The 72,089-nt window shown below is 45.5% G+C and overlaps 1 protein-coding gene across 2 annotated transcripts; it reads left to right on the forward strand.

Moving 5' to 3' along the window:
- Window positions 1-30,904: 30,904 nt before the first annotated feature.
- LOC309839506 (small integral membrane protein 10-like protein 2A) lies at window positions 30,905-50,593 on the forward strand. 2 transcript variants are annotated; one of them, XM_082681269.1, is made up of 2 exons: window positions 30,905-31,503; window positions 50,389-50,593. In XM_082681269.1, exon 1 carries the CDS (start codon window positions 30,923-30,925, stop codon window positions 31,157-31,159), a length of 237 nt encoding a protein of 78 aa, XP_082537395.1. In that variant the 5' UTR covers window positions 30,905-30,922; the 3' UTR covers window positions 31,160-31,503; window positions 50,389-50,593. The 2 variants fall into 2 exon arrangements, with proteins under 2 accessions (XP_082537395.1, XP_082537396.1); XM_082681270.1 differs by lacking the exon at window positions 50,389-50,593 and adding an exon at window positions 33,109-33,290.
- Window positions 50,594-72,089: the final 21,496 nt, after the last annotated feature.

A 72,089-nucleotide genomic window follows, 5' to 3' on the forward strand; every position in this document is an offset into this window, starting at 1 on the left:
TAAATAGCTAGTGGGAAGCAGCCGCATAGCACAGGGAGATCAGCTCAGTGCTTTGTGACCACCTAGAGGGGTGGGATAGGGAGGGTGGGAGGGAGAGGCAAGAGGGAGGAGGTATGGGGATATATGTATATGTATAGCTGATTCACTTTGTTATAAAGCAGAAACTAACACACCATTGTAAAGCAATTATACTCCAATAAAGATGTTAAAAATAAATAAATAAATAAATAAATCTAAGTGGTTTGAGTGAAGGATTTTTAATTTCTCATGATCATTAGTTCTAAACTTCTAGGGTCATTCTGTTTAAGTTAAATGGCCTTATTCCATCCTTCTGTTCTTTTTTTGTTATGACATGGTTCAAGGTTACCACTGCCATAAGCATTCATTCATGCCATGCTTCCCTTTAACTTGGCTCTGTTAATTCTGTATCACTCTAATTAGCTGAGGCCCATCTTTACTACAGTATTCAATTGGTAAAATAATCTATTATATTCATGTTGTTGTTTCTTATGTAAAGATGTGTTTTCTTTAGTCTCTGTGATAGAAATAAAACAATCATTTTCCCATTAAAAACAACCAATAATTTTGTTCTCTAACCCTTCCCAATGCCTCAGCCAACTCCATTCTACTGGGTTCTTCCTTCTCTGGTTCCCCTCATCAATCCCAGCGTCAGCCTCATGACTTTTTTGATCACTACCAGGTCTTTGGTGACCTTAGTATTCCACATGATCAGTGTTCAATAGTTTGTATGTCCTGTTCAAGGTAATAATCACAACTCTAACCTTCTTTCAGTGTCAAAGCCTCTCCCTTCCCCCAGTTCAGGCCTGGCCCAGGCTGAAGCCTGCAGTAGGAAAGGGGAGCAAGGTGCGGTATGATGCTTCCACTGGGAATCAGCCAGCATTTGCTTCCCTCCCCTTTTGCAACCACTTGTCCCCCAGGGTCTGTTGAGCACAGGGAGGAACCAGAGGCCAGGGTCACAACCAGTCTCCCTATCTGGATGTAGTTTAGCAGCTGTTTAAATCTGACTGTTTAAATTTTGTCCCTTGCTGAGGTGTTTCATGGCTCCTTTGGAGACCACATCTCTGGGCCTTGAGCCCCTGTAGTTCCCCAACACATAGCCTCCACACAGGGGAGAACTCCCCCTACCTTCCCAGTCACTCCCATTTTAAATTTATTTGTGATTCTGACTTCTTCCCACTGTCTCTCTCAAACCTCAAGGGAGACAAATCAAGACCCCCCAAGTGGCCTTCTTGAAGCCCTAATTACCCTAGTAAATCAGGGCACTTTCCACTTGTAAACGCAGCAGCTTTTCCAGCTTCTCTCAAGAGGGCCCCTCTTGACGCCAAATCCCCCAGCCTCTATGTGAGTAAACATTCTCCAAAGGTGAGTAGCCAAAGTTCACATGTTTGTGGCCTTCGGGTAGCATGGAGAAGGGTCAGAAGTACAAATGGCACATGAACAAATAACACATCAAACCAAAAAACGTGGAAACAGCTTCAATTTTAAGGTTACATCAGGGAAAGACTTATTGATCCACACCATTTTCTTGGATTTTTCATAATCCTCGAGGATTATAAGGTGGGTAAGTCACATGACTTTTAGGTAAAGGCCAACTCCACCCTGGTGTTTTTTTTGTTCTTTTTTTTTTTTGCGGTACGCGGGCCTCCCACCGCTGTGGCCTCTCCCGTTGCGGAGCACAGGCTCCGGACGCGCAGGCTCAGCGGCCACGGCTCACGGGCCCAGTTGCTCCGTGGTATGTGGGATCCTCCCAGACCAGGGCTCGAACCCGTGTCCCTTGCATTGGCAGGCAGATTCCCAACCACTGCGCCAGCAGGGAAGCTCGCACCCTGGTGTTTTTTGTGTCAGCGTCCACAGCCACTTTGTCAGCTCCTCATCATTTCTGTGCCTCCCCAGTTGCCTACCAAGTAAAAAGATCAGCATGTTTTTGGAGGCCAGGGCGGGTTTTAGGTATTCATCTGCCATCCTTCTCATGATGGGTGTGGGCATCCTGGGACTGATTTCAGAGGCTTCTTTATCCATGACTGGTTGATGCCACAAATGGCTTCAGGGAGACAGCACGACTGAGAAAACCTGTGAAAGATGATGGAATCCAGAATTACCTGTAGGAAAAATACCAAGTGGCCCCAGAAGCCCCTCTGCATTTCCATCTCCCTAACACACACGTGTCCATGTGTAGACACACACACACACACACACACACACACACACACACACACACACACACACACATATTTGATCACAAGATACTGCCTTGAGGCAACATCTGATTTGAAATGCCAGCTTTATCATTTCTTTGATTCCCACATATATATGAAATTATTTTTAGAATCTCTATTTTGTTCCATTGACATACTTAATCAATTCCTGTTTCAATTACTAATTCTATAAATTTTAATATATAGTATGACACCTCCCCCCCGCCCCCGGACTAATCCCTTACATTTTCTCTTCAAGGTAATTTTATAATCTAGTCCTCCAGTTCCACATACACAATCAAAATCCTGTTGTAATTTATGACTTGGATTGCACTGAATTCATAGATTAATTTAGAGAATAATTGACACCATTCCAAAAATTAGTCTTCCTTTCCAAAAGAAAGTTATTTTAAAATATTATTTTAGTGTCCAAACAGGAAGGTCATAAAAAGTTTCATGTATATTTTCCCTATGTTTTTTTAAAAGTTAATTATATCTATAGGTGTTTTACAATGCTTGGGATATTTTGGACATGACATTTTATTTCTATTATATTTCCTAATTATTAGAAGAGTATGCAAATTTTATTTATTTTTTATGTGTTTAACTTATGTCAACCAAGCTTTCCTGATCTACTTGCCTTGCTTTTTCCAGGAAGGCAAACCCTTAAGAAAAAGATAGGGCTTCCCTGGTGGCGCAGTGGTTGAGAGTCCGCCTGCCGATGAAGGGGACATGGGTTCGAGCCCTGGTCCGGGAAGATCCCACATGCCGCGGAGCGGCTGGGCCCGTGAGGCATGGCCGCTGAGCCTGCACGTCCGGAGCCTGTGCTCCACAACGGGAGAGGCCACAACAGTGAGAGGCCTGCGTACCGCAAAAAAAAAAAAAAGAAAAAGTCGGTTTTGCCACTTCCTTTTGTTAATAAAATACTGTACACTAATAACAGTTCTCATGCCTCTCTAATTTCTTTTAGACACTGAACACAGTATCTTAGTGATTTTTCCATGGTTCTATATGGAATGGGAGGAAATCTGGATGCCTGAGCCTTCTCTGCCACTCAAGGAAGGGAGTGTTTGACCTGGGTCCATCTCATAGACCTCCATGCCTCAACTTTCTTCAGTTGTCATATAAGATTGACCACAGTAGGGTCACCAGTGTAGGAATATGTTAAATTTCATCATAATAGTCATGTCAGACTCTTAGGACAGCACTAATAATAAAAAAAAAACCCACCACTAACAACAAAGCCCTGTCCTCACCATTACCCCTCTTATAGCCTGTGAGAATCCATGTCCTACTGATAGACAATAGCCACTAGGATCACTCATTAATGTTAACTATATTGCTCTATATCAGAGACTTGCAAGGTAGTATGGCTTGAGAAGTATGGTTACTCACAGCCAAAATTTCTACAAGTAAACACCCCACTTCTGAATTGTGTGTTATTAAAGTAATTTCAGAGTTGTGGACAAGGCTGTATCCAGAGATTGAGAAGGAAGCAGAAAATTCTACCTGGGGCTAAGTTCCTGTTTGGAACTTGAGGCCAAAATTGCTGAATGTTGCCCAGTGGACCTATTGATATGCAATGGGTGTTGCTAACTCCTCACACAGGAGACTTTTTTTAAACATCTTTATTGGAGTATAATTGTTTTACAATGGTGTGTTAGTTTCTGATGTATAACAAAGTGAATCAGCTATACATATACGTATATCCCCATATCTCCTCCCTCTTACGTCTACAAGAGATGTTTTAATAGAGAGATTTTGACTGAGCCATGGAAGATCTCTGAGGCCAAGAGAAATGAGTATCCCCTACAGGGAACAGATATGAAGATGGTACCCAAATATGGGTAGCATTTGCCCCTTTTCCAGCACCTCTCAGTCACTCACTGTTTAGCCTTGAGACAATCTAGGTGGTGGTATCCATGGTATGTGGTCAAAAAGTGCTGAGAGTCATTGTGAGTCATCATGACTCCTCTTGGGTCTGACCAATCAGGCCCTGGCACTCAGAATAAGACAGGGAGTGAGAGAATTCTCCCTCTCACTTCTTGCCATCTCTTCAGGGTGCTCCTTCCAGAGAAACCTGAGTGGTCTGAGAGGCAACGTATCCAGATATACCAAGGTAATGTCATATTGTTTTGTACCATCACCATACTACTCTACCTCATGAACCCCAACCCTACTAGAGAAAAGGGGGGAGGGTATGGGACTGTCGTTTGCTTATAGAGCAGTGATGTGTGAGTGTGGCAGGGAGATTGTGAGGGCAAGAGGCCCCAGGGTCCACTGGGTTAAGTGGGTTTCATCGTCTTTTTCAGGCTGTCTCGGTTGTGCTCTTCCTGAAGCCATTTGTGGCATCAACCAGTCATGGATAAAGGAACCTCTGAAGTCAGTCCCAACATGCCTACACTGACCATCAAGAAGAAAGAAAAATCCAAGAAGGTCACCAACAGTGTGGTGATCTTTTTACTTGCTAGGCAACTGGGCAAGCACAGAAGTGATGTGGATTTGTCCAGGTGGGTGTGGATGCTGAATTAAGTCACACCCAGGGCCAAGAAGTCATAAAATTTTAGAAAAAAAATTTTTTTTTCTAAAATTTAATCTTAGAAAACAAAAAAAGACAACAAAATGTAGAACAACAAACTCCTCGTTTCAGCTGTTAAAATAAAAGCGGCATCTTCACTCCTTTTGGCTTGATTTTTTTTATACCGATAGTTTTCCTGACTTACACTGGAGAGGGGATTCTAGTCATCCTAACAGTCTATGCAGGGGCTCTCAGACACAGCAGAGATGGTGAGATCACACTGCATGTCAGATTTCTTCCATCTTTAATCCAAAAAAAAAGCAAGGGAATAGTTATGTAGTTCTAGGTCACTCAAGGACCCAAGTCTCCTGTCCCCTAGGTGTTTTGGAAAGACATCCACTGTGTTCCCCTCTAAAACCTGGTTGCTTATCCTGGTGAGAAGACATTAAGAACAGGTCATGAGTCAGGGCGGGGGTGCATCTAGGATACTCTTTTTTAAATGTTGATGCTCATGAGAATATCATTTAGATATTCTACGCATCCAAGAGTCTTTGTTGGTTCTATTTAATATGAAAACATCAGAACACAAGGCATTTAGAAATGGGAGCATCGTGCCTTCAAGGCCTTCTAAAGGTATTTGTTCTTGTTATTCTCCCCAAATAAGTGGAATCCCAGTTCCCTTTATCTGTGCCATGTGAAGCACACCTGTTCAGGCCACAGCTGGGTGGAGAAAATCCACTGGACTGAAGTGAGGCCAGCTCCTAGGTCAACTGCGACGGCACCCACAAAGAGAGCTTCCCAAAGGAATGTGCTGGGAGAGCCAGATGCTCACTGGGAGACATTGGAAACATAAGTGCGTGGGAAATTGGGCACCCAGAGCGGGAGCTAAGCTGGAGGGGGGACAGGGAGAGCTGGGCGGCAGGAGCAGTGTGGGTGTGGGGAAGCCTGCTCACCAGTGAGATGCTTGGCTGATCCTGCCTGCCTCAGACTTGGCTGACTCCCCAGAGTGATTGGTACCCATACTCCACATCTCCCAGGGGTGGCCTGGCCATCTGCGGAGGACTGACTGCTGCGGGAGGCATCACGTGCACTCGTGTGACCTCTGACCCCTCACCCGCAGAGTGGGGAGGCGTGGACTCACGTGAGGTTCTGGGTGGGTTCAGGCCCAGGGAGGGCCTCCTCACAGAGGTTCGGTGATGTGCTGAACTTACAGGAGGAAAATATCCCTCACGTACTGGGAGCATGAGGTCTCAAGCATCACAAATGCGAAATTCAAAAGGGGACTGGCTGGCAAAAAGAGAGAGACAGACAGACGGAAACAGACAGAGACAGAGGCAGAAAGAGAGATTTGGTTGGGATCCTCCTAAATGAATTTTTCTCAGGAGATGTTTGTGGAGGCCATAACAGAGAATCTGGATGCAGGTGAGGCTCAGGGACTAGAGGTTGATTGGAGAGCGCCTCACGCTGTGTCACGGAATTATATACTGTCTCCTTCCGCTCTTTAATTTCTGTCTGCTGTCTCTCATTGGCCAAAGCTATCTGCCAGCCAGAGGACAAGAAAACCACAGTAACGCAGTCTATGGGTTTCAGCTTCCTGGGGCATAGAGCAGTGGGAAGAAGGGAGTAGGAGTTACCTTTCGGACAAACAGAATAAGTAGAACAATCCGCTGCTTTTTCCACAGCTAGCACCCACTGTTGATTTGCTCAGATGAAGAAATGCTTTGCCCAGCACAGGGTAACATAGTGCTGTCAGCCACCTTATCACTGAAAAGTGAGATCAATTTGGCCATAGTCCTGTCTGGAACCTAAACTATAACCTTAGTGGTCAGCTATCAGTTTTGTTGCCCAAAGACCTAAAAATGGGCAGGAGATAATGATCAATGTCAGTTTCCAATTTAACAGAAGTATGGCAATGTTCCATGGGAGAGGCGTTCTTGCCTTGAGTACTTTAACCTTCAGACCCTCCAAGCCCAGCTTTGAGGGGAAAGACAGGGAAATAAACATCTGTAATTGTCTTCTTAAGTATAAGAATGGGAGGAGTCACCGTCTACCCATCCTGGCCTGGGGGAATGGCACCATAGGTCGCTTGTGAGTCCAGAGCTTGATCTGCCGTCTCTCGGACAGCCCTCCAGCCTTGCAGGCTTCTGTCTCCTACATAGAAGTCTCAGCACACTATTCCAGCACCATATGAGGCCAGATGCTTCTGTGGGATGGCAAGACCAGTGGATTACAAGGGCCTGGGCTCATATACAGATTCAGCTGCTATTGAAAGTGTTACTGGACAAAAGTAATGTCAGAAAATTTGTTCATGAGTCCAAGAATTATGGCTCTCCTAGAATGACTAAGAATGAGGAAGGCAAATCTAAATCCTGAATACATGTGCACCCTTTTTTGGAAAATTTAAGCAGCTCTCCCTGGTGAATTAATACTAGGCACATATTGGGTGTTCGCTAAGAACTTAAGGAGGTACTAAATAGTGCCTCTCATTTTCAGAGAACTTTGGAAATGTTCTTCTCTAGGGAAACGAGTGGAAGTGAGCCAATGCCCTCCCTTTGTGGTTTTCTGAACCAGAACTGACTTCTCCTAACCTCTCCTGAAGCCAGTGGCTCTCCTGACATTTGAATAATACATTGATCTCAGCACCCTTGCACAAGGGACGAAGGAGGGATTCCCTGGCCTAAATAGTATGAGATACCTGAACACACAATACCCAATTCTGGACAGATGGGATTGGCAGCAGTTATTAGTCACATATACTCACAGCTCAGGAAAGGAGGACGTGGCACATCATGCAGGACCACACAGGGGTTGCACTCAGGAGCTGAGGGAACCAGGAGGAACTGGGGGAGGTAGGTTTTGTAGTGACAAGAATGCGGATTAGCCCTTCATTCATATGGGAGGATGTAATTGGTTTGTTTGAATAATTCTGGTTAAGGACCAGGTGCACTGCAGCCAGTCGAGCCAATATGGGAACTACCTGGGTGTGGAGCTTTGCCCACTGGGTCGGGAGCGTATCTTGCAAAAGCAGGGGGAATCATGGCTAGGCCTTTGGGACCCTGTGAGGCTCAGAGATGTCAAGGCAGCACACGGAATTTCAGGCCTTGCGACACACAGCCGTGGATGAAATCACTGAGGAGGGAATGAACTGAGGAGAGGAGTGAGTCCACAAAGAACTTTGAAGAAGGCTGAGACATTAAGGGTGCATTCAGCAATTGATAGACAGCAACTAGGCAGTCAGGAAGAACGAGCGATGGGTGTAGAAGCTACGATACAGTGGGACATGGCTTGATGTTTTGGTGTACCTACAATGCAAGGAATTTTAGAGCATCCTGGTATTAGTTCTATCATCTCTCTAGCTCTCACAACTTCTCCTCCAAAATCTGTAGGCCATTTGCCTTTTTGCTCTCAGGTGGATGCCATGTCATATGGGTTGGAGATGATGCCTCTGGGATCCCACAAGGTGTAGGTATTTCAGAACAGATTCTTCAGAACTTTCCTGGGCACACAAAATGCACCACTAACCATATTCACCAACTTCCCTCTTCCAGCTCCAGATATGTCTTCCTATGCCTTTACGAAACTGGCTTAAGGAGTGTTTCTACATAATGTCTAAAAATATTTATTCTGAGAAACAGTAGGACAACTTGTAGTAAAAATAGAGGAATTCTAAAACTGTAGATTTCAGTACTGAGCTTGCAAAATTAGTTGATGGAGATCCATGAAAAAATTTTAAAACCATTTGCAACTTTGTATCCATTTATTAATTGATGTGATAAAGCTAAGAGTTGTTACGATCTACAGACCAGGGAGTACTTAGGGCCAGTTCACCCCGCTACCCTGACTCCCCCAGGGAACCTTTAAATGACAATTAGAAGCTCTCAGCCTGGATGGAGAGGGGCAGGACCTGGAGAAAGAGACAGCACAGAGGGACAAGTGGTGTTAAACTCCCTCAATATCATATATTCCCTGTATACATATATTTCCAGATATATTTAAGTTGGCACTTTAATTATTGAAATAATTACTGATAATAACAACACTCATCAATTCATTCAAAAAATATTTATTGACATTTCTGTGTGCTAGCCATACAACAGTGATCAAAAGATATAAATATTCCTGCCCTCGTTGAGCTTACATTAGAATTAAGATTTGTTGATTTCTCAGGGCCTGTGCCAAACATTTCATGGGCATAGTGTACTCCTTTCAATAATACTATGGAGTAGGTACTTTTAGCCTTGTCTTTCAGATAAGGAAGCTATGATTCAAATAACTTCAATAACTTGCCTAAGATAAAGCATGGTACCTTGTAAAAATGGGTTTCAAATCCAAGTGGAGCTTCATCTAAAATCTGTGCTCTTAAATACTATGCTACTATGTTACCATTTATTTTTATTTTTTTTAATTTTTTTAAAGGTGTAATACTCTTTTTAAATATTTATTTATTTATTTTTGGCTGTGTTGGGTCTTCGTTTCTGTGTGAGGGCTTTCTCTAGTTGTGGCAAGCGGGGGCCACTGTTCATCGCGGTGCGCAGGCCTCTCACTGTCGCGGCCTCTCCCGCTGTGGAGTACAGGCTCCAGACGCGCAGAGCTCAGTAGTTGTGGCTCACGGGCTTAGTTGCTCCGTGGCATGTGGGATCCTCCCAGACCAGGGCTCGAACCCGTGTCCCTTGCATTGGCAGGCAGATTCCCAACCACTGCGCCAGCAGGGAAGCCCAGTTGCCATTTATTTTTAAACTACCTAAAACTGTAGCTGAATATATGGTCATAGAATATCCACATGACTACTAAGTATTTAAGTTTTATTTAATAAATGCCAACAAATTATACTAAGTTTTATTTAATGAATGAATAAAAGTATTTAATTATTTATTTAATAAGTGGCAATTCCTCAGTCAATCATGACATGAATATTAAATTGTAGAACTCATTTTCTATTAACTTTGGTAGATTCTTTCTGTACTTTGTGAATTTACACGTGGCAATGTATGACAATGTAGGACAACATAGACAATTTTTCAATTAAACTTGGAAGAGGAACGGAGATATTTACTAAAGTTTTGGAAAGATAAGAAGAGATTATATCACATGTCACACAGTTAAACTTTCTAAAAAAATTCTCTCTAGTTTCCCAAGTTTCACCTAACTACTGTTAGGTTTATCTCCTCAGCCTCAGTGTCTTCTCTCTCACAGATTCCCTCAACCCTCTCCCAAGCTGCTCTAGGTCCTCATGATTTTCCCCAGTCCTTTACAGCCTCTCGCCAAAATTTGGTTTGCCAGCCTACCTAATAGGACTAATGCTAGCAATGAGATTTCAGCAAAGCAGATACGCTCCACAGCCACTCTCTTTGTGCCTCTGGCTAGTTTCATTTTAACACATTACATTTTACAAATATTTTTACAGTTTGAATTTTATATTTTGTAGTTTTGTAATAGCTTAAAAACCATACCTCATATTTTAAAAATCATTTATTTTAGTGGAAATTTTAGAACAGTGAAAATGTAAAAGAAAAAAATAGGAAACTTCTATAATTACATGCTCAAGAATTAACCAGAATTAAAATTCAGAAATATATTGCAGCTATGTTTCCATATGATTAAATACTTGTCAGATGACATAGTCTTTTACTGACTACATCATCATGCATTCATTCATTCATTAAAACATATTTTTGAACCTCTACTTATGTGCTCTAACATGTATGGTGTTTTTGACATATTATATAGAGTAAATAATAATTTTTAAACAAATTTCAGCCATATACCTTTATAGTTTGTGATTTAATTTAGTACATAAGCTTTAGAATTTATAGAACTAATCAAATGAAAATGTTAACATAGAGTATGGAAAAAGCATTGAACACATTTTTTAAAAACATGGTTACATAATTGGGAACCAAGATATTTATTTTTTATTATATATTTAAATTTTCATTAAAAATAATAAAATTAGTCCCTGAAATATGTACCTTTGAAATGAAAGTCATCTTTGAAAAACATTGACATTTTAGTTGAGTACATGTATGCTTGGGGAAAACGTAATTGCTTGTTTGGTTTCCAGGCAGCAAATTATGCTCAGAGACTGAGATTGTCTTTGACAATAATTTATTTAACACAGGTTCACTGCGGGAGTTAGAGTAATTTCACAACCCAGTGGCATACAGGATAATGTCTCTTAATAAGCCAATGAAGAAATGACATACTCCAAACCAATACTAGATTAATCATGGTTCCTGGCAAGGGGGAAATGAAAGGAATAAAGTCCAAATTTAGTTAAGTCCAAGTTTCTACAGTGGGTTCTCGAAAGAGTGCGCTTAGCTAACCACGAGCTGACGTTCAGCTGCCAGGACAAAACGTTGCTAGGGCACGTTGCTAGGGCAAGAAGACGCCATGTTGGCGGGCGGGGCACGTTGCTAGGGCAAGAGACGCCATGCTGGCGGGCGGGGCACGTTGCTAGGGAAGGAAGACGTCATGGTGGCGGCCAAAGCATCTCCTTAGGCCGCTGCAGGGTTTTCACCACTGCAGGCAGAGTTGCTTTGTCCAGGCAGTAGCTAGTCCCCACCCCCACCCACTCTCAACCCAAAGTCTTCAGAGAACTATTTAGATCAGCAAAGAGTCGTCTTGCCCAGACCGAACACTCTGGAGATGCTGTTCACACCTCTTGGTATTTAAAGCTTAAATGTTCCCCAGCCACAGTCGCTCCTCCTCGCGTTCTTATAGATAAGCCCCCAGCAGTGCCTGTCAATAGTTGAGCTAATGTGTGCTTATCGACAACCACAGATGTCAGTGATGACATCCTGACACAGCTTCCTCAGTGTGAACAACTTCACTCTTAGAGCAAAACAGCTTCATTCTTAGATCAGAACAAGTGGGTTTGAAATATCAAACGAACACACAATAATAATTCTCAAAACTCACAAAAAATACCACATCTTATGATAAATTAGCGAAACACAATTTCTTTCAAGATATTTGCTTTATTCACTTTCCTCTGCTTTCGTCTAATGGAGATTCACTGCCTGATGGATAGTAACAATAAAACAATGCAGCTGAGGGCTTCCCTGGTGGCGCAGTGGTTGAGAGTCCCCTGCCGATGCAGGGGACACGGGTTCGTGCCCCAGTCCAGGAAGATCCCACATGCCGCGGAGCGGCTGGGCCCGTGAGCCATGGCCACTGAGCCTGCCTGTCTGGAGCCTGTGCTCCGCAATGGGAGAGGCCACAACAGTGAGAGGCCCGCGTACAGCAAAAAAGAAAAAAAAAAAAGGACAGTGGGACAGGGGTTGGAAGTGCGTGGAATAAGAGCTACCCTTTACTTTATAAAAGTATATACTATTCAAGTATTTTTATACTAAGCTTGTTTTATAATCAAAACCTAATTTTTAAGTCACTTTGTTTAGCTCTTATTTGAGCTAATAATACTAAATACAAGTCTTCATAAATGAGCACTATTACTGTTTCCTTTGAACAACATCAAATTTCACCCTAACAATGTATATTTGTATATTTCTATAGAATTAAAAAATAATTGTACAGCACCACCCTATTAATTCTCACAGCAACCTAATTATATTGGAGCATGTATGTTATCTCTGTTTAAAATATCTTGCCTCCAATTACCTAGCTATAAAATATGAACCTGGAATCCATTTAGTACATAATTCATTAAAACATGTTTAAAATATTTTGCTGAATTTATGATTGTGAAAGTCTTGGCTAAAATAGAAAGTTTTGGCTAAAAAGAATACTCAGGGCTTCCCTGGTAGTGCAGTGGTTAAGAATCCGCCTGCCAATGCAGGGGACACGGGTTCAAGCCCTGGTCCGGGAAGATCCCACATGCCGTGGAGCAACAAAGCCCATGTACCACAACTACTGAGCCTGCACTCTAGAGCCCGCAAGCCGCAACGACTGAGCCCATATGCCACAACTACTGAAGCCCGTGCACCTAGGGCCCGTGCTCCGCAGCGAGAAGCCACTGCAATGAGAAGCCCACGCACCACAATGAAGAGTAGCCCCCGCTTGCCGCAACTAGAGAAAGCCAGTGCGCAGCAACAAAGACCCAACACAGCCAAAAATAAATAAATAAAATAAATAAATTTATTTAAAAAAAATGATTACTCAGAGGAGTAGCTTGAGGGAATTCCCTGGCTGTCCAGTGGTTAGGACTCAGTGCTTTCACTGCCCAGGGCCCGGGTTCGATCCCTGGTGGGGGAACTAAGATCCCACAAGCCGCACGGTGCGGCCAAAAAAAAAAGTTAAAAAAAAAAAGAGTACCTCGAGGTGCTAGATGTGGGTGTGGGTGGATATCAGTATATAAAAGTTAGCTTTAAATCAGCATCCAAACATTCTCTTTTCTATGAGCCTTTTCTTGGTTCGATTTCACCACATTTTTTTTACTTCTGTTGAATTGCACTCTCATTTCAAAAAATGAAACAATTTGAATAAACTCATGTTTGTTAAACAACTGTCCATCTTTGAAATAAAATTAAGCTGGCCTTAAATACGAACTCTACACAACCTTGAATCTCTCTCCCCTGTGAATATCAAGGAAACAGAGCCCTAAATTCAGTTTTTAAATTATTTTGCAATTTTCCAGGATGTTTAAATAATAAGGTACAGATAGCTGAGGATTAAGATACAAATTCAGGGCAAAGAAATGAAGATTAGAAAAGTAAGATTTGCTAGACAGGCTAGTGGGATGGATCTTTTGTGTTGCACAAATGATGCTTATGGGGATCTAAACTCACCGTTTTCATGGAGACCTTTGTGCCTGGCTGAAATCTATTATTTTTTTTATTAAGATGGCAACCACTTAGTTTGTGGGATCTCTGATGCATCTTGCTTTGCTTTCTCTTAAACTGTTTGTGAATGAAACCAGACATTAAACTATGTTAATGCAGTGTCCTGACTTTGGGAGCTGTTCCTCCACTACATTTGTGATTTTTTAAAGCTCATCTATGGTTCATTTAGCCATGGTGCTGGGAGGAAGAAGCAGATGAGTAGGATGCCTGGAACTGCCTGCACGGTTGCCTGGGAAGGAGGGGAAAGTGACCTTTCATCTTTGTTTGCCAGACTGTAGTTTTCAAGTATTTAAAGACCATTTCTTTGCAGACGATATAGAAAGGGCAAAAATAAAAGTGAAAACTAAATGCATCTGTTTTTTAAATGCTTTCATTATTAATGTTGTTGTTATGATGATTTTAGCTTTATTTAATAATTCAGGCTGAGAGCTATGTGTAGAAAACAGTAATAATTTATTTCTGGCCCCATAGTTGTCAGTTCACTTTAGTCAGTAACTCAAATATTGATAAAGTAAAAGGCAAATAACCAAATTAAACAAAAAGCAGTTTTAAGGATGGATGTGCCACTTCCCATGTGCCAGTTTTATAGAAGAACCATTGTAAACATTTAATAAGTGTTTTTAATAAAAAGTGGTGTTATAAATATATACTTTAGATTTTATGAAAGTTATGAATATCCATGGTTAAATAGCAATTTATAACTCAGTAAGAAGTCAACTAACTCGTGTCAGTATTTAATTTGATAATGCTTTGTTGTATGGTGTTTGCGGCTACTTTAAAGAAAACCAATTTTCTCTTCTACATTATCATGTCAGAAGCAGAAAAAGCACCTTTCCGCTCTAGTTCTCCATCTGTTGTTTCAGTCTTGTGGACATGGTATGCAATTGTTTGCCTAGCAGACCATCAACATAAATGCAAGAAAGTCAGGTCCCACAGCAGCCTAACCACTTGTACTCAAATAGAGCTGTGAAAAAGAGAACCTTTAACACACCAAAGCAGATTCTTTATTTTTTTAAATCTATTTATTTATTTATTATTTATTTTGGCTGTGTTGGGTCTTCGTTGCTGCGCGTGGGCTTTCTCTAGTTGCTGTGAGCAGTGGCTACTCTTCGTTGTGGTGTGTGGGCTTCTCATTGTGGTGGCTTCTCTTGTTGCGGAGCACAGGCTCTAGGCGCGCGGGCTTCAGTAGTTGTGGCTCGCAGGCTCTAGAGTGCAGGCTCAGTAGTTGTGGCGCATGGGCCTAGTTGCTCCACGGCACGTGGGATCTTCCCGGCCCAGGGCTTGAACCCGTGTCCCCTGCACTGGCAGGCGGATTCTTAACCACTGTGTCACCAGGGAAGCCCCAAAGCAGATTCTTGCTTTTGTCCATAAAAATGGAAATGTTTATAAGCAAATTTCTGTTGGTCAGAGCACAAAGCCAGATTTTTTGGTAGCTGATTTATTCCCTGACAATAACTCCCTATAGAAAATAGTATTTTATATACTCAAAGTAATTCTAGATCCCAATAGCCATAGGATAAAATTGGGGACCTTAAGACAAAGTTATATAGTCAATAATATAACTGTGTCACCTTCCTCAATAGCCAATGCCTACAAAATAAAGTTACTCTTCTTTGCATGCCCAAATCATCACAGCATAATTACCTATCCCCCCTCATTTGCTGGAGTTCAGCCCACTCCAAGAGTTATCACTAAGTATTCCTGAGCATTGAACGTGGGACCTGCTCACCTGTGCTCTGGAACATTCTGCTCCATGGCTTGCCCTTGACTTCTATTGCTCCCAGGCCTCTGGCGCTGCTGATAACGCAGAGAGGTGCTTGATCTTCTGGGAACAGCTGTTGTTCCTCTGCCGTGGATGGTAACTCATCCTGCAACTCCAGGCTGTGGGACGGGACCCTGCTCCATCCAGTTTCTCACAGCACAGATCACATGGAGCTGAGCGCTGTAAAGACCTCGTTGGAGGTGTAGGGAAGACCCCATGTAGAAAGCGGCTTATACCCACTCCCAGACATGGCTGTTCACTGATCAGCAGCCCGTTCCAAGCATCTCAGCAGCCTCGAGGTGGGGAGCCATGGCATGCTTCATTACCCCACCCCAGAACCCAGAACCTTTAGCCACAGAAAAAGGAGGAAATTCTTTCCCCAAGCATACAACTCCTTTTCTGCCTCTGAATGGAGCCGGGACATTCGTTTTTCTCAGAGGGAATCGCACACCCATCTCTACAGAAAGGACTCTGGACCCTATGGCCTGAAGAAGACCATCACAGTACAAAGCATTTAGCCAACGTTTGGCCTATTCCCGACTTAAATTACCCCACAGAGGGCTCCTATGGTCCAATGCAGGGCACGCGGGATCAAACTCAGTCTAATTTCTAGCCAAAGGTTTTCCTTTAGTGACAAGTCAAGGGAAGATCAGGCCACTTATGCCCGCTGATTTGCTGAGAACTGTTCACAATATTTATAGACATCTTTCAAACCCAACAATGATCTCAGGCATAGGGCACTTTTTGTCTATATATGCCTCTGTGTAGGCATAATCTGTTTTAAAATGCACCCAATTTATATTACTAAACAGTTCAAATCCTGTCTGTAGTACCTTCTGTATTCATACCTGCCTACTATCTGAATGACTGACCAGGCTCACCAAAGCGATCCCACCCTAAAAAAGGAAGCCTTCTGTAAAACCAAATTCCATTTGGCAGTGTAAAATGCAGGAACTGCAATTTTTATAAATGCAGCATTCCAGCTTAAAAAATTCCAAGATCGCGTCCCCAACAGGCCCTGCATTCATGACAGAACCATTAAGTTATAATTATCTCAGAATATAAGTCAGTCATACCAGAAGAATGACTGCATGCTCCAAAGGTATCTAACTTGTTCCCCCAAAATGAATGAGCCATTTGGGAGTTCTGGGGGAAAAAAATATAGGGATAAAGAAGAAACAGTTATTTCTCAATTTGAAGTAGTCATTCCACAAACATTTAACTGACAGTCACTTTGTACTGGGGATTTTAATAGAATTAGGAGATACACATATTACAAATAAAATTTCTTTCTCTCCTCTAAGGACTCAAAATCTAGTGAAGGAGAAAGTCAGGTGAATAGTGCACAATTGGGTGATAAATATTAAAATGAAGTTATGAAGTAAAGCACCGTTACAGGGTGGGTCAGACATCGTCCTCTGAAGAATGCTGTCTGGGGACTTCCCTGGCGGTCCAGTGGTTAAGACTCTGTGCTTCCACTGCAGGGGACACGGGTTCCATCCCTGGTCAGGGAACTAAGATTCTGCAAGCCACACAGCACGGCCAGAAGAAAAAAAGAGTGCTGTCTGAAGTGAGTGCTAAAAGGTAAACGTTCTCCAGTTAGCACCATACTAACTTCATGGTACATTTGGTGTAGCCTAAAGAGAATGGATGGATATGGATAAGTTATAACTAAATATATACATATATCCATTGAATGCTTACTGAACTAAGGGCACAAATCACAATTTGTGCAAAGATCTTTTCAATGAGGAATTTTTACAGCTCTTTTGTACATGGCTTTGATTAAGCAAATAATCTGAATAGTGCTTTTATTCTCACAGAAAGTGGCTTTTAATCAGATTGTCCTTTGTTGTACGTGAAAGGGAGATCTCTCTCAAACACCAGGTTGTTGAGTCTCCTGCCAGAGATTTGTATCAGGTTAACAGAATTCAGGCATCTGTTAGGGAAAGGGTTGATGTAAAGTATGATTGCTACTGCAAACATTGCCTCAATAGCCTCTCCTTTAATGGTACGTGGAGTACTAGAGCTTGAATATTTGTTTTTAAGTAGAAAAATTATCAAAAATATAACTTCTAGCGTAAAATAATACAACTTGGCAAACTTAAGAAGATAAATTTGGAGACTTCCCTGGCGGCGCAGTGGTTAAGAATCCGCCTGCCAATGCAGGGGACGCGGGTTCGAGCCCTGTTCTAGGAAGATACCATATGCCACGGAACAACTAAGCCCGTGCGCCACAACTACTGAGCTTGTGCTCTAGAGCCTGTGAGCCACAGCTACTGAGCCCACGTGCCACAACTACTGAAGCCCGCGCACCTAGAGCCCGTGCGTGCTCTGGAACAAAGAGAAGCCACCGCAGTGAGAAGCCCACGCACCGCAAAGAAGAGTAGCCCCCCCTCGCCGCAACTAGAGAAAGCCCCAATGCAGCCAAAAGATAAATACATTAATTAATTTTAAAAAAAGAAGATAAATTTGTCTATAAACTTACTTTTATTGCAGAAAATGTAATTTTGTTGGGCAATAGTTAATTTTTGGATGTCTAAGTCAATTTGTATAGGTATACGTTTATACTGTCAGATCAAATATTTGATCAAGTTTTATGAAAAAAATGGCCTCTTAAAAATTTCGTGATATATTTCTAAAGAGCTTTAAATTAAATTAAATATTTTCTATTTTATTTGTTTTAAAAAAGCAAACAAATTGAAACTTCTATTTATAATAAGGAAGTTAGTTCACCCTCTTCCAGGCCATTTGTTTCACTTCATTCAATTTTAATCAAGGTTCTTTTTCTACTCACATCTATTTTACATAAGGCTCTTTTAAAAATCTTTTTACTATGCTTTTTATTAATCTCCGAGACAGTGAACTGAAAGTTCCTTAGTACCCACTCAGTAGTATGCTGGTTAATAGTTGCCAACTGGCTCTCAAAAAATATATATAAATAAATAAAAGTCCTGATTTGTAATGTTTGCCAATTTCCATCGTGTAAATACTATCATTATGGTCAATTTCAACCCACCAACATCATGTCACTAACATACAATCAGCTTTTGGCAGTTGTGAGGCAATGTACTCTCAGGAACTAGTGTCAACCACCTCCAGCACACTGCAAGACCCACTCTCTCACTTCCCAGAGTAATATTGATGACACTCACAAATATACTGATTTTGCAAGACAATCCGGGTACAGGGTAATCATCATCTATCTATAGGTGTGTATATTATTATTGGTAAGAGATAATCTGGCTTTATGATAGCAATTCTGACCTATTGCTGATTTATGGGACAAGAAACAGAAAGTTTTCTTCATTTGTTCACTTAAGGATTGTTCAGCCTGCACAGAAGGACGCCTGCAGATGAAAAGGGAAAAAACATTTTTTCAAAAGGCTAGTTATTTTTAAGTACACTCTGCTCTTTAAATTAAGACTAATTTCTTCTTGTAACAATTGATTGAAAAAGCAAACCTAAATGGTTATAAAGTTATTGAAAAGCACCATCTTTCTTTTTAAAAACGTAAGTGATTGAATCTTCGAAAAATTAAAATTAGAACTACCAAATGATCCAGGAATTCCACTTCTGGGTATATATCCAAAGAACTGAAAGCAGGGTCTCAACAAGATATTTGCATACCCATGTTCACAGCAGCATTATTCACAATAGCCAAGAAGAGGAAGCAACCCAAATGTCCATCAATGGATGAATGGATAAAACAAAATGTGATATATCCACACAATGGAATATTATTCAGCCTTTAAAAAGGAAGGAAATCCTGTCACATGCTGCAACATGGATGAAACTTGAGGACATTATGCTAAGTGAAATAAGCCAGTCACAAAAAGACAAATAGTGTATGATTCCACTTATATGGAGTATTTAAAGTAGCCAAATTCATAGGAACAGAAAGTAGAATGGTGGTTACCATGGGCTGGGGGGAGGGACAAATGGAGAATTGTTGAATGGGTACAGAGTTTCAGTTTTGCAAGGTAAAAATTCTGCAGATATAGGGCATAACAATGTGAATATACTTAATACTAGTAAATTGTACACTTAAAAATAGTTAAGAGGGCAAAACAAGTTTTTTTTTTACCACAATTAAAACAAAAACTTAAGTGATTGAAATGTTATGATTTGCAGTGTTCTATCTCTTTTTCTAATCCACCTGTCTTCAGGAAGACAAGGTACCAAGTTCATGGAGAGAATGTGGTCTCTGGAAATTTGGGTTGGACACAATGTGGTTGTCCTATGCCTGAGTTGTGTGGAGCTGTGGACCTGTAGGGCTTATACAGAGAGGAAGAAATTGCCAGAAATGGGATAGGACTGAAATAGGAGGGGTCAGAAGACAGTGAATGGTCAAAGTGAAAAGATGGCAGAACTTGAAATAATTCTCCTGTAGGCACTAGGACATTTCACATGATTTATACCACTGTACCAGGAATATGTGAATTATCCCACACAAAATGAGTGTAACTCAAACTCATTCGAACTCTGGTCTTGATTTTTTTGACCAGTAAATTTATTTCGATTATAAATAGGTCAGTGTTAACTAACAACTTTTGGGTTTCATTTTACATGATTTTGAAAAATGTATTTCCTGCCACATATTTTACAGTACATTTCAAAATACCATTATTCATAATTTAATTTATACACTGGAATACATTCATATACCTCTGTGTTAAGCCCTATGATTAATAACAAGGTAAGTAAAGTCTTCATTATTAAACATAGACAAATAAGTGTTTTAAGAAAGTTTTAGGGAATATTATGGAAAACTGAATGTTTTTTTGGGGGGGCAAATTATACTCAGAGACTGAGATTGTCTTCGCCAATAATTTATTTAACACAGGTTCACTGCGGGAATTATAATAATTTCACAAGCCAATAGCATAAAGGATAATATCTCTTAATAAGCCAATGAAGAAATAACATACTCCACACCAATACTAGGTTAAGCACACTATGGTTCCAGGCAAGGGGGAGATGAAAGGAATAAAGTCCAAATTTAGTTGAGCTGCAACTTTCTACAAGTTGGTTTTCTACAAGTGGGCTTAGGCAACAAGGGCTGACATTCAGCTGCCCCAGCAAAGCAAAAGTCCCCCGTTGCTAGGGCACGTTGCTAGGGAGGGAAGTAGCCATGTTGACGGGCAAGATGGTCTCCTTCAAGGGGCCGCTGCTCGGTTTTCACCACAGCAGGTAAAGAGTCCCTCCCTTCCCCGCTCCCCGCAAGGTCTTCAGAGAGCTATTTAGATCAGCAAAGAGTCGCCTCGCCCAGACCAAACACTCTGGAGATGCTGTTCACACCTCTTGGTATTTAAAGCTTAAATGTCCGCCAGTCATAGTCGCTCCTTCACATGCTCTTATCGATAAGCCCCCAGCAGTGCTAAAGCTGAACTACTGAATGCTTATGGTCAACCACAGATATCAATAATGACACACTTCCTCAATGTAAACAGCTTCATTCTTAGATCAAAACAAGTGGGTTTGAAATCATATTACTCAATACACAACACTGGAGAAGGAAGCTCTTAATTCCAAAAAAGTTTATTAAGGAAACCAGGAAAGTGAAGGGGGTTGAAGTATAGGTATAAAATTCAGAAATCGAAACAAAGTGTATTCTACACTAAGGGAATACGGTGACTAGAGTACTGGAACTGTGAGAAAGTGTGCCATGTACAGGAAATCAGTTGTCTGCCTGCACCTGAGAAGCCTGCCCAGTGATAGAAACACTGAGTTTAAGGTAATGGATTAAGTTTTGGACAGATTTAAGGTGTTTGGGAGACATCAGTGAGACAATATCTACCAAACAGTTAAACAAAGGTATTGTTTATAGAGGGCTTATTATGTGTTGGGTTGGACACTCTGCTAAGTCCGTGACATGCATTACATTGCTTAATACTTACGATAGCTTTATAAGGCTTGTTTTGTTATCATCCCTCTATTATAGATCAAGAAAAAAAGCCTTAGAAAATTTAAGTAACTTCCTCTGAGCCACACAACTTGCTAGTAACTGAGCCAAGGTTTATACCTAAACACTCTTATCTTATAGCCCACCCTATTAGCCACTGCCCTATATTAGTTCCCTAACGTGTAGATTTGGAGTTTGGGAGAGAATCGAGGCTAACAAAGTAGATTTGTAAGTTTATTCCACAAGTCTGTATTAAACTCTTGCCAATGTCCAAGCACAGTGCTCTGAGTTGCAAGCATGCGAACCATTAGTATGACCCTAGAAGTGGGAATTAAAATAATGGACTGAATCAATGAGTGTGAGCAATAGGAAGAGAAGAGGATAAAGGTTGGGCAGCACTCAAGAAGAGGGAAAATAGACAATCGTCCCTCCGTAACCGCAGCTTCCGAATTTGCAGTTACAGAGCGCCGACTGCACTAGACCATTTTATATAAGGGACTTGAGTTTCGGTGGATTTTGTTCTCCGCAGGGCTCCTGGAACCAATCTCCCTCGGATACTGAGGGTTGACTGTATAGTTATCGAAGTAAATAAGCTGAAAAACTTTTGATAATTACATGGAGTATTCATTTTTCCTACAACTATTACATGTGAACTAAGAATTGACTTCACCCTTGTAAGTTGTGTGCTGGGCCTTCAGCCTTTTGACTAGCTTTATTATTTATTAAAAATAATTTTGGTTTTTTAGGATCAATTTTGGGGTACCAGACAATCACAAAATTTTTAATTTGTCTTTCTGTCTGCTGTTCTGATTGGGTGATTTTGATTATTCTGTCTTCGAGATCACTTATTTGTTCTTCTGTGTCATTTAGTTGGCTGTTTATTGCTTCTAGATTGCTTTTTATCTCAGAAATTGAATTATCTATTTTTGATTTGGGCATCTTCATAGTTTCTAGCTCCTTGTTAGAATGATCTGCATTTGTATCGATAATCTTCTTAATTCAGTTAGCATTTTTATTGCCTCTTTTTTTTAACTCAATGTCTGGTAGACTGGTGATCTCTGTTTCATTATTTAGTTTTTCAGGGGTTTTCTCTTGCTCTTTAATTGGGAGTAGTTCCTCTGCCTTTTTATTTTACTTAACTTTCTCCGTGTCTATGAATTTAGGAGAAACATTTATGTATTGTGGTTGCGAAAGGGTGTTTTTATGTGGGAGCATCCTTGTGTAGGCTGCATGTGTCCAGTGTATTTAGTGCAAGGGCTGTTTTTGATGTGGATGCCAACCTTTCCTCAGTGTGTGCTGGCTGCTACCACCTTGATAGGGGATGTGGTTAGTGTTGGGGGATCTAAAGCCTGTGCAGGGTATGAGGTGGCACTTCCTCTCTGCTCCATGGCTGTTGTCACCCAGTTAGGGGCCAGGTCTGCTCCCCAGTTGCTGGAGCAGAAGACCTGAGGGTTGGGCTCTAGCAGGCTCTGTTTCCTTTGAGTGCATGTTTTGCCCCAAAGGAGGGGAGTGTTGAAGTAAGTGAGGCTCATGTGCTCACAGAGGGCGGTGTGTTGCCTGTGTAGGCATCTGCAGCTCTGCCCAGATGCAGCCCAAGGTTGCATCCTTTCTCCTGTTGCGGTTGTCTCAGATCTAGTGCAAGGCTGTGATGTGGAGTGGGTGGGGCTGGACTGTTTGCTAGGCTGGGGCTGGGGGTCGGGGCATTGTGGGTGCAGGATTTGAAGTGGTTGTGCTGCCATCAGAGATCTGAGCTTCTGATTAAGCTAGTGCCAACACTGGCTGACACCACCCCACCTGGACAACACTCTAGGCCTCAGGGCTGTATCTGCATAGCTAGACATAGTCTTTTCCCCGGGGCCCAGCTGGCCCAGAACCTGCACCAAGCTGCGGTGTGCAGTGAGCAGGACTAGGGTGTTTGCCCCCTTGGAATGGGGAAGTGCAGCGTGGTGGCAGCTGACAGTGTATGGCTTTCTCTGTCCTGTTTGTTGGTAAGTCAGTACCCCACACCCTTTGCAAGTGGAATCTTGGCTTCCCCAGCCCTTCTATCTGTCCCAGTGGTTCTCCCAGCAGTGAAGGCAGCTTGTCTGCTCAGCACAGGACCCCAGGCCTGGGATGTCTGGTCTGTGGCTCAACCCACTTGCTCCCCAGGGTGAGGTTCTGGACCTTCTCTTCCTTGCAGATCCCTCCCAGGGGCAGAGATCCTGAGCCTATGCCTTTTTTCCATCCTACCCTGTTACATGGAAATATTTTTTGCAGTTTTTGTTGTATAAGAGTTCTTCTGCCAGTTTCGAGTTAGTTTTCTGTGAGAGGTATTCCACATGTAGATGTATTTTTTATGTGTTTGTGGGGGGAAGTGAGCTCCATGTCCTCCTACTCTGCCATCTTGATCTGACCCTCCTAGATCCTCAATTTTTATCCTTTTTTTCTTTTAGCAATTTTCCATCACTATTAAAGGACTTTTAAATGTCTTTGTAGTAATCCTCCAAGTGGATGCATTGATACTTCTTGAATCAATCTCTTTTATATGGATCTTCAGGTTGTTTTCAATTCATTGCTTGTGTAAATAACCCCAGTCAATCCCATAGTGTATGTTCTCATAGCGCTCTGTACTTTTCCTCCATGGCACTTTCCATAATTTTCTGTTTCATGTGTATCTTTCCACTACACGGTAAGCTCCATGAGGGCAAGGACCATACCTGCCTGATTCCTCATGGTGCCCTCAGCACGTAACATAGTGCCTAGGGTATAGCAGACTCTCAATAAATATTTGTTGAATAAACAGACAAATGAATGAATGAATGAAAGTCATGTTGTCTTAGTCAGCTTGGGCTGCCATAACAAAATATCATAGACCAGGTGGTTTAAACGACAGAAATTAATATCCCTCAGTTCTGGAGGCTAAAAGTTTAAGATCAAGGTGCCAATATGGTTGATTTCTGATGAGAACTGTCTTCCTGGCTTGTTGACAGGTGCATTCTGGCTGTGTCTTTACGTGGTGGGGAAAGAGAAAGAGGACAAGCTGTCTGGTATCTCTTCTTACAAGGGTACTAATCCCATCATGAAGGTCCCACCCTCATGACCTCATATAAGCTTAATAATCTTTCAAATAGTATCACATGAGGGTTAGAAATTCAACATATGAATTTGGAGGAAACACAGTTTTTGGGGAAAATAGTCCATAGCACATATATAGGTTTATGTTTTCCAGTAAACTCCCAGAAAAGGAAATTATGAGTCAAAGATATAAAAATTGTATGGTTCTCTTTATATTACCTAGTTTATTTCCAAAAGGATTATTCAAATTTACATTCCCACCAATAATGTATGAGAATTATGTTATATACCACACCTTGGGTACTAGGTATTCTTTTTTGGTTGGTGATGGTGGTATATATTTTTTAATTGTGTTAATTAGATAGGTAAAAAGAGTATCTCATTACTGTTTGAATTTGAATTTCCTTTGTACCAGAGAGCCTGAACATTTTTCCATGTCTGTAAACTAGTTGTGGTTCCCATGTTGTAAATTGCCTGTTCATGTCCTCTGTTTATCTAATCGATTCATAGGAGTTTCTTACACAGGAAAGATGTCAGCCTTTTGTCTGCTGTATTTGTGAATATTTTCACCAGCTTGATGTATGCCCTGAGATTTTGGATATTTTTTGACAGAATAATATTTCTCATTTTAATGTAATCATGATGGTCAATATATTCCTTTATTCAAAAATCCTTTTCCTTGGCTAGGGGTCCAACATGTGAATTGCAGTTCCCAGTTAAATAATAATAAAGATTGTGAGTTCAGATTAACTGAGTCTACAGACCCCCACCTAACCTGTCCCAGAGCCCCAGTTTCAACTTCCTTTTTAGCCCTCTTCCCTGAAAGTCCATGCAACAGGGACCATTCACAACTCTTAGCCTGCAAGAGGCTAACTACTGGATTTTAGATGACGATTACCCTTCAGTATCGCTGTTGAAAATTGTAAACACACTAAAAGACAAGAATGCAACGTGAATATGATGATCAAATTCTTTAAATGGAAATATTTGATGACTTGGTAGAAATCTGACACCACTACCACTATGCCTCTCTTGTGTGGCGGCCAGCATGGTACCTGAAGAAGAAAAATGAGGCTAATACAAATTCTTCGGGCCCAATTCTGAATTACTCCCACAGACAAGTTGCCCGATAGCGTTGGCCACAAACGGGGAATTGAGTCTGTGACAACCCAGCAGAGTTTGGAGTTTTAACAGCTGGTAGGCAACAATTTTTAAATACATTTACAAAAATGTCTTAAAAACTCAACAAAGAAGAAGGTTCTCCTCTCACCTCAAACAAAATATTAGCAACAGACATATAAAATGACTTATACAATCCCCTCCATGGATTGCAGTGGCCACCTTCCTGGGTTCAAAGTTCTCTTGGGATGGAAAAACAAAAGTCATTAGTTCTGGAAAGGAAATGGATGTTCAACAGATTCTGCGGCTGGACAGAAGAAACTGCACTGGCTGTTGCATTCCAAGAGACATCAACAAAAAGTCCCACGTCTGCGGCACAGAGTACTATATAGGTGGGTGGGAGGGGGATCCTGGTGGGCAGAGCCTGAGTGCTGGGTGCCCTTAAGCACAGTGTCTGGGAATCCAGGCTGATTTGGAAAATGCTGATTTATGAAGAGCCCATATCCAGTAGCTTCTGAAGCAAGGGCATTTTCCTTCCTCCAGCTGCAATGCTCCTTTGCTGGAGGCCATGGAGTGCCGTCAAAGAGGCAAGAGCGGAGCGCTGAGTGTCTCTTTCGGGGGCAGGATCATGTTGGGGTGCAGTTTTTCCAGCAGCTCTCCCATTTCACTAAAGTCTCCCCGAAACAAATCTGGACTGGGACAATATACAGTCGTCCTTCTGTATCTGCGTGGAGTTGGTTCCTGGAGCCTCACACCCTCCCCCATACCAAAATCCATGGATGCTCTAGTGTGCTATGTAAAATGGCTAGTACAATGAATACAGTCAGCCCTCCGTATGTGCAGATGCAGAACCAGCAGGTATGGGGGCCAATGGTAGTGAATTTGAAGGATTACGGGGTTAATCAAGGGGCAAATATGACCACGAGGAAGTAGTACAAGAGTTTCATTTGGGCAATGCTATGACAGATTTGCATGTAAGGGGAAGTCCTTTACGGCATGAGACCTTCCAGAGGCTAAGGGGTGAATGGCGGGAGGGGAGGATGAGGTGCAGCTACTGTGGAAAACAGTTCCCTAGTTCCTCAAAAAGTAAACATAAAATTACCATATGATCCAGCAATTCCTCCCCAAGGCATATACTCGAAAGAATTGAAAACAGATGTCCAAACAAATACGTGTACCCAATGTTCATAGCAGCATTATTCACAATAATCAAAAAGTTGAAACAACACAAATGTCCTTCAATGGATGAACGGGTAAACAAAATGTGATCTATCCATACACTGGAATATTATTCAGCCATAACAGGAAATGAAGTACTGATCTATGCTAGAACAGGGATGATTTTTAAAAACATTATGCTAAATGAAAGAAGCCAGACACAAAGGCCACATACTAGGTGAGTTCATTCACATGAAATTTCCAGAACAGGCAAATCCACAGAGACAGGAAGCAGATTAGTGGTTGCCAGGGGATGACAGGGGGAAGTGGGGATGAGTTGTGACTGCTTAGTGGGTATGGGGTTTCCCATTTAGGGTAAGAAAAAATTCTGGAACTAGATAGTGGTGATGGTTACACAACTTTGTGAATGTACTTGATGCCACTGAACTCTACACTTTACAATGGTAAATTTATGTAAAGGGAAACTTTCTCTGCTCACAGTACTTCTGGCACCAAATGTGTAGGTTTTCTACACCAAGCAGTTCTGCAGTTCTTTGTGGACGCCAACTGGTTGCCCTACAATTTAATTCAATCTTGACACTAACTACCCAGAGTTAGCACAGATCCCACAGATTAAGGGCTCAGTCCCATAAGACTGCCCCCACTTCAGATGCCAATCACAAGTAATGAGTTCCCAGGTTCCCTACACTTCTTTACAGTTTGGCTGTAATCAGGGGTTCCCACGATCTCCTCCTCGGGTTTGACAATTTGCTGTAACAGGTCATAGAATTCAGGGAAACACTACTTACACTTACCAGCTTATTATAAAGGATATTATAAAGGATACAAGGGAACAGCCAGGTGAAGAAGTATTCAGGGAGAGGTCTGCAAGGGTCTCGAGCACAGGAGTTTGTGTCCCTGTGGAGTTTGTGGTGTGCCATCCTTCCAACACATGGACAGGTTCTTCTCCCCTTGGGGCTGAAAGCACTAAGCTTTTAATCATTACTTGGTCCTTCTGGGGACCAGCCCCCATCCTGGAACTACCCAGGAGCCCACCAAGGGTCACCTCATTAGAATGAAAGACACTCCTATTACCCCAGAAAGGGATTTAGGCACTCTGAATAAGATGCTTCTAGCATCCCTATCATCCAGGACATTATAAGAGTTTTGGGAGCTCAGTGTCAGGAACCACGGTCAAAGACCAAGTATATCTTTCTTATTACGTCATATATGATACATCTATTTTACTACAATAAAAAAAATCAGCAAAGGGTCTGAATAGACATTTTTCCAAAGGTGGCCAACAAGCACATGACAACATGTTCAACATCATTAGTCACTAGGGAAATAAAAATCAATACCATAATGAGGTGCCACCTCACATCCACTAGGATGTTTATAATAAAAAACACAGGCAGAACAAGTGCTGGCAGGATATGGGGGAAACTATAACCCTCTTACATTGTTGGTGGGATTGTTAAATGGTGCATCCGCTTTGGCAAACCCTTTCGCTGTTCCTTAGAAAGTTAAACATAGAGTTACCATATGGCCTAACAATTCCACTGCTAGGTATATACCCAAGAGAAATGAAAACGTATGTCCACACAAAACTTTGTACATGAATGTTCCTAACAGTATTATTCATAACAGCCCCAAAGTGGAAACAACCCAAATATCCTTCAACTGATAAATGGATAAACAAAATTTGTCCTAGCTGTACAATGGAATATTATTTAGCCATGAAAAATGAAATACTGATACAGGTTACAACAAGATGAACCTTGAAAACTTTACACTAAGTGAAATAAGCCAGTTATGAACAGCCGCATACTGTATGATTTCATTTATATGAAACGTCCAGCATAAGCAAATCCACAAAAATAGAAAGTACATTAGTGGTTGCCAGGGCCTAGGAGAAGGGGGTGATGGAGTTTGACTGCTAAGGGGTACAGGGTTTCTTTTTGGGGTGAGGGAAATTTTCTAAAATTAGATAGTGGTGCTGGTTGCACAACTTTGTAAATATACTAAAAACTATTGAATTGCACATTTTAAAAGGATGAATTCTATGCTATATGAATTACATCTCAATGAAACTGTTATTTAAAAACAGAAACACTAGCTTGTTTATAAGCATTTCCTAATCTGATTTTTTCTGAAGCCAAATATCTGGATGGGAAAAAAAAGATCAATACCCACCATATGTAATAAATGGCAGCAGATGACATAATTTTTGCTTCAACCATCAAGTCATCCTCCTCACGTATCATTTTCTTTCTGTCTAGGGAACTTTCTTTAGCCATTCTTTAAGGGTAGGTCTGCTGATGAAAAATTCTCTGAGAATGTCCTTATTTCCCTTTCACTTCTGAAGGAGGTTTTCACAAATATAGAATTTGTGTATGTGTGTATGGGTGGTAAACTGAACCAGCAATTAGTTCCGTTCTGTACCACCTCTTTCAGTGTCCTTGACGCTTCAGGTTTGCCTTTTTCTCCTTGATCATGTAGGTAGGACAATTGCCCAATCAGTGTATACGAATCTGTTGGGTTTCTTAAACAGTCACATGGATGCCATAGAGATGTTCAAATGTGATGGTGAACAGGCACTTTGAGAAAGCCTTAATACTCAGGCCAGCCCTCCTTGTGAAACTGGGATGGGGTCGTGGTGACTCTACCTCTTGCAGACAGTTTTTTAAAAGTTACAACTATAAGGAAACATGAGCATTTTTCCACTTCATTAAATAGTCTTGAAAACATGATCAAGTTTGGGTTGGACTTGGCTTACAATAAAGATGAGATGAAACCATGAAAGGGCTTTTAAACACACCAGCAAGAAATGCCATGAACGAGGGCAAATGAAAACCTGAGAGATTCTGTGCAGTATCCAGGACAAACAATGGATTAAGAGAAGTGCTTAGAAATCACTGTAGGGTATGAAGGACTTCAGTACATGCCACCCCAAAATATGCCACTTCGGTTATACTGATTATCTTTAGCGGAAGTCATCTGAAGAAACAGCTTTCTCTGAAATCCCCTTATCTGCTTAAAGACAGAGCTTCTAAAAGGAACTCTGTCATAAATCCCCTCCTTGGAATTTTCATCAACCAGGGAGGATTGACTCTTACCACAGGAGAAGAACTAGATGTCAACACCACACCCAGAAAAACTCTGTCTCAAACTGTGAAATCTCCTATCTATGCTTCTAAGATGTCATCCAACTTTCTACAAATCATTTACTCTTCCCTAGATTGCCTACATCTTACCTCCCCTTCCCCTGTTAAGGTGGCATATAAGATCTCAAATCTCACTGCCTGTCTGGGTATTCTTTATTTTCTTATGATGCCATCGCCCAAATAACATTAAAAATTAATAAATATGTATACCTTTTCTCCTGCTACTCTGCCTGTTGTCGGTTTTTTTCATTGACCTAGGAAGTGTATATATTGACATATTGAATCTAGGAGGGTAGAGGGAAAGTCTTTCCTCCCCTACAGGTAAAAGGGAAGGACAATGGGGCAATTCATGAATAAAGAAATACACAACACCAGCAAATATACCAGAAAGGGGAAAAAATGTGCATGTGGGCTTGGTGAAACTCTATAGTGCAGAGTTACCAGAAAAATGTGAATTAAAGAAAAGTACAGAGTGGGACTTCCCTGGTGGCACAGTGGATAAGACTCCGCACTCCCAATGCAGGGGGTCCAGGTTCCATCCCTGGTCGGGGAACTAGATCCCACATTCATGCCGCAACTAAGAATTTGCATGCCACAACTAAGGAGCCCGCCTGCTGCAACTAAGACCCGGCACAACCAAATAAATAAATACTTTTAAGAAAAAGTACAGTGGGTTGGCTGGCCCAGTTTTCTGTGGAGACAGGGAGGGAGAGGGGATGGTGTAAACTGGCAGAGCGTTCAGGGTGGACCTTCTGTGCAGAATAAGCCCAGCGGTCCAGACCCTCTGGGCCTCCACTGCCCCTGCTCTAGCACATTCTGCAAAAGAATGCCAGGACAGCACTGCCTTCCAAAGCACTCAAGGCCCTCTGGGCTCTCTTCTTGGCAGCCCGGGAGGAGGCGGGGCTTCCCGGGGGGCGGGTCTGGGGGTGGGGCTGAGTCCGCGCCCGCAGCTCTATGGCGCCCGGCAAGGGGCGTGACCACGCTAGGGGCGGAGCTACGCTGGCGGCCGCAACTCCGGGAGCAGGCGAGGGGGCGGAGCTGTCCCTGGGCGGCTAAGGCGGAGACTTGGCTGTGGCTACCACTGCAGCTGGAGCCCAGCCGGGTAGGCGAGACCGAGAGCCGGGCGGTACGCGAGGGCTGCTGGCCGTCGGCTCAAGGCCTCGGCTCCACCTGCCCGCCAGCCTGCGGTGCGATCAGTCGGCGGGGTGTGCGCCGGGCTGGGCCCATGGCAGCGTCGGCGGCCCTGTCTGCGGCGGCGGCGGCGGCTGCCATGTCGGGCCTGGCTGTGCGGCTGTCTCGCTCGGCTGCGGCCCGCGGCTCGTACGGCGCCTTCTGCAAGGGGCTCACGCGCACGCTGATCACCTTCTTCGACCTGGCCTGGCGGCTGCGCATGAACTTCCCCTACTTCTACATCGTGGCCTCGGTGATGCTCAACGTCCGCCTGCAGGTGCGGATCGAGTGAGCGCCCGCAACCACCGCGCGGCCGCGACGGCAGGGGCGCCGGCATGAAGCTCCGCGGGACCCAGGGCCGCCGGAACGCGGCGGGGGAAGGAGAAGGGGCGGCCCGGGCCACCGGACCCTAGACCTCGGCGGAGGTCACGGCCACCGAGCCCCAAGCCCCGGCTCCGGTCACCCACGTCGCGGCCGGTGACGAACTACACAGAAACTCGCGAAACGGGCCCTTTCCATCGAACTCGAGAAAATTACTTGAGTGCGGCCGACCTGTTGCCTCACCTTGGGCGAAGTGGGGAGCAGAAGGAAGAAATTCTGCAGCAGGAACGTGAATGACTGGCCCTGACCAAAGAGGTAGGAGGCCAGAGGTTGGACTTCGGGCTGGAGGGAGGTGGTTGCCATGACATGTAGATGTCCAGGCCCCTCGGTGGTTTGGGGGAGACGTGGAAGGCGCCCGAGAAAGCCAGCCGGGAAAGCTGCCGAGCCGCGAGCAGGCAAGGCAGGGCGGGCGCATGCCCTCCAGAGTCCCTTGTCATATTTCCAAGATGGGGGTGAGAGGCGGCGGCCTCGGCATCTTGGAGGGTCAGCCCATCACCTCCCGGCCACGGCCCCAGTGGTGTCACCTGAACACGGGGGAGTGGAGGGAAATGGGCTCAGGGAGGCCCAGGGGAGGCCCAGGGAAGGCCCTAGAGGAGAAAAGATGCTGCTACCCTTGTCCTCTACACGCTGGGGGGCAGCCTGGAAGGGTGGCTGTGTTCTTGGCCAAAGCCCAGGTCTGTTTCTCAGCGCTTTGCAAACCGGCCCCCTGCCTGGTCTCTGCGGCCGGGGGACTGCTCTCTGCCTGCTGCTGCTGGCCCTGTTGCTCCCCTCTCCGCTCTCCTGGGGCATCCTCCAAAGCTCCGCATCTGCGGCCATGGAAGAGCAGGAAAGGTGCATTCCTCCCCGGCCCTCCCGCCATCTCAGCCACGCTCCCTCCAGCTCCTCCCCGTGCCCTCCCGGTGTCACAGCCCTGGACGGCCTCCAGCAGCCCCCGTGTCCCAGAGGATTTGGGAAAGGGGGGAGCTCCTTGAGCGGAGGGCAGCTCTCAGGCTGGAGGGCAGATGGAGAAGGGGCTTGTAGAGGAGGTGACACTTGGCGAGACAGGGACCTCTCTGGGTGGGGAGGCAGCTCTCAAGTCCCCATCTCTTTCTTTGTCTCAGGAACTGGTGTTATAGGAAGTGACCTGCCCCTTCTCTGGTCTTGTCAAGAGAGTGCCTAACCCTAACCCTGACCCTGACCCTAGAGCTGCCTGGGGAGCAGCCTAGAGAAGGGCCTGACCCACGAGGACAGGAAGGGACCAGGCACAGACCCCGAGGGGTGGGGAGGCCCAGTGCTCCGGTTCTGACACGGGGAAGGAAGGACAGACCTAGCGACACTCTGCGGGAGCTCTGTCCTCCCCACCTACTGGGGCTCTGGGAGGGGAGCGCTTTGCCCTTATCACACAGGTAAGAAGTGGTGGAGCCGGATCTGCCTCTGGGCCTGCACTCTCCCACCTTCCTCTGGGCCTGCACTCTCCCACCTTCTTCTGGAAGACCTAGCACCGAGGGATGGGGGAAGGGAGCAGAGGCTCCCAGGGGACCTAGAGACAGAGGGGCCCATGGTAGGAAAAGTGGAGTGTATGGGAAGTCACAGGGAAGACCGGGGGACAGTCTGAGCTGAGATGGGCACGGGAGAGATGAGTCCCAGCACCCCCGGCGAGCAAGGTCCTCACCCACAGAGCCGGACCTCCCCACCCTGCCGCAAATCCCACCCAAGGCTGGACCAAGGGCTCCTCAGTGTTGAGTGGCACAACGCTCTCAGTTTGGGTGGTGGGACGGGACGGTGGGTGGCTCCTGGGGACCGTGTCACCAGGAGGGGAAGGGACAGTGGTGGGTGGGGTGGGGCTGAGACCCACGCCTGACCCCACGTCTCTGTCCCCAGGCTGGCCCCTGGGCCCAGCATCTCACGGGAGAGTCTCCTCTGGATGGGCCTGCATTGGTCCTGGAGGCCTTGGCTGCGCTGCTGACTGACACCCCAGGAGCGGTGCAGAGGGGAGGCAGGACAGACCCTGGCCCTCACCCCGCACCGCTCCCACGTCTGCTCGGGCGGTGGTTGCTCATGGTCGATGCACTCAGAGTTCCTGGGGCTGAGCACCCCAGCAGCCTGGTTGCCCCCAGGACAGAGCGGCCGAGCCTCACACCATGTGCCCTCGTCAGCTGCCCAGCTGGAGCCCGGGTCCCAGGTGAGGATCTCTGCCTGCCTCACCCCGGGGCCGGAGGCTGCACCGCGGCCACCACGTGCCCCCCACAGATGCCCACCGACGGGGCCTGATGGCTTCCTTCCTTGTGCCAAGTCACCCGGGAGCCCTGGTCCTGGTGGCCCTCCTCCAGCCCAACTGTGCCCACCCAGGGCCACTTCTGGGAGCCTGCCAGCCTGCGGACTGCATCCCCGGAGCTCTGGGCACAGCCTCTGAGAGACTGTGCCACGGGGCTGCATGGGAGGAGAGCAGAGGACGAGGGGCCTCCTTGGGGCTGATTCGCAGACGTGCCCCTTTCAAGCCCAGCTCTCACCCTCCGGGTGGCTCGATCCCCAGCTCCAGCCTCTTGCTGGGCCAGCCTGAGAGGGCCTGAGAATGGCACAGGGGAGGCTCTTCACTGACCGCGTGGGTGCCCATGTGTGAGTGCGCGTGTATGAGTGTGTGCGGGTGTACGGGTGTGAGCGCGTGTGTGTGAGTGAACGTGCGGGTGTGAGCGTGTGTGTGGGTGCTTGTGCATACACACGAGTGGCTGTGCGTTGCAGCGGGCGCGGAGCTGTTGAGCAGTGAGCTGTGCAGGGTGCCCTGTCCTCCCTGGGCTCGGGGCTCAGCCGGAGCTGCCTGGGGCTGCTTCCCAACAGGGAGAATGCGCGCTGGAGGCCCAGGGGCCCGGGCTCAGAGACCCCCTCCCACCCATCGTGGGAGGGGCACGGCGGTGGCCCTGGCTGGGGCTGTCTGCGCTCTGAGGGGCTGGCCGTGGGAGGGGCTGGGGACGCGTCCTTAGCATGCGCTCCTGCCGCGGCTGTTCTTACGGTTCTGGCCCTGAGTCCTGAGCTGCTTCCGCTTCCCCACCTCTTCCTCGTCTCCCCCGCTGGGCCCTTGCTGCTTGACGGGCTCTCAGAGCACTTTATTTATTTGCCGTCTGTTTCTCAGGCAGTGGAGCTTTTACGATATCAGACACCGACTTGAATAAGACAACTTCCACTTTCCTGTGTGTGATGTACGCTGCACCGGGCAGCAGCGTCTGGTCAGAGAAAGGTTCTTGTCTCGGGTGTTGTCAAATCTTGTTGTCTGTCTCAGTTAAGAAGAAAGTCCTTTGAGTTCAATCAAATAAAACCTGGAGGCCTCCTGTTTCTGCCGCCTCGGAGGAGAGAGGGGCGGCGAGCTCACCCTACTCTGGTGGCCGGGAGCTGGGGGAGGGGAGCACCCCGAGGGCTCTAAGGGGGCGGGGCTGAGGGCGGGGCTGGTGCCGGGTCAGAAGATGAGGCGAGACCCGAGCTGACCCGGACCCCTGCTCCCGTGAGGGGAAGGCAGCAGCACAGGCCTGGCCCAAGAGGTGGCACTTTGTCCCATTCACAAACTTTATTTGAATCAACTGACGCCTAGGCCTTTTCTTCATCTTAGAGGCTGGTGTTAGAAGGCGCGTAATTCAGCTGAACCCCGAGGGTGGGCTGCGGTAGGTGAGGTGGAATGGGCTGTCTGCAGATCATTTTGTGTCCCCGAAGGCCCTTCCGCAGCCGCAGGTGGCAGGGTCTCCATCACCTCCCAGCTGGCCAGGTGGTGTCTGAGTTTCGGAGAAGATCAGCCTCTGGGACTGGAAACCTGCCTCCCTTACTCCCACCTTAGACGCAAGCTGTCCCGGCAGAGAAGCCGGGGCGGGGGCTCTGAGGCTGCTGCAGGGGGAGGGTGGGCCGAGGACAGAGGGCTGGGGGAGGGGCGCCTGCAGGGGAGGGCAGCACCCCCCATCGGAGAAATACAGGCCCGTAGGACCCAGGAGAGGGGTGTCCTGAGGACTCGGGGTGTGGTCACACGAGGAGCGCAGCCTGGGGTAAGACACCTGTCGCCAAGAGCTCCGCAGGGGTCAGAGCAACTTGACAAGAGGGCCTCTTCCAGCATCCGCCACCCTAGGAGGGAGGGGTAGACTCCAGTCCGGGCCAGAGCCCCGAGCTTCCCGTCCCTTGGTCCAGATGGTCCTGTTCAGTCCCTGATGGTTCTGCACCCACTTCAGGGACCAAGCCTGGCACAGCCAGATGGGAGAGAGGATCCAGCACCCAGGGGCCAAGGGACCGTGATGAGGGAGGACCGTGTTCCCCCGCGAGGGAGGCAGGCAGGCTGGCGCATCACACTCTGGTTAAGAGGGGTGCCTAGGAGACCAGAGACCTGCGCGCTGAGCCCAGCTCTTCCACTGACCACAGCGGAGCCCCAGGCCAGCCACGGGCACTCGTGCATTTTCAGAAAGGAGCCTTCAGGGTGCTGTGGGCCTTCAGTGTGAGGCTGTCTCTTCAACAAATGGCCCCAGGTCTCAGCCAGAGCAGCCCTGTCACCATGAGGAAAGGAAACGAACTGGCAGGTGATGAGAGCCTGCCGAGCTCCAGGCACCATCCCTTAACCTCATTATCCCCATGGCCACCTTCTGGAGGAGGTCACCACTAGGATGTCACTGAGGTTGAACCTCGAGTTGGCCTCAGGCCGTCGGAGGCTCCTCACCCTTCCCCGCTCCTTGGGATGCACGTTCTGCCCACTGTTCCCACAGCCAGAGCCCTTTTGAGGACGTGGCCTTGAGAGAGTAAGGCGTCTCTGGGACTATCTGGACTGAATATGTGACTGAATTCCATTAAGACCTCTGTACAAACTTTTAAGATTCTGCCAGGTGGGTGGGGAGATCTGCTTGTCTTGTGCACTCAAGACAAGCCTCATCTGTAAGTTCACTTGCTTAGTAACCGTGCCCCCTTCCCAGTCTGGAGTGGTCTGCTTCTTTCTAGGTCTCTCCTTGCCTTCTGTGTACAGGACCAGTTTGCAAACCAGCACCACGGTTATCCCCATTTTTCGGAGAAACTGAGTCTCGGAGCCCAGTCTGAACTAGAAGTCCAAGCAGAAGCTGCTTTCCTGAGGCCCCAGTGCCTCTTGCAGGGGCAGGGAATTAGGCTGGAGGGGTGGTGCAAGGACACAGTCTGAAGGCGACCCTGGTCTTTCTGGGTAGGGGCCAGGGGACAGATAAGAAACCCAGGGCTTGGGGGCGGAGCTGGGAGCCTTAGCAACGTGGAGCTCCCCATTGGAGCAGCTGGGGCCACGCTGAGGTGGGGCCACCTGTCTTCTTGCGAACCTCCCACCTCTGGAGACTGACTGGGATCCAAGCAACTGAGTCAAGGGAGGGCGAAAGAGCAGCTGAGAGGGCAGTTCCAGGAGGGCCAGTCAGAACCCAATACAGTCAGAACACGAGAGAGAGAAACGGCGTACAGAGTCCCAGCCCAGCCCACCCCGAGGGAAACTGCCCAGTTTCGGATGAATTTTCACTTTGTGTGCATGTCCCTTTTATACGTAAAATTAGGAACATATGACTTTTTTCACTTTATGACATAAACACTTCCTGCTCATCTTCCTGTGTGATTAAGTACGCTTCTGCTTCCAAAGCCACAGAGTATCTCTGGTATGAAGCTCTCATCATGTATTTCGCACTGCCTCTTGCTTGTTTTCCTTTGTTGTTTGGGGGGTTGAGTTTGAGGTTGTTGTTGGCTTTGGTTTGCTTTTGTGGTTTTTATTGGGTTTTACTGATGACGCGGTGACAGGTGTCCTTGTGGATAAATGCTGTGCTGCAGTCATGGTCGATCTCTTACCATACACTCCTGCACGTGGGCCGCAGGGTAGGCATGCCTCAGGGGTTTGACACCCTCCAGAGCAGCGGTGCCACGTTACTGTGCTCATGCCACTCAGGAGTGAGACTGTTGTGAGACAAGGGTGGCAATTGTGGGTCACAACACGTTTCAAAATCTGTTACTGCCTTTCCTGCCTCAAGCTGGGTGCATTTCTCTCTCCTCAAGATCAGTGTAATCTTTCATTTAACTCATCATTTCCCTCAAACTCTTCCTTTCCCATCATCCCCAGTTCACGGCTAGAATTAAATCCACTCTCCAGTTGTCCTGGGATAAAGTCGTGGTTCCTTTCTTTCTGCTCCTCACTTTTGCCTGTAGCGAAGTCTCAAGACAGGTTTTGAATCTCTCAATTGGATAAGCCAAATTGTTTATTTTGATATTTTATTTTGCATGCCTTTCAATACATATCAAGATTAAAATTTTTCATATGTCCATTGGCCATTTGTAGTTTTAAACTATGGGGAGTAATTTTTTATTGAGATATAATTGACATATAAATTGTCTACCTTTAAGTTGTACACGTGTTTGTTTGATACATTTATATTTTGCAGTTTGATTACCACCAGTAGTGTTAGCTAATACCTCCATCACATCACATAATTACCATTTTTTGTGTGTGTGATGAGAACAATTGAGATCTAGTCTCTTAGCAACTTTAAAGTTTATGATACAGTATTGTTGACTATAATCACTATGCTGTGCATTACATCCCCAGAACTCATCTCCTGTTTCCAAGTTTGTATCCTTGAATAACCTTTCCCCAATTTCCCCACCTCCCAGCCCCTGCTAACCATGGTTCTACTCTTTGTTTTCATGACTTTGGCTTTTTTACATTCTACATAATGTGATGTCAGATAGTATCTGTCTTTCTCTGTTTTTCCTATCTTACTTAGCATAATGCCCTCAAGTCCCAACCATATTGTCACAAATGGAAAGATTTCCTTCTTTCTCATGGCTGAATAATGTTCCTCTGTTGTACACATACCATAAATAAAATAGATAAACAACAACGATTTCCTTATAGCACAAGCAACTGCATTAAATATCTTATAATAACCTATAATGGAAAAGAATCAAAGAAAAGAATATATATATATAATTATATATATAATCCTTATAAGAATATATATAATATATATGAATCACTTTGCTGTACACCCAAAACTAACACAGTATTGTAAATCAACTATAAAAAATTTAAAAAATTCCTCTATGGGACTTCCCTGGTGGTACAGTGGTTAAGACTCCGCTATTCCACTGCAGGGGGCGCGGGTTCCATCCCTGGTCAGGGAATTAAGATCCCACATTCTATGTGGCCAAAAAAAAAAAAAAGAAAAAAATTTCTCTATGTGTGTGTATACATATGTGTGTGTGTGTGTGTGTGTGTGTGTGTGTGTGTATATACACATATCACATCTCCTTTGTCCTTTCATCCATTAATGGATTCTTAGATTCTTTCCATATCTTGGTTATTATGAATAATGCTTCAATAAATATGGGAGTGCAGATATTTTTTCGATATTCTGTTTTCATATCCTTTAACTATATACCCAGAAGTGGGACTGCTAGATCACACAGTAGTTCTATTTTTACAACCTAGAACCCAGGAGCATGGGAGTTGTCCTGGTGCTGAGGCCAGCCTGCCTGGCGTCTGGGGTGAAGTCAGGTGCTCACCTCCCACTCCTGCCCGGGCACAGACGAGCGCTCAGCACACATGAGAATCAATGCAACCAGAGCAGGGACACCACGCTACCCAGCAAACCTTCTCAGTTTAAAGGATCCCTGCCAACAAAATGATGCCTTCTCAGTGTCCCCTGAGTCATCCCCTAGGTGCCAGACTCCCGGGCAGGTTTTTAGGGCACAAAGGTGAGCAAGTTAAACATGGCCCCTGCCCTCCGACCGGGGACAGGTACATGATTCCTCCACTTAGTTTCAAATACATGGGCGTTTGTGAAATATAATCAGAGTCACCCTCAAATTGGGCCAATGCACTGTAGGGGAAATCTGGAAAGGCATCTGCTGCAGGAGCAGCTGGGGAAATGCAGGGCTGGGAAGTGCCCCCGTGGGCCTTCTCTGCCCCCGTCTTCCGCACTTGAGACCGATGGAGAGTTGGGGCTTGGGTGGTGCCGGCCCAGCTCTCGAGGACTAGGGACGCCCCAAACCCCCTGCACACAAGACGGAGCCGCCTCTGCCGCCCAGACCAGGGGTGCTGTGGGGGGACAAGGGAACTGAGAGGTACCTGGTGGGAGCCCTGGCTGCCTGGGGCACGCCCCCTCCGCGGGGTCCCCCTCCTCCAGAAGACGGGCACCACCCTGGTCAGAGGCCTGAGCATGGTCACTGCAGCCTGGGCACGCGCCACACGAGATGATGCACGAGGCTGACGCCGCTGACTCGCGGATGGCCCCTGGTCACAGCGACCTCTCAGGGCCTGAGCCTCCTGCTGTCTGTCCTCAGCCTCCGTGTCCCCAAGGGACCCTACTGCCACCCTAGGAGGTGACATGGGCCCCATGCTCCAGTCCCTGGGTGCGCAATGTGCAGGCCCACCTCTGTGGCCGTCCAGCCAATGAGGGTGCAGCGGGTGGGCTCCTGTGGCCGCTAAGAGGAGGTGGGCGGGGATATCCTGGCTCCTTCCATCATTGGTGAGGGTGCCAATTTGGTGGCCATAGGGAAATGGGCTGGGGTTTTTGCCCTGTGTGTGCTTCAGGGGGATGAGGGGCTCCTCTGTGGGGTCCTTGGGAGGATGGGAGACTGGCATGGAAGGTGTGGCTTTTTGATCAGAGATACAGCCCTAGAAGAAGCTGGGGGATCTGCACCCTCCTCACTATGATTCTCTTTTTTTCTGCTTCATGGATCACATCCTCTGTGAATGGGAAGTAGGGAGACCAGGAAAGGCCTGGTCCAAACACCCTAGACATACATACCATGACCAAGTGGCATTTATACCAGGAATGCAAAGTTGGTGTATATATATATATATATATATATATATATATATATATATATACGTATATGCAATGGAATATTACTCAGCCATTAAAAGAATGAAATAATGCCATTTGCAGCAACACAGATGGACCTAGAAGTTATCCTGCTAAGTGAAGTCAGAAAGTGAAAGCGAAATACCATATGATATCACTTATATGTGGAATCTAAAATATGACACAAATGAACATATCTATGAAACAGAAACAGACTCACAGACATAGAGAACAGACTTGTGGTTGCCAAGGGGGAGGGGGAGGTAGGAGAGGGAAGGATCAGGAGTTTGGGATTAGCAGATGCAAAACTAGTATGTATAAGACGATAAACAACAAGGTCCTACTGTATAACACAGGGAACTGTATTCAATATCCTGTGATAAACCATAATGAAAAAGAATATGAAAAAGATTATGTATAACTGAGTCACTTTGTTGTACAGCAGAAATTAGCACAACATTGTAAATCAACTATACTTTAAAAAATTTTTTTAAATGAAAATAAAAGCTCTAAATAAATAAGACATTTTGTGAATTAGAAGACTGAATATCGTCAAGATAGCAATCTTCCCCAAATTTATCTGTAGACTGAACACAGTATCTATCAAAACCTCAGCTAACTTTCCTATAGATATTGAAAAGCTGATGCTAAAATGTATGTGGAATGTATATTACCTTAAATAGCCAAAACATTTTGAAAAAGTTGAATCACTTACCTATTTCAAAAATTATAAAGCCACAACAGTTAAGACAGTGTGGTATTGGTGCAAAGTAGGTGTGTAGATCAATGGAACAGGTTGAGAGACTATGAACAAATCCTTACATTTATGATCAATTGTTTTTTATTGTGGTAAAATACATATAACATAAAATTTATCATGTTAAAATATACAATTCAGTGCTATGAAGTACATTCACAATGTTGTGCAACCATCACCACTATCTAGTTCCAGAACAATTCATCACCCCAAAACGAAATGCCATGCCCATTAAGCAGTCACTCCCCATTCCCTCCCTACCCCAGCCCTTGGCAACAACAAACAGGCTTTCTGTCTCTATATATATGCCTATTCTGGATATCTTATGAGAATGGTATTATACGATATGTGAGTTTTTGTGCCTGGCTTGTTTAATTTAGCATGTTTTGGAGGTTCACTCAGATTGTTACAGGTATTAGTACTTTGTTCCTTTTTATGGCTGAATAATATTCCATTGTATGGCTATACCACATTTTGTTTATCCATTCATATGTTGGTGGACATTTGTATTGTTTCCAGCTTTTGGCTATTGTGAATATTGCTACTATGAACGTTCATGTGCAAGTTTTATTTAAACACCCGATTTCAATTTGGGGCATCCATACCTAGGATTGGAACTGCTGGATCACATGGTAATTCTATGCTTACCTTAGAACCACCAAGCTGTTTTACATAGGTTGCACCATTTTACATTCCCAGCAGTAGTGTAGATGATTCAAATTTTTCCATATCCTCTCCAACACTTGTTATTTTCCTTTTTAAAAAATTATGGCTATCCTAGTGGGTGTGAAGTAGTATCTCATTGTAATTTTTGTTTGCATTTCCCTAGGGCTAATGATGTTGAACATTTCTTCATTTGCTTATTGGCCATTTGTGTATCTTTGTAGAAACATCTATTCATGTCCTTTACTGATTTTAAAATTGAGTTGTCTTTTTTTGTTAAGTTATAAGAGTTCTTTATGTATTTTGTATATTAGAATGATCAACTGATATTGACAAGGGTACCAAGACAATTCAATGGGGAAATGATGGTCTTTTCAACAAATGGTGCTGAGACAATTGGAAATCTATACAAAAAGATGAATTTACCCTATTATGATGGCTAAAGTTAAAACTAGTGAAAACATCAAATACTGGGGGAGGATGCATAGAAAGTGGATCTCTCATACGTTGCTAATGGGAGTGTAACTTGTCAAACAGCCACCCTGGAAAAAGTTTCTGCATTTACTTAAAAAAGTAAACATGCAACAATGCAATAAAGTTTTTTCAGGGAATACATATAGGAAAAGAAGACATAAAATTTTATTTGCTGAGGATTTCATTATCTATGTAAAAAATCCTAAGGAGGGCTTCCCTGGTGGCACAGTGGTTGAGAGTCAGCCTGCCGATGCAGGGGACGTGGGTTCGTGCCCCGGTCCGGGAAGATCCCACATGCCGCGGAGCGGCTGGGCCCGTGAGCCATGGCCGCTAAGCCTGCACGTCCGGAGCCTGTGCTCTGCAACGGGAGAGGCCACAACAGTGAGAGGCCCGCGTGCCGCAAAAAAGGAAACAAAAAAGAATCCTAAGGAATTATTTTTAGAAAGCTTATAGAATTAATAAACGATTTTAGCAACATTGAAAGACACATGGTCAATAAAAATACCAACTGCACTTATGTATACTAGCAATGGATTTCCAGCAATTGAATTATTTTTAAACAGGACCATGTACCCACCAGAGGTAGGGGTGGGAGGAGAGGGAACTGGATGAGGGCAGTCAAAACGTACAGACTTGCAGTTGTAAGATAAATAAGTACTAGGGATATAATGTACAACATAATAAATAGAATTCACACTGTTGTATGTTATATATGAAAGTCGTTAAGAGGGTAAATCCTGAGTTCTCATCACAAGAAAAACTTTTTTCTATTTATTTAATTTTGCGTCTATATGAGATGATGGATGTTCACTAAACTTATTGTGATCATCACTTCATGATGTGTGTGAAGCAAATCATTATGCTGTATACCTTAGACTTATACAATGCTGTTACGTCAATTATGTCTCAATAAAACTGGAAGAAAAAATAAAGAGAAAGAAAAAGAAAACAAAATATAAAGGACCGTGTACAATAACATAAAAAAAATGAAATACTTAACAGTAGCATGAAAAAAGTATTAAGTAGTTGGAGTAAATTTAACAAAAGATATGCAAGACCTGTATACTGAAAATTACAAAAGAAATTAAAGAATACATACATAAATAAATGGAAAGATGTACCATGCTCACAAATTTGAAAATGCAATATTGTTAGATGTCAACTCTACCAAACTTATCTATATATTCAATGCATTCCCAATAAAGTCACAGCAGGACCTATTTTTTTTTTTGAGGCAAGGAATAGTGACCTTATTTGGAAAGATGACAGACCAAGAAGATGGCAGACTGGTGTCCCCAAGAACCATCTTATCGGGGTCTGGATGCCAGTTTCTTTTATAGAACAGAGAGGGGGAGGAAGTGAGGAAGTAAAGTAAAAAGGCCATAGCAGTACCTTTTTTCTTTAATTGACAAGGTGAGTCCAACATTTCTATAGAAATGTGTGGACTGAAAGAAAACTGCACAATGTGAGAATTATGAGTTAAGTTTTGTTCAGGGTCTTACTGAAGAGTATAGCCCAGGAGACAGCCTCTCAGATAGCTCTGAGGAACAGCTCCAAAGAAACAGCGGGGATAGAGGCTAGTTTATATGTGATTTTTGTGTGTGCGAGGGAATACAAGCAGTCAGCATACACTTTGGCAAAACATTACTAGTCACCAAAAACAGATATCTCAACTCAATGAATACAGTGCTTTTCTACGTATGGGAAGGTGCAAGAAGCAGGTCCATTAAAATTCTTCCTGAAATGCATCTTAACTATCTAAAGGCCTGTTTGCCCAAAGAACAGAGCACCCCGTTATCATCTTGAATTTCCTCTGTCTGAAGCACAGGGTGCTTCACCCAGTTATCCCTTTAATCTCTTCGTCTGAAGCACCAAGTGCACTGTCGGTCAGCAGCTGCAGCGGGTTAATCTTTGTAGACTTGAATGGTGAATGCAATGCTCTTTGCTCTTCTTTTGTTTGTAATTGCAAAAGGCTTAGTAGGACAGCCCAAACAATTTTGAAAAAGACCAAAGGTGCAGAACTTTACACTACCTAGTTTCAAGACTTAGTATAGAGCAACAATAATCCAGGCAGTGTGACCTTGGCATAAAGATAGATTTAGAGATCAGTGGAGCAGAACAGAGGGTTCAGAATATACTCACAACTATATGGACAACTGACTTTTGACAAAGGTGTCAAGGCAATACAACGGAGAAGAGATAATATTTTCAACAAATAGTATTGAAAACATTGGATAAGCATATTTTTTAAAACAAAACTTGACCCTTACCTTACATCAAATACAAAAATTAACTCAAAATCATAGGCATACAGGTAAAAGACAAAACCATAACCTTTTAGAAGTAAACACTGGGTAAAATCTTAATGACCTAGGTTTTAGGAAAAGATTTCTTAAATAAGACCCCCCCAAACCCCACAAAATATAAAAGAAAAATTGATAAAGTAGACCTCATCAAAATTAAAATATTTTGCTCTTTAAAGGACACTTAAGAAAATAAAAAGACAAGCCACAGATTGGATAAAAGTATTTGCAAAACACATGTTGGATGAAAGACTTATATCTAGAATATATCTTTAAAAAACTATTACAGAGACTTCCCTGGCAGTCCAGTGGTTAAGGCTCCATGTTTCAACTGCAGGGGGCGCGGGACTGATCCCTGGCAGGGGAACTAAGATCCCACGAGCTCTGCGGTGCGGCAAAAAGAACTATTACAATACAATAATAAGAAGACAAACTATCTAATAAAAAGGGCAATCAGTTTGAATAGACACTTGACCAAAGAAATTATATAGATGACATGAAAATATGCTCAACCATTATTAGTCATTAGGGAAATGAAAAATCAAACCACAATGAGATACCAATCACTAAACACTAATAAAAAAGCCAAGGACTTCCCTGGTGGCGCAGTGGTTAAGAATCCGCCTGTCAATGCAGAGGACACGGGTTCAAGCCCTGGTGGGGGAAGATCACACAGGCTCCGGAGCAACTGAGCCCATGTGCCACAACTACTGAAGCCCGCGCGCCCAGAGCCCACGCACAGCAGCGAAGACCCAACGTGGCCAAAAATAAATAAATAAATAAATTTGAAAAAATAAAAATAAAAAAGCTAAAAAAATTTAAAACTCACCATACCAAGTGTTGGGGAGGATGTGAAGCAGTTGGAGACCAGTTTGTCAGTTGCTTGAAAAGTTAAATGTACATGTCCCATGTTACCCAGTAATTCCACTCTTAGATATTTACCAAAGAGAGAAGATGACACACGTACACACAAAGACTTGTACGTGGATGTTCAAGGCAGCTTTCTTTGTAATAGGCAAAAATTGGAAACCACACAAATGTCCATGACCAGGTGAATGGATTAATAAATTGTCATATATCCATACAATGGAATACTATTCAGCAATATTAGGGAAAGAACAATTGATAAATGCAACAAACTCTATGAACCTCAAAATCATTAGGTGGAATGGAAGAACACTGGTAAAAAGAAGTACATACTCTACAATTCAATTTATTTAAAACTCTAGAAAAATCTCAAACTATTCTGTGGTGACAGAATGTAAATAAGTGGTTGCCTGAGGATGGAAATGGAAGGAAGGATGGACTACAAAGGAGCAAGAGGAAACGTTTGGTGGTAACGGGAACGTCTATCTTGATTCATTGTGTATACATATGTCAAAGTTGACTTTAAATAGGCGCTGTTTATTGTACATGAATTATACCTCAATAAAGCTATTTTTAAAATAGATCTTTATTGGAGTATAATTGCTTCACAATACTATGTTAGTTTCTGTTGCACAACAAGGCGAATCAGCCACATGCATACACATGTTCCCATATCCCCTCCCTCTTGAGCCTCCCTCCCACCCTCCCTATCCCACCCCTCTAGGTCATCACAAAGCACCGAGCTGATCTTCCTGTGCTACGCGGCTGCTTCCCACCAGCCAACTATTTTACATTTGGTAGTGTATATATGTCCATGCTACTCTCACTTTACCCCAGCTTCGCCCTCCCACCCCATGTCATCAAGTCCATTCTCTATGTCTCCCTCTTTATTCCTGCCCTGCATCTAGGTTCATCAATAGCTTTTTTCTTAGATTCCTTATATATACGTTAGCATACGGTATTTGTTTTTCTCTTTCTGACTTACTTCATTCTGTATGAGAGACTCTAGGTCCATCCACTCAATAAAGCTATTTTTAAAAGGTCAATGTCTGAGAAAAGATTAGGTCTTAATAAAGCAGTGGTCAGGACAAGAGTGGATAGAGCTATCTGTGTAGCGTGAGGAAAATGACCTGGGGCATCCTCTCAGAGCACTGAGCACAGTGGTGCCCAAAGACAGTAGCACATTATCCCAAGGTCACAACAAGACCATGATGGATAAAGCAGACACCTTGTGCAGTGAGAAATCAGACATGGAGTTGAGGCAAAAATTGTCAGTAACAGTTTAAATACCTGCAAAGAACAGCAGTCAGTCAGCCTACTCCTAGCTGAAACTAGGAGCAGAGTATTATATGCAAAGTTAACTGTCTTAGTGCGGTCAGGCTGCTGTAACAAAATACCACAGACTGGGAATCTTATAAACAACAGAAATTGATTTCTCACAGTTCTGGAGGCTGGAAACCTGAGATCAGGGTGCCAGCTCGGTTGGGTGGGAGTCCTTTTCCTGGTTCATAGCTGGTGTCTTCTCTCTGTGCCATCACATGGCGACATGGTGGAAGGGGTAACAGATGGATTTCTTTCTTTCTCTCTCTCTCTCTCTCTCATTTTTCTATTTTCCTTTTTTTTTTCTTTTTTCCTTTTTTTTTTCCAACTCCGAGTGGCCTATGCGATCTTAGTTCCCCGACCAGGGATTGAACCCGGGCCACGGCAGTGAAAACGTCAAGTCCTAACCACTGGACCACCAGGGAATTCCCTGGCTCTCTTTTTTTTAAAATAAAGCACTAATACTATTCGTGAGGGCTACAGCCTCATGAATTAAGCACCTCCCAAAGACTCCACCTCCCAATACCATCATTTTGAGGGGCTAGGATTTCAACATATGAATTTTGGAGGGACACAAACATTTAGACCATAACAACAGCTAAGGCTACTACAGAGGAGATATCAGTCCATTTGGGAAAGAAAAATAGGCATGGGGGTCCAAGGACAAGCATTACTAGCAGAATTTATACATCATCAGCATATTAGTTATCTAATGGTGGGGGAATAATTTTAAGACAAAATTAGCTGATTAAAACAGCACACATTAAACATCTCACAGATTCTGTGGTTTGAGCCTGGCTTAGCTGAGTCCTCTGCAGTAAAGTCTTCAGGCCATGTGTCAGCTGAGGCTGTGGTCTCTTCTGAGGCTCTACTAGCAAAAGATCTGTTTCCTCACTCACATCGTTGTTGGCAGCATCCGGTTCCTTGTGGTCTTTGGACTGAGGACCTTTCTTGCCGGCAGTCAGCCAGAGCCCACCTTGAGCTACTTGTCACGTGACCTTCTCCTAAGGGCAGCTCACAACACAGAAGCTTGCTTCTTCAAAGCCTAAAGGGAGTGAGAGTCTTCACACAAGATGAAGGTTACAATCTTATACACTGTCATCATGTTCATCCTATCACCTTTGCTACATTCTGCTGGTTAGAACGTCCCACTCATACTCAAGGGGAGGAGGTTACACAAAAGCATGGATACCGAGAGTTGGGGATCATGGAGATCACCCCAGCACTGTCTGCCACCCTTGGTGAGCAAGGAGCTGTGACTCAGGGCAGATCATGTGAAACGGAGGCGACTGCAGAAGGCAATACACGGGCAGCCCATCTTAGGTGCCCCATTCAGAATAGTATTATTCACTGTAGTGACTGTAAAAAGCAACTGAAAGGTAAAAATGAGGTTAACCCAGCAATTAGGGTACCAAAGGGGAAGCTACCGCAACAGGGCTGTGATAGGGGGTTCATTGGCACGTTTTATCAAGGAATGTGCAAATATCCAAGTGCAAGGCAGGGGTCAGTCGCAGAGTTTAGACCTCCTCGGAGACCAGGGAGCAACCTGCCTTGGAGCCAGCAAAGCACAGTGGAGGTGAACAGGGACCATTGCAGCAATGCAGGGGCATATCCACAAATCGTCTTTTTCACTTTTAGGGAATGCAAAGCCAATTACTCAGGAAAGGTCAGGCCATCCCAGAAACTAGAAGACAGAGGAGAGGCTAGGCACGATATGGCTTTAACATAAAAAAAAAATTCCAAACCCCATATGAGAACAATAGAAAGCACCAAGGACAGGCTACAGGTGCAGGAACACCCTCCCTCGGACAAGAGGCAGAACTCTGTGTGTGGGGAGGAGCCACCAGTGGGGGCTGAGGACAGCTATGCTCTCCAATCACATCTGAACCCCCCAGAGAGCAGCGGCAAGTGCCCTGGGGAAATGCAAGCCGTACTCAAATGCTGTGAATACTTAGTTCAGGGGGGCAGAGCAACCCAGCTCCTAAAAGAGATGCTCTGCTTGGGTGGGGTGAATACAAAGAAGAGGGTAGGGGTCAGATCAGCAAAAGGGAGTTCGCTGATCTGGGAAGAGCAGGAAACTGGAGTGGGAGTCAGGAATTTCAGAGGCAAGACTCACAGTGCAGAGAAAGGGAAATGACAAACTTCTTTGGAGACGTATGGTGGGGAGGTGGCCCCTCAAAGTCTGCTCTTATTCAGTTTGATCCCCTTGGAAAGCAGCCTGTATCCACCCTAACATCAGAAACATTGGTTAACGGAGCCCCACCTGAGGTCCCTTTAGCAGGCTAACACCCCAGGAGGAGGGGGCACTCTGTGTCCCCAGCTTCCCTACACAGTCCCCCATTGGAAAAGCAGGCCAGACCCAGCAGCGTAAGTGCTGTGTGTCTGTGCAGAGAGCCGAGAGTCCTGGACTGGGGAGAGCTTCCCCGGAGCAGGTGGCGATGGTGTGTGTGTGTGTATGGGGGGGGGGACACTGTGCCCACAGCAGTTCTTTAGTAATTGACCCAAACCCCATCTGCTTAGTTTAGTGAATTAGGCATTAGCATTTCCCAATTTCTCCCTCTTATTACAACTTTTTCTTTACATGTATCTATTCTTTTTCAAATTCTTTTCCCACTTAGAAACATAATATTGAGCAGAGTTTCCTGTGCTGCAGATGGCATTATTTCACTTTTTTTAATGGCTGAGTAATATTCCATTATATATATATGGACCACATCATTTTAAAGAAGATGTGGTACATATATTCCCTCCTTTGATGCAAGCCAGAAGTTCAAACCATGCCAGCCCCACCCAGTGGAAGCAAAATCCCTCACCCCAGCTCCATCTCCTAAGCATAATAAACACCCAAAGTCAATTTCCTTTCCCTGTTCACTCAAGCCATTTTCAGACCTACTTGGGGAGGCTGCCCTGGTCTCCCAAGAAAGCCTCAATATGTGAGTACTGATCCTGTTACTAGTGCTTTAATGCATGTAAGGCGTAACCTGTCTTGATATCTAAACCAAATTTGGGGTTAAGTAGAACAGAGAGGACCCTGGAAGTATCCAGGAACTACTCAAAAAGCAAAACACTGGATGGTGAGGGGGACAAAAAAACTAAAACAGAGGTTCATAGTTTTACCCAATTGGATATCCAAAATTTACTAAAAGAATTTATGCAACAAAAGATTAAATTATGCTAACTGGCTTTTGTACTTCTACAAGAGAGGTTCTGAATTAAGTTTAGCATCTGTTGATATGCACCAATTGGCAAAGCTTCATAGCCTTAATCAGCATCAGAATTAGAACACGAATACAGTTATAACTGGAGATTCTCAATAGATCTTAAAAAGGTACCAATTATATTTTTGGAGAGAGTTATCAAACACAAAATAAAGGACATCAGAACTGTTGCCTTGCATAAATTCCCCCATAGTCAAATTACCCAAAACTATGCTCTGATTCAATGAAAGATAAAGTCTTTGGCACAATTGGTTTTACAAAATGCAAGCCCTTGGACCTTCAATCCCACATAAAATAGTTAATACAGCCCAATATAAATTAAAACAGGGGGTTATGGGTTGACTCCCCCCCCAAATATGTGGAAGTATTAACCCACTGTGTCCGTGTTTTTCTGCCAGCTGAGTATAGTCAGGTGCAAATTATAAGTCAACTGTACAAGGACTAAGTGTACCTTGCCCTGGAATCATCCTTACACGTGATTACCAGCCATGAGCCATTATGCAGACCCAGAGGTTCTGGAACACCAGGGCAGCCTGAGGAAAGGACCTCCTGCAGCTCTTGTGGAGCCTCCTACTGGTCTTCCCCCAAATTCACCTGAACGCATTGACTCCGGCAACCGTGCAATGAGGAGCACAGAAGCAAAAGTTTCAGAGACTGATTGGATACTAGGTATGAATCAACAGTGATGGCTGGAATTAATCTTTCTTTCTTTTTTCTTTTTTCTTTTTTTTTTGCAGCGTGGCATGAGGGATTGCAGTTCCCCGACTGCGGACGGAACCTGCGTCCCCTGCAGTGGAAGTGCGGAGTCTTAACCACTGGACCTCCAGGGAAGTCCCGGGAGTTAATCATTTTGATCACATTAATTCCTTTTTAGGTAAAAGACTAAATCCATATTTAATACAAAGGGAAAAAATTAACGTTCCTCAAACGTATGGACACCGAGGGGGGAAAGTGGCGGGGGGTGGGGTGGGGTGGTGGTGGGATGAATTGGGAGCTTGGGATCAACATGTATACGCTAATATGTATAAAATGGATGACTAATGAGAAACTGCTGTATAAAAAAATAAAATTCAAAAACGAATTATAAAAAAATTAATGTTCCTTTGGTAAGTATAATCAAGTATAATATTTTTAAAATATTACTTATACCTTAAAAGTTTAGAACAGGCTTATCTTATTTAGTATTGGAGATACGCTCTTGCAAATGAAAGCACTAACCACATCACTATTATTCAGTCATTGCAGAATAAGTCATTTGGAGATGCTTTCCAGGCATAGTAAATATTACATATGATCAATATGTAATTAATATGCAATTAGCAGTTTATTACCTAATGTCTTTTTCTTCTCTGCCTCTTTTACAATTTGTCTAATAGTGGATTTTGCCAGACTTGGAATATGGCCCACCCAGATCTACCTGATGTTTACCTACTTAAAATCTGCATTTTCAAACCGCCTTTAATCATCAAAGTAATTCCTTCTTTGACTATGCAAACTATTTGCTGTGAAGCAGAATATGATAATGAGAAAATAAAATATTAGGGGCAAAGAGACCTTCACAGAGTAAACAAAACAAACTTACGGACTGAATGTTTGTGTTCCCCCTCTTCCCAATTCAGATGTTGATATCCTAACCCCCAGTGTGATGGTATTTAGAGGTGAGGCCTTTGGGATGTGATTGGGTCATGAGGGTAGAGCCCTCATGAATGGGATTAGTGCCCATACAAGGAGCTGAAGAGACCAGAGTTCTCTTCTGCCATGTGGGGACACTGCAAGAAGACCCCTGTGTAAGAATCAGGAAGTGAGCATTCACCAGACACCGAATCTGTCAGCATCTTGATCTTGGGCTTCCCAACCTCCAGAACTATGAAAAATAAATTTCTGTTGTTTATAAGACACCCAGTTTATGATATTCTGTTAGAGCAGCCTGAACAGACTAAACCAAAACCTATTGGCAAGTGCCTGTCAAACTGGGCAGAGTGACTCCGTTTCTGCTGGTTTGCATTCACAGAGACTTGTTTCTATCTGTGCCTACGTGTTTTTGCACTCCTGCTGTCCACTGTGTTTCAAATATATTTGTAAGAATAACTTGAGACCTAGAATGCTAGCAGCTTACTCCAGAGAGGATTTTCATTTGCTTCTGCCAGATGCCTGGGGTCATTCTAGATGGGGTCCAAGAAAACCAAGTGCAAAACTTGAGGCCCCTACACAAACCAGGGTATTTGAAACTAATCTATAATTCCACCCGATATTAAGTCCACGTCCTGTTCCTCCCAGCCGTTAGATCATAACAACTTGGGGGCCCAGATCATTTCTGGCAGAGTTAGAATCCCCATGTTGTGTGCCTCTGGTTTCTTTCACCTTGTCGGTTAAGTATGTCAAACCTCACCAGGCTGACAATTTCCCTTAGGGAAATAGTCACTACCAAGCTCCTTCACATGATTAGATTCCTATTTTCCTTTTGATTTTTAAATTCAAAATGATATGTAAAATTTTAAATATACAGAGAAATTGAAAGAGTAGCACCATGAACACCCAAATATTCACCATCTAAACACAACTATCATTAACATTCTTGCCATGAACACTGTGCACATAGGAGAGCAAAATTTGCCACTCCAAAATGTCTCTTAGGTCCAAAAGACTCAAGAAGAAACTTTGACTTTCCCCCTAACCACCTAAAGAATTTAGATACAGGGCTTGTTCTCAGAATAGAACTATCACCAGAGACATCTGTAAGAATATGGGCTGGGTCTGGGGGGGCAACTCTTAGAGATCAGAGTCCACCCCGGGTCCCATTGTCTCTGCAGGGCCCAGCAAACATTTGTTTACCAAACATTTGCTTTTCCATCTTCATGTGAAATGCCTTCCTCCCCTTTTACATTCCAAACCCCTACCCCCAACATCCTTTTCTATCTTTAGCTGAAGTTGGTATTTAAGATGAAGGTTTTGTCCATTTGGGGGAGTTACTCAGTTCTCCTGGGGTCTCTCCCATGGATACACATTATTAAACTTTTCTGTGATTTTCTCCTGTTAATCAGTCTCACGTCAATTTAAGTCTTATTACTTCTGAAACTAACACAACATTGTAAATCAACTATACTCCAATAAAATTAAAATTTTAAAAAGTTATATTCTTAGACCAGCCACAAAAAGCTAGAAGGGTAGAGGAAAATCTCTTCCTCTCCAACATGCTGAACCTTTTCAAAGACATTTTCTAACCTCATGACACCTCATTCCTAAATTTTTTTTTAGCACATATCTCCTAAAAACCAGAACATTCTCCGACATAAAAATAAAACCAGGTTTCCTACCCAGCAAGTAAGGAGCTTGGAAGTCATGACTCTCATCCTCATAACAAGAAAAAAGATGAACAAATTGAAAATCAACAACTCTTTTCACATACATCAGATGTTAAAGGAAAACCACTGCCCCTAAAGTTGGAGCAAGAAGCAAATACACCGACTCACAGCTTACAAGGATCAGAAAGCCAGGGAAAGATGCTAGCACACACCCCAGACCTCCTCCTGATCTGTCAACCAACCCCTCTCCCCGGGGTCTTTACCACTCTCTTGGGGAGTGTTTCTGGAATGAAGGGGGAAGGAGTAGAAGGATGGGTGTCTCCAGGCTCTGGCCGCTGAGCGTGACCCTGTGCTCGTGGGCACCAATGATGGAGCCAGACTGCTCAGGCCCACATCCCATTTCCCCCTGGCTGGCACCCTCAGGCAAGTTGTTCCACTTCCTTTAGCCTCAGGACCCTCATCTATAAAGTGGGGATAATAATAATAACACCTACCATGAAAAACTTGGCGGATGAAATCAGTTGCTGCACGTCAAGTGCTCGGCACGGTACCAGCACAGAGCACACACTCTAAAGGCTCAACCATGACTAGTATGTTAAGGAAAAACCTTGCCTTTATTCTTCCCCATCTCATTTTTTTTTTCATGCTGACACTTGCTGAAAGGACAGACCACACTCTCTATTCTCCCCTTGTGACTTTTTGCTGCCCAAATCCATCCCACAGCCACTGGTGATCACCTAAGCCCAGTAGACATTTCTAGCCCCCCGTACTCAACACCATGCCCCCCACGCCCCATAGACCTCCCCTCGTTGTCCGAACACTGCTCTCCCCTCGTTCTCGGGCGTCTCCCTTTCCATCTCCTCCATCAGATGACCCTCTTTGCAGCTCTTCTGCCGTCTCCCTCTGCAGGGCATGAAGGGCGCACAGTTTCCGCCACTGTGCCCAGGCATGAAGCAGTACCTTTCTACTTGGCCTTCCTGCTTCACTCTTCAGCCCATTATAACCTGTTCACAGTCAAGCAGCCACAGGCGTCCTTCCAAAACATAAGACAGAAGCCTCTCTAAGGATCCAAACCCTCCAGGGACTTCAGATCTCATGCACAGTAGAAGCCTGAATCCTTATTCTCTTTCTGATCACATTTCCTACTATTCTCTCTCTCACCTACTCTGCTCCAAGCACTTGGCTTTTCCTTGAATACATCAGGCACACTCTGGCCTCAGAAGCTTTGCACAGGCTGCTCCCGCATCCGGATAGCTCCAGACAGCCGCCACAGGAGCCCGCCAGCTGCACCCTCATTGGCTGGACGGCCACAGGGGTGGGGCTTGCATGTGATGAACCCACACACTGGAGCACGGGGCCCGTGTCACCTACTAGGGTGGAAGCAGGGTCCCTTGGGGACACCGAGGCTGAGGACAGACAGCAGGAGGCTCAGGCCCCAAGAGGTCGCTGTGACCAGAGGGCATCCACGAGGCAGCGGCGTCAGCCTCGTGCATCATCTCGTGTGGCGTGTGCCCAGGCTGCAGTGACCACGCTCAGGCCTCTGACCAGGGCGGTGCCCGTCTTCCGGAGGAGGGGGACCCCGTGGAGGGGGAGTGCCCCGGCCAGCCAGCGCTCCCACCAGGTACCTCTCAGTCCCCTTGTCCCCCCACAGCACCCTCGCAGAGAAGGCCCACGGGGGCCCTTCCCGACCCTGCATTTCCCCAGCTGCTCCTGCAGCAGATGCCTTTCCAGATTTCCCTTACGGTGCATCGGCCCGATCTGAGGGTGACCCTGATTTTACTTGACAAACGCGCACGTATTTGAAGCCAAGTGGAGGAATCATGTACCTGTCCCCGGTCGGAGGGCAGGGGCCGTGTTTAACTTGCTCACCTTTGAGCCCTAGAAACCTGCCCCAGAGTCTGGCACCGAGGGGATGACTCGGGGGACACTGAGAAGACGTCATTTTCTTGGCGGGCGTCTGTTAAATTGAGGTTTGCTGGGGAGGGTGGCGTCCGTGCTCTGGTTGCATTGATTCCGTGGGTGCTGAGCGCTCGTCTGTGCCAACCACTGGGCTCAGGGCCTGAGAGGCATCCACGTCCTTTAACCCTCAAGCAACTCCCGGAGACAAGTCGCAGTGTTTCCGAGTCCATTTGACGGCGGGGTCGGGGAGACGCAGGCAGGGAAGGGCAGGCACAGGCCAGTCGGTGCCGAAGCCCCACGGCCGCTTCCTGACCTCTGCGCTTCGCCCCAGGCGCCTACTGCGCGGGAGTCCGTGCGCCGGGCTTTTGCTCAGGATGGCAGTTTGCCAGAGACGGCTTTTTTTTTTTTTTTTTTTTTGTGGTACGCGGGCCTCTCACTGTTGTGGCCTCTCCCGTTGCGGAGCACAGGCTCCGGACGCGCAGGCTCAGCGGCCGTGGCTCACGGGGCCCAGCCGCTCTGCGGCACGTGGGATCTTCCCGGACCGGGGCATGAACCCGTGTCCCCTGCATAGGCAGGCGGACTCTCAACCACTGCGCCACCAGGGAAGCCCTCTCTGAATCTAATTTTTAATGTGGAAAATGAGGCGTGATCTCCAGGAATTTTAAATCCTTCCTCACCAAAAAACCACTTCATTTGGTAAAACCTACCAGGGCAGACAGCTCAGAATTCCTGCTTTAACCTTATAAATTCTAGCAAAATACAACTCATATGTGAATTTCTTCCCAGTTTACACACTTAATTATAAATTCACTACAGTTAACAGTCACTGGTTTTATTTTTTTTTAAATTGTCCTATTGGCCTTAGCTTTGAAACTGATATTAAATGACAGCACTGCTTAAATGCAAGACCTTTTTGCATACAATAAACTATAATTAGTGTTCAATCCTAAAGTTATAGCACGTTCCACTCTGAACAGACTTTAGAGATCGCCAGGTGATCCCTTCGTATTATGGATTAAGAAAAAATTAAGGCTATACAGTTAATTGGTGTTAAAACCCAGCCTCTGATTCTCAGGTCCATGCTCTTTCCTCAGTTAATCAATTAATTATGTGTAATGTAAAGACATAAAAAAAAGTTTCACCGCATAACAGTCTTTGACCAAAGCAGGACAGGACTGAAGACATCCTTCTCATTCCCAGTTATGCCAAACCTTTCCTCCTGGACCAAAAATCACAGTAAGGAGGATTAGAGTCCAGTCCACTGCCCACAATCCTCTCACAAGGGAAGATAAGATCGGCCCCCAGATCTGCTTTGCACTGTAAGACACACCGGACTTCAAATCTGTTTATAGCCTGTGGCTGATTCCAAATCCCAGGGAACTTTCTGCCCTAGGCGATAGATTCCCCCCACAGAGCAAGGCTGACTTTGGCGCCCTCCACATTCAATGTCCTTTCCCCATATTGGAGTACTCTCACTATCCGGTTAGCACTGTGAAGAGAGGTCCATTCTAGTCATGGGGCAAACGCCCTATTCCATGCCAGACTTCTTTTCTATTCGGTAGGAATAACTCTTCCAACCTGGCAGCAAAGGTAAATACCCTGCCCAAATCGATGCAGCTCCTAACTAGCTAAGCAGTAACTGAAACCCATGCTGGCCAAGAAATTCAACTCCTCTTCCACTTGTCCCAAGACAGAGTCCCAGCATTTAGGGAGTTCGCAAGATAAGTCATCAACGAATTAATTAACGGTGTGACCTAAATGACAGCAAAGAAAATAAAATAAGGGCCATATAATGTAGTGATTAATACAGGCTTATTTTACTACTATAATCCATATCTTTCCACAACTGCAAAAACAAACAAAAAAACCTCTTGAATATGCTTTATTTTTCAAATTTGACACACCATCTATTTACCTCTCCTTAGAATTTATTTGTTAATTCTAGCAATAAATTTGATAGAAAATAAAATCACTGGGATTTACATTTCACCTCTGACTTTGCAAACAAGGACGGGAGTGACCTTTGGGCTATCTGTTTAACCTCTGCGTTCCTCAGGGGTGACAAGAAAACCGCCTCAGAGGAGGGCTCCCTTGCTCCAGAAAGGAAACAGGTGTAAAGCCCGCTAAGCGGTGCCGGGCACAGGGTGAATGCTCAACACACCTTAATTACTGTCATCCACCCACCATCACCGCCATCATCACCACCCAGAACGTGAGTGTCAGAGGAGGCTCATTTTTGTCTGTTCTGTTCACTGTCATATCCCCAGTGCCTGACACATCGTTGGCACTCAAACATCCGTCGACCGAATTAATCATGAGCACTAGTACTTCTATCACTAAGTAGAGGATGATCTGCCCCCAAATGTAATTGCCTCCAAGAGAAAAGATTAATTAAGCAAAAAACAACAACAACAACAAAAACACCAAATTGCTACTGGAAATTTTGGGGATATGAAATAGAGAACCACTCTCAGCCCGAATGCAAGGCTTACTGGAAGAGAGAAGAGAGGAGGGTCCTCTCAAGTCAAGGAAGCATCTCTTCAGATTGAACTACCACCTGGAGAAAAGGCAAGTCCAAAGTATCCGTTAAGGGCACTCTGCAGGCCAAAAGATGTTCCAGCTTACATGACGGCATCCAAGAGTCTAGAACAGGAGACTTCTTAGTCTCCTCAGGAATCTGGGCCTTGACAGCAAGGACAAACCCCACTCTGCAGAGAGGAAAGAAGCACAGCAAGTGAACCCGGAGCTGTAACTCCGGTCCACATGCAGGTGGAGAAGGGCCCTCGCCCGCCTCTCTCCACCACCCGGAGACCTGGCTGTCCCTGTGCACATTGGGCCGTGGGCAAGCTCTGCAGCCACAGGCTCCAACCAGACCGCCTTCACCCAAGCTGCAGCCCTGGCCCGCTTCTGAGGGCCCACGAAGTGGCTGCTGGCTCTTGACCCTCCACCGGGAGGTCTGTGGGCAGGGAAGCCACTCTGCTCCCCCATCTCCATTTCTTACCGTAAAACCCTCAGAGAACTGGGAAGAACGCTGGGGAAAGGAGCCACCAGGGGTCTTCAGCAGGCTTCAGAGGGCAGCCCTCCGCCCCCCTTCCCCCCCTCACCCCAGACTTCTCCTAGACACACAGGCTAGTAATGTTAATATCACCTAAACAGCATGGTAAAGCACTAATCAAAAAGCAGCCTTTAAAAACAACCTGCTTCTCAAGAGCAGTGAACTTGTACAGTTTGTCAACAATCTGGCCAACAGAGCTAGTCTGACTTGACACAGGAGAGAAGGTCCTGAGAAAAGACTGGTGCAAGAGGTTCTCAGGCAAGTCTGAAGTTCTCCAAATCTCAGTTTCCTTGCTCGGTATAGGGAGGACAGTAAAAATACCTACCACCCACAGTTAAATGAGATAATTTATATAAAATGCTGGGCACACTGCCTGGCACACAGCAATCATTCTATCAATGTCAGTAAATTTTTTCTGTACCCTCCCCCCAAATAATTATCTACCAAGTGTCCAGAATCCTGGTTAAAGGCAAACATTTTGCCTCACTCCTTAAGCCTGATTCTTTATATGGAATCATAGCCAAATAATCCCAGTTTAGTGAAAACCTCTAACAAAAGTTGAGGAAAGGCTGCTTCAAAGGACAGGCAAGTTGAGAACTCCACACCTCAAAGAAAGCTGTTCAAGATCACAAGGACAATTAGCAGTTCTTCTAGTTCATCTCAGCGATCAGGTGGTAACTAATAAAACTCCCCTCGATTTCAGCCCTGGAGTCCCAAAGCCCCACATGGAGACAGAAGCACTGGGCTTTTGCGCGTAATGGGGAGACAGGCCGTGCTCAAGAAGTCTGCAGGCTCCGGAGGCAACTCTAGCTCGGGACAGCATACGCCTCCAATGAAGGGAGTGTCCGAGTTCTCTAAGGAATGGCCGAACGTGAACCACCTTCTCTAGTCCCTGTATTTTATTAATTTTCCTTTGTAAGTTAAATACTAAAGACTCCTATTTAATTGCCTCTCAATCTTTTCAAACTGCAAAAATTTTGTCAAAATAAGATGTTAAATGTTATAAAACTTAACATAGTCACCTTTTCCTTAAATACTGAAATAGATTTGATGGCTTTTCAGGTGTAATTTATTATTATTCAACTTTACAGAACACCATCCTCCACATTTCACTACCATAGACTCCTTTACCCCAATTTTTCTGGCTCAAAGCAGCCCCTTTGCTGTCAGTGAAGTACAGTGTTGATCAGTCCTAGCCCCCGTGCTAACCGGCTGTGTGACTTGGGGAATCACACCTTCTCAGCCTCCCCTCCTCCTCCACACAATGATGGTTATTTAACTCCGGTACGAAGATCTCAATGCACACGACAACGGAATTTTTTTTTAATTCAATGGTTAACATGAGTACAAAAACGGTAGGCAATCTATCATACAAAACTGGATATGTTACTTTTTTTCCCTGAAATGGGTATTTTCTAAATCCTTTAAATCTGAAGTTACAACAAATCATTTTATCTCCTAAATTGCAACTATGTTGGGTATACACTGTCCAATTCCCCCACAGTACCCTGAAATGCCTTGCTTCTACCCAACCAACAACAACTGCATTCTGTTCTCATTTCTACAGACTTCTACAACTTCCAGGCAAGTTTTCTGCAAGATAATAAACATCAGTAAGTAAAGACTTAATTATGAAATATTTTGAGTACCTAACCTTTACCAGTTATGCTAGATATAGGGGATAAGTGATTAAGACACTTTTTTCCTAAACCCAAGGATTCACAATCCTGTAAAGACATAGCACTGTGCCATCACTCCCATCCCTCTCCCAGGCAGATATCACTAATCTATCATGGGCCTCTCCCTTGAACTGGACACAGCTTTGGCTCCACGATTCCATGTAGCCATTACCAATCAAATAGGCTTATTTTAATAGATTTCATCACATTTCACGAAATCTCTATCTACACAAGTGATGATTCTGATGCCAATACTGGAATGCAGAAATTTGCGGGACACCAAATATGGATTAGAAAGTAAAACCAGAAGACGTAATATCCCCATCATCTATTATGATCCCATTGAAGCATTATTTAAAAGGGATAAGGAAAACTGTGGAAAGAATGGTACTTCCTGCCAATTCTCAATTACCATTTTCCAGCATCTTAAATGAAGAAGATAAAGCCTGTGAGAGCCACCTAAGTCTAGGGAATCTGGGTATCTGTTTTAAACATGCTCTCTTTAAAGGCTATGGTTGTCTGATGGCAGCTAGAACATGCTCAAAAGAAAATAATTAAATTAGTGAAAATAAAAAATAAGGCCATAAAAATAAAATTCTGAAACAAAATATTACGGCTTAAATAATCTGCCTGACAGCTCAAAGGGTCCATCTCTTTCCTCTACGCAAGACTTGGTAAAAATGTGTTGTCTGCCAACAGCAGACAAGTTAACTCCTCTTGACCAGGACTAACTTTCCAACCATTTAAAGATAAACACTTTGCCTTCCATGTGTCATGGCGCAGAACTCTGGACTTGGTGTTTGCTTAGATGTCTGACCACATCTAAAGCGCTTCCTAAGGAAAACCTAGGCTGCTTGCAGGTGTGGAGGACCTCAACGTGTCAGTTCTTCCATATTTAAAACACCAATATTAATTTCGTACCAAGGACACCTGACAAGGTAATCTACAGTTCCAACTTGCCTATGCTCCTGGCAGAGACTAGCTTGACATAACAGATATCAGAAAGGGAAAACCCCACAAACGCTGACCATTCAGTTCTCTGAAGTCTCTACCTACCGAAAAATGTGCTCCCACAGTCCATCGGGGTAACAAGAGCGTCCTGAGGAGATGACTCCATCGAGCTCATTGTGCATCATGTTGTTCTGTGTCCCCGAGAGTTCAGTACTAACAAAGTTCCACGTGCCCACCCACTCTGCCTCGACGGTCAGGAAGCTCAAAGCTGAATTTCATGCCCACCTGGCAGCTGTCCTCAGTGTTGGGGACACTACCTCCATCTTTCTACAGCCTTCACTGCAGACTCCTATTTTTTTCATTCTTCTTAGGATGGTCCAATGCTGTGTTTTTTTTTATTGAAGCCACCTCAGAATCTTTTTGGAAATAAGCAAGGGGTACAAAATGTAATAAATTCTCTTTCCTCCCATTATTACTATGTTTGGTCCTCATGGCCCCCCAAACTCTCCCCTCTCTGCACTCCTGTACACGCTGTTCTCCCCAAACACAGCCCCTGCTACTGCCAGCATTCAGTGAGGTTGGATGAACCAGGCATGCGGCCCCTAACATATTTGTAAAATACGGACTTTGACATGTGCATTAAGTCCCTCAAAAACTGTGAGATCCTGGAGGGCAGAGAGTACAGCTTACGTAGGCTCTGGCTCCCAGCAGCCACAAAGCAAGCCTTGCACCCTGCAGGCACACAGTAGAGACAAGTTCTGTTCATGGGAAGAGTAAGTCAACATTTTGGAAGCCCACTAGGTGAAGCCACATGGGAGGTAGTAAGCTCAAAAGAAGGTTTCTACCCTAAAGGAGTTAAGAAACCAAAGAACTAAGCTATGTGAACTATCTACGTAGCCAACATGGATTGCACATCTGTAAATACAAAGAATTGAAAATACAAAGCCTGGAATGATTGCATTTGGCTGAGGCTTTTAGCTGAGTTAAAAGGAGTAAGACTTGTGAGGGCATTCAGGTGCAAAATAATGACCCCACGGAGGTACAAGGCAGCAATATTCAGGGACCAGCAATAACATTTCCCCGGGTGTAGCAAAGAGCAAGCATAATTAGACCACGAGGTGAGCCCTGGGGATGGCTGGCAGAGGGCCTTGAAGCGGCAATGCAGAGCACAGCCTGGTTTTCTTCGAGGTGATTTAATAAGGTAAAAAAAAACCCGGGAATGATTCACAACTACTGTCAGGAAGAGACAGGAGGAAGAAAGCTGGAGTGACTGCTGGCAGTGAGCACTAGAGATGCACAGCAGACAGGCACCCTGGCCACCTGCATGCACTCTCAAGGGCGAACGTGGGACAACCCATGCAAAAGCCCATCTTAGCACAAAGGCCACGACAGCCCTAAGGGCCAGAGCAGCGGTTTCAACCTCACCTTGAATCTGAGACCTCTTCTTAGAGTAAAACAGTCCCTCTCTCTCCCCTACTCCCCCGTCTCTGTCTCTGTCTCTGTCTGTCTCTGTCTCTGTCTGTCTCTGTCTCTCTGTCTCTGTCTGTCTCTCTCTCTCTCTCTCTCTCTCTCTCTCTCTCTCTCACACACACACACACACACACACACACACAGGGCTGTAACTTAATGTGGCTTACCACAGAGGCAGTATAACAAAATGACTAGAGCAACTCTTGGGTTCAGATCTCAGCCCTGACACTCATGAGGTGTGCGCCTTCAAGGAACATACTTAACCTTACTTACTAAGCCAGGTGTAAAATGGGGACAAAAATTGTACCTGCCTCTTACATAGGAATATATAAAATGTTCAGCAGAATGAGTAGCTCAACAAGCTCTCACCCAACACGACTAAGAAACTGGACAGCAGGTATGGCTCTCCAGATCCTTTGCATTAACCTCACAGCACTCCGAGACCCACGGCGGGAGTCACTGTCCTGGGAGATAAATGCGAAGCAGAGCAGTAAACTCCACCAGCAGGGATTTACGTGGCAACCAGAGATCAGCACTGTACCAGGGGCTGCAGAAGCCAGCACAACACCCAACAAATGAGGGGACAATGCACAGGGTGGGGTTGGAGGGAAGTGGGAGATACTGGTGCAGAAGTTAGAAGGAGCCTGACCCTCAAGCAGGGGTTTTAAGGTGGAAATGAAGTGGGGAGCCAAAACTGTCTGGCCAGGGAGTAGCTCAGGAAGACAGCCTGGAGGAGGCCACTCAGCACCAACCCGACCACTGCACTCCCGGCTCTAAATAAGGCTTCCCTTCTAACCTGCATGGATTCACGCTGCTGTCACTTCCGTAGGCATAAGCCATACCAACAGACTTACACGAACAGCTTAACTACTTTCTCCATAATATTGAAAGTATGCAGGCCCTTGACTGACTTTGAGGGTTCTCTTACTCAGCCTCAGATCCCTGTCCCTCCCCCACACCCCTCCCACCAGTTTTCAAAACGGGGTTTACTGTAATTACCTTAAACACAGCACGATGCATGAGTAACTAAGAAGTAATCAGGTATCCAGCAGTTACAACTGTCTAACGCCCTTTGACTGTACGCCTAGACAGTTTCTACCTCTTGTCTCCTGCCAGAGAGTCTGACAGCAGTGTGAATCCCAACTGGACACTTCCTAGCGCTTTGACCGCGGGCCTTGGTTTCCCAATCTGTGAAGTGGAGATCATAAGAGCACCGCCTCAAAGAGCAGCTGGGAAAACTAAATGAGGTCCTATCAGCCAAGTGACTGCGCGTAATAAGCACAGCCTGCGTGCGCATTAGGATTATCACCTTTATTCACCCCATCACTTCCTGGGTGTCGGCACCGCCACCGCCCGGGGGGACCCTAGAGGCCCGGCCCCGGCGCCGCCCGCCGCTCGCGGGCCGGGCTCCGGACACTCCTGAGGGTCTGGGGCAGGGAGGGGACCTGGCCCGAGCCCAGACCAGCCTGCCCCACGTCCAGGTGCGGCCGCGGTCTCGGAAGTTCCTGCGAGGTGGCTTTTAACGTGTAAGAAAACACAAAACAAGAAAACATTTCCTGGTCTGTGACTGCACAGCACCGCTCCGTCTTACTTCCTCCGCGACCTGGGACCCGGGCGAGGGGACCGGGCAGCAAGGGAGCCCCGCGCGCGGGCACCGGCCTCCTCGCGGCCCGAGCTCCCGGCGCCCCCGCGGCCGCCCCCCCGGCGCCCCGCGCGCACACGTGCCCGCGGCCCCCGCCCCTGCTCACCTGGCCTGTGATGCCCGTGATGAGCGCCACCTTCCTGGGCTTGCCAGTCTCGCCGTCCCCGGAGCCGCGGGCGCTGGGGCAGCACGCCGCTGCCTGGGCCATGTCCGCGCGCGCTGAAGAGAGGCGCCGACCGCCGGGGGTGTGCCGCAGGAGCCTCCTCGCCGGCTGCAAGGACCAGCCCCGCGCCGCCCGCTGCCGCACTCTGACAGGGCCGCCTGGGGGGCCGGCGGGGCGGGCCGGGGGCGGGGCGGCCGGACTGCGGCCTGGCGGGCGCAGCGTCAGCTGCATCACCGCACGACGCACCGCCGCGCCGGCGGCAGGCCCCGCCCTCCACGCTGAAAGGCCTCGCCCACTTCCGGCAGCGCGCGCGCCAGGCGGGGCGTCGGGCGCGCCTGCGCGGGCTTATCCGGATCCTCAGGAGAGGCTGGGATGCCGGGTATTTACGCCAGGCATGCCGCTTGCAAGGGCTGGCAGTGGACGGGGCGGACCGTCGGCGGCCTGACTTCACCATCTCACGCTGCACGTCCTCCCCTCCACCCTCCTGAATCTCCCAGGAATCGTCACACTATCCGAGGATGCTGGGAAGAAGTAGGGGCAGACATTTCCCTTAGGAGAAAGCCCTGAATCCCGTCCGAATCTAGGGGTCACGGCCCCTGGGTCATCGGCTTTGATAAGTAATTCCTGGAAACCTGCTGCAATGCCCTTTGAGGAGTCTGGTTCTCTGTTTCCTGAAGGGCACTAGCGTTACAAGGGCCCTGAATGGGGTCACGGATAGGGGCAATGACCGGCCTCACGCCTAACCTGCTTTCTGGATCTTCTCGTGTTTTTCTGAGGCTTGGAACCAGGCACGAGATTCCAAGTAACTCGATTCAAAATGTTGTAGTCAGAGGACTGGCAGAGCAAGACGAAAGTTTGTGACCCCAACCATGTGCAGCAGAAGGAAATGTTGAAAAGACTGCACAGGTCAGTAAACCTGGACATGCCGAATTTCAAAAAGTAATTCAGGTGCAAGGTGGCGTCCTAGCTTGACGTCTGTCGAATTTGGCTTCCGTGTGGCAGTTGCACATAGGGCAGGGAGAGGAGAGGAGCTGACTCAGACGCTGGCAGGGTAGCAGGTGTGTGTACCTAAGCATTGGCTGGAACCAGGGAGGAGAGAGGAACTTCCTTATGCCCACTGCTCTGCTTCTCTGCACTGTACATATTCCTCTCCCCAACGGATCAGCACAGACCAGCGCTTGAAATCACAAACTGAGTGACTAGGAGGTGCCCAACCTAACCTGCAAGACCCTTACAGACTTGGGACTTCCCTGGCGGTCCAGTGGTCAAGACTCCGCAGTTCCACTGCAGGCGGGGGCGCGGGTTCGATCCCTGGTCGGGGAACTAGGATCCCGCATGCTGGCAGGGCCCGTACAAAAAATGGGGGTGGGGGTGGGGGGAAAGACCCTTACACCCTTCAAATCCCAAAATAGAAGAGCTCAGGATTTCATTAAAAATCTCTCTGTCCCCTAAGCATGTCAGCAATATGCCTTAACTTTATGGATAGACTTGTCTCTGGATTCACTTGCCTCTCCCCTGTCCGTTCCATTCAGAGAATGACTAAAGGAAGGTCTGTTACTAGCCCCAGCAGAGGGCTGCATCACTGGTTAACAGAGAGGCCCTGAGGCAGAGGAGAGGAAACCCTCTCACTAGGGCAACTCGCTATAAGCAAGAAATGTCTTTGAAATCTACTAGATTCTATTAAAAACTTATGTTTGTTTTAATATAAATATGCTTTGAATTAATTTGCAGATAAATTATTTAACATTCCCCCAAATTGCTGAAAAAGTGGATCCTTAGGGAGGACGTGCCAAGTTTATCTGGCAGCCGAGACCTCCGATCACACTGCTGGCCTGTCCTGGTAAGAAGCATGACAGTGGAAGACCCATGGAAAGAAAATCAATTATATTTTAGGGCTTGCAAATAAAATAATTACAAAATATTGAGGGAAATGGTAGTTCAGAAATACAGTGGGAGGTTTAAAAAGAAGGATATTGGACTTCCCTGGTGGCGCAGTGGTTGAGAGTCCGCCTGCCGATGCAGGGGACACGGGTTCGTGCCCCGGTCCGGGAAGATCCCACATGCCGCGGAGCGGCTGGGCCCGTGAGCCATGGCCGCTGAGCCTGCACGTCCGGAGCCTGTGCTCCGCAGCGGGAGAGGCCGCAACAGTGAGAGGCCCGTGTACCGCAAAAAAAAAAAAAAAAAAAAAAAAAAAAAAAAGAAGGATATTTCTCTAGAAAAATTCTCTGAAGAAAGGTGATGAGACAGGAGTACAGCCATTTTGGAAAAGGACTGGGGAATGGCCTTGAGTTAGTGGGCTTAACAGGCCCAGTAAAACAAAGCACCTAAAGGCTTGGCCTTCTGAGAAAATAACCAAAGACCCACAGGAGTAGAAGATTATCTCTGTTCCACTGATGAATGTACACAGTTTCCAAAGTACAAAAGCAGGACTGTAAAACCGCCACCTAGCAGAACCACTGAACTGCCGGTTCCCTGAAAGATATAGATAAAGGCCTGACACACATTCCTAATTTGTTTTTGCAGGAAGCAGACGAAAACTGCTGACTACAAGCATGTGGACCCCAGACCTATTGAAACCAGATGGTTGATGATGCTCTAAACTTCACCTTGACGCCAGCGAATTGGAGACCTGAGCACAGGCTCCTGCATCCCCTCCCTCACATGACCTTTAAAACCCCTTCCCTGAAAGTCCTCGGGGAGCTGGCATTCTTTCATACCTTCTCCCTCGTGCACCAGCTCTCCTTCCAATAGAAAGCTTTGCTCGCCTAGGAGTCTTGTGGGAGCGACACTCATTTCTATGGTCTTGCTGTCCCAGAATCTGGAGAGGGCCCGAGAACAGTGGTAGAGCAGTATATTGGTTTGCTGAGGCTGCCACAGATTGAGAGCTTAAACAACAGAATTTTGTTTCCTCACAGTTCTGGAGGCTGGAAGAACAAGATCAGGTGTTAGCAGGGTTGGTTCCTTCTGTAGCCTCTCTCCTTGGCTTAGAGACCAAGGTACCTCCTGGTAACAAGTGTCAGAATTGAGTTACGCTGGGACTTCCCTGGCGGTCCAGTGGTTAAGACACCACGCTTCCACTGCAGGGGGCGTGGGGTCAATCCCTGGCCAAAAAAAAAAAATTGAGTTGCGTTGTTAGGACACACCCAGCTGATGTTCCTTGGTGGTATGGGAAACCCTCCCCAAAACACGTTGGAATTGTGTCCAGAACCTTATATAACATGTCATCTAAGAATGGTGATTGTAATTTGTAAAAAGTGTTGCCGAGGTCACATAGCTAGTAACTGGTTAGGGTAAAAACCATGATTGGCTCTTCCAACTCCATTCCATATTCTATTTGGAAAAACTGAAGTGCTAAAGCCCACATTTCCCAGGTTATGTTGCATCCAGGGTTTTGGAAATTGAGTTCTACCAGTCAGACTATGACAAGTGGAAGGGAAACAGGCACCATCTTTCTCCTGCTGGTCACATAGTAGAAAAGTTTTCGGCAGCTAGGTTCCAAGTTTAGGTCTGTCACAAGTTGCATGAGTACCGGAGCCGGTCAGGGTGGTGGCGGCAGCAGCTTCCTAAATTCTGGCTTGGAGCTCTGGGGGTGTGCCCTTGACATCAGCAGCCCAGTGATAGCCCTCTAGCCTCTGTTCCTCTACTCCTTACAAAGTTTTTTTTTTCTAAACCAAGGTTTTTATTGGAATCATTGTAGATTAAAATGTATTTGTAAGAAATAATGCAGTGACATGCTATGCACCCTTTACCCAATTTCCCCCATGGTCACATGCTCAAAAACTACGGTGCAACATCACAAGCAGGATATTGACATTGATACAATTTGCTTCTATTATGCAGATTTCCCCAGTTTTACCTGTACTCATTTGTACATACGTGTGTTTAGCTTTATGCCATTATATCACATGTATAGGTTCGTTTATCTACTACCAAGATCAAAATACAGAATATCTGGCAACACAAGGATGCCTCCTGCTGCCCTTTTACAGCCCCATCTCTCATCCCTGGAAACCACTAATCTGCCCTTTACTACTCAAGTTTTGTCACTTCAAAAAGTATTATAAATGGACTCATACAGCTTGCAGTCTTTGGGAACTGGCTTTTTTCACTGAGCCTAAGTTTCCTGGGGGTCCATCCCAGTCGTGTGTATCAGCAGCCCATCCCTTTTTATTGTTGAGTAGCAATCCATGGTGTGGATGCCCCAGGTTTGTGCAGCCATTCACCCATTGAAGGGTATTTGGGCTGCTTCTAGTCTGGGGCTGCTACAGATAGAGCTGCTATGAACATTCATGTACAGGTTTTTCTGTGACTCTAGTTTTCACTTAGCTCAAGAGTGTAATTGCTTGGCCATATAGTAATTGCATGTTTAGTTGGGGTTTTTTGTTTGTTTGTTTTGTTTTAAACTTCCAAATTGTTTTCTTGCAAAGAGTTTGTTAACAGAATATCTTGCCTTAAATCCCTTTCTACGTGAATTGCCTTCGGTGGTTTCTGTGTCCCACTCTAAACTCTGATGGACACAGCAGTACGGACGAGACAGAAACTCCAGACAGGTACCCTTCACCTCCATAGAAAGGCCAACGAAATGGGTGTGTGTGTGTGTGTGTGTGTGTGTGTGTGTGTGTGTGTGTGTGTGTAATTGAGAGAGAAGGGCTGTAGCAGGGAAAACATCCAGTGGGAAAGAAGAGACCATTTCCTTTTTATTTTCCCTCTATTTCAGGATTTATACCAGTTTTCCAGTAAATAAAGCAGGGTAGAAGTAGCGAATCTTTTTTTTTTTGCGGTACGCGGACCTCTCACTGTTGCGGCCTCTCCCATTGTGGAGCACAGGCTCTGGACGCGCAGGCTCAGCAGCCATGGCTCACGGGCTCAGCCGCTCCGCGGCATGTGGGATCTTCCCAGACCCACGTCCCCTGCATCGGCAGGCGGACTCTCAACCACTGAGCCACCAGGGAAGTCCTGAAGTAGCGAATTTTTAAGTACAATCTTATCAGCTCCAACTCCACTGGAGATGAGGCAACTCAGACCTCTGTTTTCCACTGTGTTTCTCTTCAGAATAAAATTAACTTGTGTGAGTCTCCTGTCTTAGGATTTGTGGCAGAAGCAGCAGAGTTTTAGAAACAGAATTGGAAGGTTTGTGAGGACTTCCTGAAATCCGTCACCTCCACTTTGGGGTTTCCCACTTGACAAATGAAATTACAATATTGCAAGATTTTTAGACCATGATTTTAGAAAAGGGAAAATGTATCCAAAACAATCGAAGGCATGTGCTTCTCACATCCTCACTCGTACAATTTCCCATCAGATAGCTCTCTGTCTTCAGGCAAACGTGTATTAGAAGGATGCTCTCTGGGCCCTGTTATACACACTCTATCTCTAGTGGAGCATGTGTGCCTGATGTCACCTTGCCACTACCTCCTTTGTTTTTAAAATTTCAGTTTTTAGTTGGACTAATAGTTTTCAAGCTAGAAGAGCTATCCACTGGGAAAGTTTTCCTCTCTGGTAGTCTTAGTTTCTTAATTCACAAAAATCCCAGGGAGAACAGCCTCGGGGTCACTGCTGTACCATCTCATTAGAATCTCCACTCAAGGCACACAACGCTGTTTTTCCGTTACTGGCATCAAACACAGGGGGAAAGCATGTGAAGCTTTAAGTGTCCCTTGGCTCTGATTTTCAGCATTCTCCTCTCTGGATTTTGGGACGCATATGTGCTCACTCCCCCTTTGTGATATTTCCTAAAGCTGTGACCAATAAAAAGTGAATCTCCCATAACGCAAAATAGTCACTAGAGTAGGGGTAATACATCATTCTTTAAATTAGATGAGGTAATAAAACACCCTTGACTGCCTAGGGAAACCTTCCAGTTCCTGGCTACTACTCTGACCTTTATAATATGTCAAAATTGCCTCAAGGTTAAGATACAGGTGTCAATTTTTTTTTTTTTTTTTTTTTGCGGTACGCGAGCCTCTCACTGTTGTGGCCTCTCCCGTTGCGGAGCACAGGCTCTGGATGCACAGGCCCAGCGGCCATGGCTCACGGGCCCAGCCACTCCGCGGCATGTGGGATCCTCCCGACTGGAGCATGAACCCGTGTCCCCTGCATCGGCAGGCGGACTCCCAACCGCTGCGCCACCAGGGAAGCCCCAGGTGTCATTTTTAATTGTAAGAATTCTAATTCCAGAAAACTTTACCCTTCTGTACTAACATGTTGAACATATTCAGGATGCTGTCACAAATTTCCAGTTTCTCCAGGCTGAGTCCACTTTGGCTTCCAATCTTCTCTCCAATACCTGTGTGCCCAGGAAGGTCTGGGCTAGGGGCCCAATGTGTGTAGGTAACAGAGGAACATTAGGATTATAAAGGCACGTACCACAAAGCCTATGCATTAGAGAATTTGCTAGACCTGCTGGAGACATGGTAAGAATTTTGATGCTAATGAATTTTTTTAATGGCCCCTTCTTCCCCCACCAAGAAAGCTTCCTTTGACCTCTGGGAGGCATGTCTTAAGGAATCTTCTCTAGGACTAGAAATGAGGTAGGCTGGGACCTGGGCCCCTTTGCTGCAGGGCTGCAGAGCTTGCACCTGGACAGATGTCTCCAGGAGCAACAAAATACAACGAAACTACATGGGACTAAAAATTGCTGCACGCATGCGCAGTGGGGGCAGATTACGGACAAAAAGCTACAAAAAAGCCAAAAAAACCCAGCTGCCACTTCTGAAGAGCTGAAGAAAAAACAGGGTACTGCACACGCCCCCGGCACTCGACACCACCAAAGGGGTGGGCACACCACCTAAGCCAAACCCCTGGACACACCCCTACCCTCCCCATATAAGGAACCGGCTCGCCTGCCCTTCAGGAGTGAGTGAGGGAACCCGCTACTTGTTCTCGCTCCCCCCTGCTGTAGCAGGGGCCCCACTGAAGCCTTGCCTGAATTTCTTTTCTGGCCTCTAGTCAATTTCTATTGATTGGGGAAGGCCAAGAACCCTGGTCGGTAACAGGAGGAGGGCTGAAGTGTACCTGGGCTCTGTCCTTGATTGTGTCCTAATCATTCATAAAAAGATTCACTTTTGGTGTGACGGTGGGTGGAGCCACCAAGTAATCCTCAGGTGCAGCTCTGCCGTAATTCATCCCAAATTCTTAAAGCTAACAGTAAGCCCCGAGAAAGCAAGCTGCCCATCCAGGAACCTCACTAAAGAGCAGTGAGGATGGTGGGGACAGAAGCTTCAGCTGCCACTGAGCAGCACAGAGAGCTGGGGCCTAATCAGAGGCAGTGGCGGTGCCGGCACCATGACTGGCAGGAGACGGTCATCCAGCAGACACTGAGGCTTGAGTCCCAACACGAGGACCTGTAGCAAGTGTTCAAGGAACGCAGCACCTGTGTGAGTGTCAGTTATTCTGAACTCATCATGATAATTCCGTTCCCCTTGTCGGGGCAAGACTGACACGTATCTGGGATGCGACCCTGTGCCGTGAGACATGATGGTGAAGTTGTTCTGCTGTCGTGTCCCTGCCCCCCGTGGGAGACACTAGGCAGCATAGCAGAAAAGAACCTGGCAGCCCCAGAAGCACCTGAATGGACACTAAGAACGTACCACCCTCTGGCACGCTGCCAGGGAAATGTGGGGCTTTGGGGCTCCCTGGTGGGGAATCTACCCCTGAAACCATCTTTCCTGAGGCCAGGCAGCCTGAGAGAACTAGTTTGTTGCTTTGCTGTTTGTTTCCTTAGATTTTTTTTTAACCCATCTCATCCTTAAATATTCTCCCCTTTTCTAAGCCTGGCTTCATGTTGGAAAACCAAGATTATATTTTAGCGGATTTATCCAGAATTATCAAAACCTGGTGCTGCCTCCATTTGATCCACAGATTATTACTAAGCCAAAAATCGGAGTCAAATGACCTTTTGGGGGCAGTGTGTTAGTCTCGTAGGGCTGTCTCACCAAAGTACCACAGACTCAGTAGAAGGAATTTAATCTCTCACAGTTCTGGAGCCTGGAAGTCTGGGACAAAGGTGTCAGCAGGCCTGTGTTCCCTCTGAGAGCTCTAGGAGAGGCTACTTCCTTGCCTCTTCCTGGCTTGTGGTGGTTACCAGACGTCCTTGGGATCCTTTGGCTTGGAAGCACCTCGCTCCACCCTCGGCCTCCATCATCACGTTGCACTCGCCCAGCGTGCACCTGCGCCCGAATTTCCTCTTTTTATAAGGACACCAAGTCACGTTGGGTTAGGGCCTGCGTTACTCCATCTTGACCTCGTCTTAACTTGATTCCATCTGCAAAGAACTTA

The sequence above is a fragment of the Grampus griseus genome (genome assembly GCF_964374135.1).
Source record: "Grampus griseus genome assembly, chromosome: X".
In the NCBI taxonomy this organism is placed as follows: domain Eukaryota; kingdom Metazoa; phylum Chordata; class Mammalia; order Artiodactyla; family Delphinidae; genus Grampus; species Grampus griseus.

Excerpts from the sequence above, each read along its gene's own strand:
- LOC309839506 (XM_082681269.1), top strand. The coding sequence starts at position 30,923 with ATGGCAGCGTCGGCGGCCCTGTCTGCGGCGGCGGCGGCGGCTGCCATG.